General features: G+C 38.7%; 1 long non-coding RNA gene across 1 annotated transcript; it reads left to right on the forward strand.

Moving 5' to 3' along the window:
• The first annotated feature begins 24,356 nt into the window (after positions 1 to 24,356).
• On the forward strand, positions 24,357 to 31,561 carry LOC129647792 (uncharacterized). Its single transcript, XR_008712509.1, has 2 exons — positions 24,357 to 24,876; positions 31,041 to 31,561. It is a non-coding gene; the product is annotated as an uncharacterized LOC129647792 (long non-coding RNA).
• Positions 31,562 to 72,089: the final 40,528 nt, after the last annotated feature.

The following is a 72,089-nucleotide window of genomic DNA, read 5'->3' on the forward strand; positions in this document are numbered from 1 at the left end:
AAATCTGAGAAGTCCAAGAAGAAATACCTAAAAATACATAAAATGGTGTTTCTCCAGTGGCAAAGCTCAGCCAGATCATTTATTTAGGTAAATGAAACCTTTACTATCTATCTTTGAGAGATAAGAAAATTTACTGATTCCTGAATTAGTTTATATTGAAAAAGAATATCTGAAACATAAAAATGTGCTCTTCAAAATTAGAATTAAAGTGTATAAATTAAAAACAAAAAATTTAGAGAATAAAATGAGGGAACCTCCCAAGGAGAAGAATATGGAATATAGGAAATAAAAGATAAAATACTTAGCTCTATGTTAGTTTCAAAATAATACCAGATGTAGAAGGAACAAAGAAAATGGAAAGGAAGAAACTATTAATGACAAATCAAGATAATTTCCTAAACTTGAAGAATATGTCTCCATATTGAAAGAGCTCTTTGAGTAGAGGGGTCCTTTGGGGAAAAATTAAATTAAAATTACAAAAATGCACTGATCATAACAAACACCCTCTTCCAACAACACAAGATAAGACTCTATACATGGACATCACCAGATGGTCAACACCGAAATCAGATTGATTATATTCTTTGCAGCCAAAGATGGAGAAGCTCTATACAGTCAGCAAAAACAAGACCAGGAACTGACTGTGGCTCAGACCATGAACTCCTTATTGTCAAATTCAGACTTAAACTGAAGAAAGTAGGGAAAACCACTAGACCATTCTGGTATGACCTAAATCAAATCCCTTATGATTATACAGTGGAAGTGAGAAATAGATTTAAGGGCCTAGATCTGATAGATAGAGTGCCTGATGAGCTATGGACTGAGGTTCGTGACATTGTACAGGAGACAGTGATCAAGATCATTCCCATAGGAAAGAAATGCAAAAAAGCAAAATGGCTGTCTGGGGAGGCCATACAAATAGCTGTGAAAAGAAGAGAAGTGAAAAGCAAAGGAGAAAAGGAAAGATATAAACATCTGAATGCAGAGTTCCAAAGAATAGCAAGAAGAGATAAGAAAGCCCTCTTCAGTGATCAATGCAAAGAAATAGAGGAAAACAACAGAATGGGAAAGACTAGGGATCTCTTCAAGAAAATCAGAGATACCAAAGGAATATTTCATGCAAAGATGAGCTCGATAAAGGACAGAAATGGAATGGACCTAACAGAAGCAGAAGATAGTAAGAAGAGATGGCAAGAATACACAGAACAACTGTACAAAAAAGATCTTCACAACCCAGATAATCATGATTGTGTGATCACTGACCTAGAGCCAGACATCCTGGAATGTGGAGTCAAGTGGGCCTTAGAAAGCATCACTACGAACAAAGCTAGTGGAGGTGATGGAATTCCAGATGAGCTAGTCCAAATCCTGAAAGATGATGCTGTGAAAGTGCTGCACTCAATACGCCAGCAAATGTGGAAAACTCAGCAGTGGCCATAGGACTGGAAAAGGTCAGTTTTCATTCCAATCCCAAAGAAAGGCAATGCCAAAGAATGCTCAAACTACTGCACAATTGCACTCATCTCACACGCTAGTAAAGTAATGCTCAAAATTCTCCAAGACAGGCTTCAGCAATATGTGAACTGTGAACTTCCTGATGTTCCAGGTGGTTTTAAAAAGGCAAAGGAACCAGAGATCAAATTGCCAACATCTGCTGGATCATAGAAAAAGCAAGAGAGTTCCAGAAAAACATCTATTTCTGTTTTATTGACTATGCCAAAGCCTTTGACTGTGTGGATCACAATCAACTGTGGAAAATTCTGAAAGAGATGGGAATACCAGACCACCTGGTCTGCCTCTTGAGAAATTTGTATGCAGGTCAGAAAGCAACAGTTAGAACTGGACATGGAACAACAGACTGGTTCCAAATAGGAAAAGGAGTTCGTCAAGGCTGCATATTGTCACCCTGTTTATTTAACTTATATGCAGAGTACATCATGAGAAACGCTGGACTGGAAGAAACACAAAATGGAATCAAGATTGCTGGGAGAAATATCAATAACCTCAGATATGCAGATGACACCACCCTTATGGCAGAAAGTGAAGAGGAACTCAAAAGCCTCTTGATGAAAGTGAAAGTGGAGAGTGAAAAAGTTGACTTAAAGCTCAACATTCAGAAAACGAAGATCATGGCATCCGGTCCCACCACTTCATGGGAAATAGCTGGGGAAACAGTGGAAACAGTGTCAGACTTTCTTTTTCTGGGCTCCAAAATCACTACAGATGGTGACTGCAGCCATGAAATTAAGACTCTTACTCGTTGGAAGGAAAGTTATGACCAACCTAGATAGCATAATCAAAAGCAGAGACATTACTTTGCCAACAAAGGTCTGTCTAGTCAAGGCTATGGTTTTTCCTATGGTCAATTATAGATGTGAAAGTTGGACTGTGAAGAAGGCTGAGCGCTGAAGAATTGATGCTTTTGAGCTGTGGTGTTGGAGAAGACTCTTGAGAGTCCCTTGGACTGCAGGGGAGATCCAACCAGTCCATTCTGAAGGAGATCAGCCCTGGGATTTCTTTGGAAGGAATGATGCTGAAGCTGAAACTCCAGTACTTTGGCCACCTCATGCGAAGAGTTGACTCATTGGAAAAGACCCTGATGCTGGGAGGGATTGGGGGCAGGAGGAGAAGGGTACGGCAGAGGATGAGATGGCTGGATAGCATCACTGACTCGATGGATGTGAGTCTCAGTGAACTCCGGGTGTTGGTGATGGACAGGGAGGCCTGGCGTGCTGCGATTCATGGAGTCGCAAAGAGTCGGACACGACTGAGCGCCTGATATGATCTGATCTGATCTGATGTTAATAAATGTGTGCAGATGTAGCATTCTTCTTTATTCTTCCATTTCTGCAAAGAAAATTTCATCATCGTAAAGCTCATTTGTATGTTATTTGGTTCTACCTATGTCCACAAGACATTGAGTTCAAAACAAAAAGTCCTTTATTCATATTTGGTTCTGTCTAAAACCATGTGGCATGTGTCACATATGCTCGTGATGTTTTGGATGGGATCATATTTAAAGAGCTTTTAGGTGTGGGCCAAATGTCTTACAGACATCTTCAGTTCAGTTCAGCCACTCAGTCGTGTCTGACTCTTTACGACCCCATGAGCTGAAGCATGTCAGGCCTCCCTGTCCAACACCAACTCCTGGAGCCTACCCAAACTCATGTCCATTGAATCAGTGATGCCAACCAACAATCTCATCCTCTGTCATCTCCTTCTCCTCCTGCCCTCAATCTTTCCCAGCATGAGGGTCTTTTCAGATGAATCAGTTCTTCACATCAGCTGGCCAAAGTATTGGAGTTTCAGCTTCTGCATCAGACCTTCCAATGAACATCCAGGACTGATCTCCTTTAGGATGGACTGATTGGATCTCCTTGCAGTCCAAGGGACTCTCAAGAGTCTTCTCCAACACCACACTTCAAAAGCATCAATTCTTCGGTGCTCAGCTTTCTTTATAGTCCAACTCTCACATCCATACATGGCTACTGGAAATACCATAGCTTTAACTAGATGGACCTTTGTTGGCAAAGTAATGTCTCTGCTTTTGAATATGCTATCTAGGTTGGTCATAACTTTATGTTTTTGGGCTCCAAAATCACTGGAGATGGTGACTGCAGCCATGAAATTAAAAGTCGCCTACTCCTTGGAAGGAAAGTTATGACCAACCTAGATAGCATATTCAAAAGCAGAGACATTACTTTGCCAACAGAGGTCCATCTAGTCACTGCTATGGTTTTTCCAATGGTCATGTATGGATGTGAGAGTTGGACTGTGAAGAAAGCTGAGTGCCAAAGAATTGATGCTTTTGAACTATGGTGTTGGAGAAGGCTCTTTACAGTCCCTTGGACTGCAAGGAGATTCAACCAGTCCATTGTGAAGGAGATCAGCCCTGGGATTTCTTTGGAAGGAATGATGCTGAAATTGAAACTCCAGTAGTTTGGCCACCTCATGCGAAGAGTTGACTCATTGGAAAAGACTCCGATGCTAGGAGGGATTGGGGGCAGGAGGAGAAGGGGACGACAGAGGATGAGATGGCTGGATGGCATCACTGACTCCATGGATGGGAGTCTGAATGAACTCTGGGTGTTGGTGATGGACAGGGAGGCCTGGCGTGCTGCGATTCATGGGGTCACAAAGAGTCAGACATGACTGTGTGACTGAACTGAACTGAACTGAACTGCTGGGAGCAGGTGCCATGATCTTAGCTTTCTGAATGTTGAGCTTTAAGCCACCTTTTTGGTCTCCTCTTTCACTTTCATCAAGAGGCTCTTTAGTTCTTCTTCACTTTCTGCCATACAGGTTGTGTCATCTGCATATCTGAGGTTATTGATATTTCTCCTGGCAATCTTGATTCCAGCTTGTGCTTCTTCAAGTCCAACATTTCTCATGATGTACTCTGCATATAAGTTAAATAAGCAGGGTGACAATATACAGCCTTGACGTCCTCCTTTTCCTATTTGGAACCAGCCTGTTGTTCCATGTCCAGTTCTAACTGTTGCTTCCTGACCTGCATACAGGTTTTTCAAGAGGCAGGTCAAGTGGTCTTTTATTCCCATCTCTTTCAGAATTTTCCACAGTTTATTGTGATCCAAAAGTCAAAGGCTTCGACATAGTCAGTAAATGAGAAATAGATGTTTTTCTGGAACTGTCTTGCTTTTTGATGATCCATCAATGTTGTCAATGTGATCTATGGTTCCTCTGCATTTTCTAAAACCAACTTGAACATCTGTAAGTTCACAGTTCACGTATTACTGAAGCCTGCCTTAAAGAATTTTGAGCTTTACTTTACTAGTGTTTGAGATGAGTGCAATCGTGCGGTAGTTTGAGCATTCTTTGGCATTGCCTTTCTTTGTGATCAGGCTGAAAACTAATCTTTTCCAGTCCTGTGGCCACTGCTGAATTTTCCAAATATGCTGGCATATTGAGTGCAGCACTTTCACAGCATCATCTTGCAGGATTTGAAATAGCTCCACTGGAATTCCGTCACCTCCACTAGCTTTGTTCATAGTGATGCTTCCTAAGGCCCACTTGACTTCACATTCCAGGATGTCTGGCTCTAGATAAGTGATCACACCATTGTAATTAACTGGGTGGTGAAGATCTTTTTTGCATACTTCTCTGTGTATTCTTGCCACGTCTTGTTAATATCTTTTGCTTCTGTCAGGTCCATACCATTTGTGTCCTTTACTGAACCCATCTTTGCATGAAATGTTCCCTTGGCATCTATAATTTTCTTGAAGTGATCTGTCGTCTTTACCATTCTGTTGTTCTCCTCTATTTCTTTGCATTGATCATTGAGGAAGGCTTTCTTATCTCTCCTTGCTATTCTTTAGAACTCTGCATTCAAATGGGTATATCTTTCCTTTTCTCCTTTGCTTTTCACTTCCCTTTTTTTCGCAGCTATTTGTAAGGCCTCCTCAGACAGCCATTTTGCTTTTTTGCATTTCTTTTTCCTGGGGATGGTCTTGATTCCTATTTCCTGTACAATGTCATGAACCTCTGTCCAACCTGACATCTTGGACAGGACCAAATGTCTGCTTCTTGTGAAAAATATTACAAGTACAGTTTCTGTCTCAAATAGAAAAGTAATGTGCTAATCAAGAGAAAAAGTTTTCCAAAGGGGAAAAACTACACCATTTTTTTTTTTTCAAAAAAGCAAAAAAATTAAATGCCTTAAAATAGTCAATGACTTACTGAGTTTTGATGATATGTAAGAATATACAATGGAGTGGGGAGCCTAGTGCGCTGCAGTCCATGGGGTCACTGAGTCAGACACGACTGAGCGACTTCACTTTCACTTTTCACTCTCATGCACTGGAGAAGGAAATGGCAACCCACTCCAGTGTTCTTGCCTGGAGAATCCCAGGACGGTGGAGCCTGGTGGTCTACCGTCTATGGGGTCGCACAGAGTCGGACACAACTGAAGCAACTTAGCAGCAGCAGCAGCAAGAATATACCTCCTGTTCTCCTTTCCCAAAATTATAATTTTTGCTGAAGTAAATGTAATTCTTTAGAGAGATAAAATATACATATAACTTTAATTTTGACTGACCACTCCAAATTAGTCGGGAATGGCACCCCACTCCAGTACTCTTGCCTGGAAAATCCCATGGACAGAGGAGCCTGGTAGGCTGCAGTTCATGGGGTTGCTAAGAGTGGGACATGACTGAGCGACTTCACTTTCACTTTTCACTTTCATGCATTGGAGAAGGAGATGGCAACCCACTCCAGTGTTCTTGCCTGGAGAACCCCAGGGATGGGGGAGCCTGGTGCACTGCTGTCTATGGGGTCGCACAGAGTCGGACACGACTGAAGCGACTTAGCAGCAGCAGCAGCAGCAGCAATGTCCATAATATTATTTTTCATTTATGGAATCTTGACTTATGCTTATTAGGTTGAATGAGAATTTTATACAAATGAATAACCACTAAAAGTCCAATTTGTATTTCTGAATAGATGCTAGTTACTATTCATGCACTTGAACTGATAAAAAATTGTTTCCCATAGTTATATATCTGCTTTCTCTCTTTATCAGTAAATATTTCTATATCCATCCAGAATCCTGAAATTCTTTGAATAATATGTGTTTCATTAAACAGAAAATACTTTTGTTTCACTTTTGGATATTTGGAGAATTAGATTAAATATTGTTTATTTACTTTTTGTTAATTTTTCAGAGCTATGGTTAATGTGAGAACATTTCTTCCCAAGGATTTAGTTCTAGATAACTTCTATCTGTTCCTTATAAATTCAATTACCCACATGTCAACTCCTGAAGAATAAAGGATTTATTCTTTTCTTAAGCTGTTATGCAAAAGCCAAGTCCAAAGTATGATTATTTTTCAACAAATTATTTCATATATCCTTCTTAAAATGCCTGATTAAAGGAAAGTTGACTAGATTATTCTCTTTCCAAAGAGCATTAGAAAATGATACATGTTCTGCATTCACATTTTAACTTTCCTCAATTCTGAAGTCTCAGAGTTTTTAATCTTCTATTTCACATGTGTATAACTATTCTTGTATCTTGTACAAGTTCCACTCTACTTGACTCCTTCTTGTTTCCCCAGGTAAAAAGAATGGCAAATTTGAATAATTAAATAATGATAAGTATATAAATATCTTTATTTTTCTGCTATATAATAACAATTCACATATCATTCTGGAGTAATATATAGTTAGTTCAGTTGCTCAATCTTGTCCGACTCTTTGCGACCCCATGAACTGCAGCATGCCAGGCCTCCCTGTCCATCACCAACTCCTGGAGTCCACCCAAACTCATGTCCATTGAGTTGATGGTGCCATCCAACCATCTCATCCTTTCTCGTCCCCTTCTCCTCCTGCCCTCAATCTTTCCCAGCATCAGGTCTTTTCCAATGATTCAGCTCTTTGCATCAGGTGGCCAAAGTTTTGGAGTTTGAGCTTCAACATCAGACCTTCCAGTGAACACCCAGGACTGATCTCCTTTAGGATGGACTGTTTGAATCACCTTGATTCCAAGGGACTCTCAAGAGTCTTCTCCGACACCACACTTCAAAAGCATCAATTCTTCTGTGCTCAGCTTTCTTTATAGTCCAACTCTCACATCCATACATGACCACTGGAAAAACCATAGCCTTGACTAGATGAACCTTTGTTGGCAAAGTAATGTCTCTGCTTTTGAATATGCTATCTCGTTTGGTCATAACTTTCCTTCCAGGGAGTAAGTGTCTTTTAATTTCATGGCTGCAGTCACTGCAGTGGTTTTGGAGCCCAGAAAAATAAAGTCAGCCACTGTTTCCACTGTTTCCCCATCTATTTCTCATGAAGTGATGGGACCAGATGCCATGATCTTCATTTTCTGAATGTTGAACTCTAAGCCAACTTTTTCACTCTCCTCTTTCACTTTCATTAAGAGGCTTTTTAGTTCCTCTTCACTTTCAGCCATATGGGTGGTGTCAGCTGCATATCTGAGGTTATTGATATTTCTCCCGGCAATCTGGATTCCAGCTTGTGCTTTTTCCAGTCCGGCGTTTCTCATGATGTACTCCGCATAGAAGTTAAATAAGCAGGGTGACAATATACAACCTTGATGTACTCCTTTTTGTAAAAATTCACACAGTTAGTAACAGATCCAGTATAGTACCAAAAAGATCAATTTGCCATCCTAAAATTCAATCCCTTGTTGAAAAAGTATATCCTCTTCTTATTTCCATTGTATGAATCATTAACTTGTCAATGATAAAACCTGTATCTATAGGTACATGGAGGAAAATGGAAAAGTAGACATAAATATGCATGTATTATAACTAACAATTAATATGAACTCAATGAATGCTTTAAATTTAGAGAAAAGCCTACAAAGAGAATAGTTATTTAATGACAGCAAATTTTAACATGAATAGAAATTGTATTTCACTTTTCATCTTATTTTGCAGTTCAATCTGTTTCCTGCATTCCTTATCTTAAATAAATTTATCATGCTATTTAAAGTTTAGAAAAATTTGTTCTTGAAATCTAAAAGCTCATAGTTCTGATGGAAAGAAAGAGAAATAGCCCAAATATTTCCTCAAACACAGTTGAACAACCTACTTATATGGGGATACTTTTCAATAGTAAATACTACAATACTGCATGGTTTGTGGTTGTTTGAATCATCAAATGCAGAGTAACCATGCATATAGAGGACAAAGTATTGTACAAATTATATTAAAGTTAACTACCGTGTAGTTCAAAGGTCAATAACATATCCTTTCTACTCTCTCACTGCCTTGAACATTCATGCATTTCTCCCCTTTTTTATGTCTCATATTTTTGTTTTCCTTTAAAATAAACAAGGAACCTAAATTGTTCATTCTTTTTTATTACTTTAATATAGAAAAACTATATTAATAGAATGTTAATAGAATGACTTCCAGATGGTGCAGTGGTAAAGAATCCATCTGCCAATGCAGAAGACACATGAGGCACATGTTTGATCCTCTGGTAGGGAAGATTCCCTGGAGAAGGAAATGGCAACTCACTCCAATATTCTTGCCCATGGACAGAAGAGCCTGGTGGACAACAGTCCATGGAGTCACAGGAATCTGACATGACTGAGCACACACACACACACACGGACACAGGAGACTTATTACATTTATTATCCTGGATTATACAGGAATGAAATCCCTTAAAAAAAATCAAACAACATCACTGGTCCTTAACTTATAAAACTTAGTGGTAAAAGATAAACAGATGAGTGGTGCGAGAGGCTTAGTTCTTGAAAATTCACAGGTAAAACAAAGTTGGGTCCTATCAAAGCACCTTCATAAAATTCAACATCTTTCATTGATGTTCACGAACATTTTGAATGTCAGCGATTAATATAAGAAAATCAATGTCATTTTTATTAGTGCAATGTGAAGTTAGAATAAATTTCTAGGCAAGTAAATTCATTACATTATCAAAGGCTAGCAAATATTTATGCCTAAGTAAGCTTACGGTGAAGGCAATGGCAACCCACTCCAGTACCCTTGCCTGGAAAATCCCATGGACAGAGGAGCCTGCTAGGCTGCAGTCCATGGGGTCGCTAAGAGTCGGACACTACTGAACGACTTCACTTTGACTTTTCACTTTCATACATTGGAGAAGGAAATGGCAATCCACTCCAGTGTTTCTGCCTGGAGAATCCCAGGGATGACGGAGCCTGGTGGGCTGCCGTCTATGGGGTCGCACAGAGTCGGACACGACTGAAGCGACTTAGCAGCAGTAGCAGCAGCAAGTAGGCTTAATTGAAGTCAATCAACACATAAAATAAAAACACAAGATACATAGAAAAATGTTGTTGAAGAATTCTGGTGAATATTATAAAACTGGCTATAGGGATGTTCAGGGCCTAATGCTGAATATTGTTATTAAAATAATAACAATCACTAACAAAATAATTTTCGTGGTAATATATTTTCTAACACAGACTATCTATCCATCTTTATATTCATCTGTTTGTATATCCATCTGCCTATTATCTACCATCTATGTATCCATCTATCTACCTATAATTATATGTAAGTGAAAGTGTTAATTACTCAGTCGTGTCCAACTCTTTGTGACCCCGTGTACTGAAGCCCACCAGGTTCCTCTGTCCATGGAATGTTCCAGGCCAGAATACTGAAGTGGGTAGCCATGCCCTTCTCCAGGGAATCTTCCCAACCCAAGGATCAAACACTGGTCTCCTGCATTGCAGACAGGTTATTTACTGTCTGAACCACCAAGGAAACCCCATAATCTATATATTGAGCTACAAATAAACTGAAAATGATAGAGGAAGTGTAACTGTAAGTTTTATAAAAAGGAAAACTCCATATCATACATTTTTATATATTGTCTTATAATTCTTTAAGCATTAAATTGTGCATAGGTAAAATTGGATATCTAACAGCTGCAATCACCAGGCAAACACCTGTAGTAGAATAGTATTGGGGTCTTGACACCTTCCAACAAAGAAAGATTCTCAACATGATGTTTTTCAGTAAGAGAATATTATAGGGTTTGTAATTGTGCTATCTGATTTTGAGCAAGACTCAAAGAATCAGGTTTGGCTTTGCTTAGGTAGCGTTAAGAAGCAAGGATACTTCTATTATTTGGAATCTTAATTGTCTAGAAAGTGGTGGGAACTGAGCATGACTGAAGTGGAAATTTGTAAAGAAGCAACAGATGCTCATTTAGCGAAGATAAGCAGTTGTTTGAATATTCCCATGGTTCATATAATGTTGTTTGTATCTTTGTTCAGACTTGGTTACAGAATGGTCTTATTTTTCTTTTGCCTCATAGTGGTCAAAGAATAACGTTGTCAGATGGTGTTTTGTGAAGTTGTTTCTACGTAACAGCTGAACATCTTAATTTAGTTGAGAGTGCCAGGCCAACTCACAGCAGAAATGGAGTTGTAGCTGTTTGTCAGCTTGTGACTGTCAGCGACTGCTCTTCTTTCTCTCATGCATTTTCTCAAATTTTATTTAGACCTTTTGTATCACTCCTTCATGGTCCTGTTAAACCTTTCACACAATGAATGGCTCAAATCACTGATACAAAATGTATATACATATGGATTCCTAATATCTCTCAGAAATAGTACTGTTCTGGGAAGAATATAACAATTCAACATTAGAAAAGTAAAATAAGATTAAAGTACAATGATAAACCTATCTTATTTTTAAACCACTAAGTCTGTGGAAAGTTGTTATGACAGCAGTAGAGAGCTAATGCAATGGGCTTTGTCCAGTCATGTGAAATTGATTAATGCTTTCATGTGATATGAAGGGCTATTATTTGTTTTCCATTAAGGAGGAATATTGCTCTGCAATTTTTAATGATTATCTCTTTTAAAGTAGTTTATACATTTTTTTGAGGATAAAGCCATATACTTCATAAAACCTAATGCAATATATTCAACTTGGAAGAATCTCAAATTATGTTAATTGTGTAAATGACAACAGATGCATGATTATTTTTTATGGTGTATGGCTATTATTTTTAAGACAACATGAAGTGAAAAGTTTTTAAACCTTATTTAGGAAACAGTGATTCGTTGGAAAAGACCCTGATGCTCGGAGGGATTGGGGGCAGGAGGAGAAGGGGACGACAGAGAATGAGATGGCTGGATGGCATCACTGACTTGATGGACATGAATTTGGGTGAACTCCAGGAGTTGGTGATGGACAGGGAGGCCTGGCGTGCTGCGATTCATGAGGTCACAAAGAGTCTGACATGACCGAGCGACTGAACTGAACTGAAAATCTGTTTAAAGCATATCTCATCTCCTGACTTCATCAGTGTAGCAAACCAAAGTTCATGTCATAATGTTGGTAATACCTATGAGTTGTTAGAATATGTTGTTGAAAAAATGTTTTTCTGTTAATTTCAGTATAACTACTTCACTCAAAATACAAATATTGAATAAGCTTGTATAGATAAAGTGCAAATATTGAATAAGCTTGTATATTTAGATATATGTAGTGAAAGAAGTTGAATAACATTTCTGATTCATAGTGAATAACATTTTTAATGTTTAAGAAAAAGTATCCAGTTTTACTGATGGAAAATCTTTATTTTAAGATGAGAAGAAAATTCAAGTGTATTAGAGATAAAGAGTGACTGTGTGGTCAATGCTCTTTGATTTGCATTTAAAAAAAAATTGGACCAAACACAAGAGAATGAAAAACAAGATTCATTGTTGCAAAAATCCAGATTGTTAGACAATTAAAAAAAAAAAATATATATATATACATATACATACTCATTTCAAGACCCCTTTGTCTTTCTTTTGCATTCATCTGAATGTGGAGAGGGCTACTTTTTGCTCAGGGTAGCACCTATTATTTTATTTTCTTTTTTCTTTTTTTTTTTTTTTTTTTTCTATTATTTTATTCTAACAATACATAGTTGACTAATAAAATGCACATTCAATTTAAAGACTTAAATTTTGAAATTCTGTCTTTGCTTTTTGTTAGCACTACAAAATCAGGTTTAAAACATTATTAGTTCATAAAATATATTCATTCATTTCATTGAAGTTCATTTCACTGTTCATTCTAACTGAAGGAACCTGACTAATCACTCTGTAGATTAATTTACATTGTGAGCCTTCAAGCTGGTGTAATTATCTTATTCTTCAAATTTGTCTAAGGGCAAAGCTGACTTCTCAAAAGGTCATGAAGTTCTGGAATGTGGGTTGTTGCCTCAATACTTTTTTCTCAGTAACACTTTCTCTAGCACACAGAAATGTACAAGTTGAAGTAATAACCTTCTTATGCCCACTTCTCAAAGGGAAGAGCTCAAAAATGTTGGCGTTTGAAGTAATATCAATTACTGGGTAAAAATTCTTGTGTAATTTTACCTTTTTCTATAATGATCAAATCAAAACTGGAAACAGTGATTATGAAAGAATTAAAATTAATTGAATTTTAGCTAAATGATTTTTTTCTTACAAATAAAAAAGCATGTCATTATTTCAGCTTTCATCTTAAAAGACACCAGCAAAATTGAATTGTAAATAAATTGTTTTCTACAGATTATATGGAAAATACAAATATTCCACAAAAGTGACTTTACATGATGCTACTCTAGACCAGGGGCTTAAACTTAACTTCAATAGGCTGTAAAAGATACTACTGGATTCCTAATGAAACTGATCAATGGAGAGTTATCTCTTGGCACTTTCTGACTCAGTTTGTATATAGTTTTCACAGTATCTAATATAAATAGTTATTTACTTTTCTGTCCTCTGTTGAACCTATTTTTTTCCCCCTCTCATGAAAGTTTAATACACAGAACACAAGGAATTTTTCCATCAGACAGATTTGGGCTTGAAACATAGCTCTGTCTTTACTAACTAAGAAAACTTGCTGAGTGTCTAAGTTTCATTGGTACTAGTTAATAAACTGGAGAGAATCTCTAAGTCATTGACTATTAAATATAAAATGAGAAAAATATGCTAATGCTTAGCAAAATGTGTTCTTCCATAAGCATTTAATAGATGAAGGGGTCCATGGTTATTACAATTTTCCCAGATTGATTCCTAATTCCTAAAACCATCCTAGTCAAAGATGGTTTGGAATTCTCACATCAGTCCTTCTGTAGTGACATTATCCTGAATTTCAGCACTTGATTAGTTTTCTGAGAATTTATTCGTGTTCATGCCTGCCATTCTTTGACAGTTTATTGGATGTCTGATATATGCCAGTTTATATAGGAGAATAAATAAAATCCTTTTCTATGTAAAAATGGAAAAGATAGGTGAATTTGGCAATATATTGCATTTAGTAATCAATATTGTAAGATAAAGATGTAAACTTAAAGCTTTGCAATCAGTAACTAGTGACAGCCTCCATGATACCATCTTCCCTTTTTCCTGTAACTTCCTGTATTGTCTGTCTAGTGCCTACAAACCTCTGACTGTCTTATCCCCATGGTTCCTTATTTCTGGGGACAAACATAAAAAAGCTATCAGTGTCTGAAAAAAAGGAGGAAAAAAAGTGATAATAATAGTCACTCAGTTATGTGCAATTCTGTAGCCTGCGAGGCTCCACTGTCCATGGAATTCTCCAGGCAAAAATACTGGAATGGGTTTCCATTTCCTACTCCAGGGAATCTTCTGACCCAGGGATCAAACCCAGGTCTCCTGTAGTGCAGGCAGGTTCTTTACCATCTGAACCACCAGGAAGCTCTACTGTCAGCTAATTCCTAGTTGACAGTAGTTTTTAAAACTTCTCATATGATAGTACATTTAAGTTTATCCTATTAGGTCTGAGGAAATTTCTTCTTTGTACTTTTTATTGTTATTAAAAACTTTATTGAGACATATGTAAAATGAACTTATTTCAAGTGTTCAATTAGATGCATTTTAAAATATTCAGAGAAATGTGCTTCCATCATCAGAATCAGTTTTAGAATATTTTCATTATCCTCCAAATAAATCATTTACTACTTAGCCATCATCCCCCAATTCTCCCATTCCCCCTAGCTCTAGAAAACCACTCATATACTTTCCAACTTTATAGATTAGCCTACTATAGCCTACTATTAGCAATTAATAACTATATGAGGGTTGTTAAAAATAATATTTAAGTGGCAAAGGTATGCCTTTAAATTATTTGGATCTTCAGAAAAAAAAATCTGACAAAAACTCTTCCCTATTTAAAAAAAAAGGGAAAAAATTGAGGTGTTCTTTGATTTATAAGGCAAATCTGTATACTGTAAGGTTCTTCAAGGTCAAAGAAGACACTTGTGTGACATTTCTTAAGAATTAAACAAGAAGACATTCAGACCTAAGAAGAGAATGTAATGGAAAATTAGTAAAGTTGTTCAGTCATGTCTGACTCTTTACGACCCAGTGGACTGTAGCCCACCAGGCTCCTCTGTCCATGGGATTCTCCAGGCAAGAATACTAGAGTGGGTTTCCATTTCCTTCCGCAGGGGATCTTCTGACCCAGGGATCAAACCCAGGTCTCCTGCATTGCAGGCAGACGCTTTAACCTCTGAGCCACCAAGGGTTGCCATTTCCTAATGGAGAATTAGGCTCATTTTATTCCAAATTGTAACCATGAAGACTTAATAAATTAAACACAGTGAAGAATTTTAAATTCAAATTACATTTTTGAATGGCACAGGGAAAACTATGAGCACCCTTTCAGTTTTGTCCACATTTTACATATAAATAAAACCGTTCAATATATGTTCCTCTGTGAGTAGATTCTTTCACTTGGCAGGGTGATTTCACAGTTTACTATCTTATAGTATACATCATTTCTTCATTTTATTGCTGAATAACATTGCAGTATATGGCTATACTGAGGAGGACATGGGAACCACTCCAGTATTCTTGCTTGGAGAACCCCATGGACAGAGGAGCCTGATGGGCTATAGTCCATAGTGTCACAAAGAGTCAGACATAAATGAAGTGACTTAGCACACATGCCTATGGCTATACCACATTTTATTTATCCATTTATCATTTGCTAGGTTGAAGCTTGTTTCTACTTTTTAAGAATGCTATTAAGAATAATGCTTCTATAAACCTGTGTTTACATTTTTTTGTGTGAATATACATTTTCAGTCTTTTGTATAATAACTATGTGTTTGTTATCAATGATAACTATGGTTAACTCTTTAAGGAACTGCCAGATGGTTTTCCAAAGCAGCTATGCAATTTTCCTTTACCAAGGTTGTATGAGGGTTCCAATTTCTCTACATCTTTACCAACACTTAATAAGTCTCTTTTTCAATTATTGTACTAGAGTGTGAACTGGTATTTCATTTTGTTATTTATCATATTTCCCTGATGTCTAATGATTCTGAGTATTTTTCTCTGATGCTTAATCATACATAATCTTTGGATAAATGTCTATTCATACTATTTTGTTTTTAACTATTTGTAGCTATAACTGTTCTTCATATACTATAAATGCAAATCCCTTATCAGATATATGATTTTCAAAAATGTTCTCCAATTCTGTGGGTTGTCAGCAGTTGTTATTTTTGATGATATTCACCTTAACTATTTTTTCTTTTATCACTCAATTGTGTTTCAGTGTAATTGTTTACTATTTAATGTAAAAATAATGGTGGTGCTAATGGTAAAGAATCCTCCTGCCAATGCAGGAGACACAACAGACTCGGATTTGATCCTGGTCAGGAAGATCCCCTGGAGGAGGAAATGGCACCCTCCTCTAGTATTCTTGCCTGGAAAATTCCATAGACAGAGGAGCCTGGTGGACCTCCGTCCAAGAATTGTACATGATTGAGCCCATACACAAACCTGTTTAAAAGATTTCAGTTCAGTTCAGTCACTGAGTTATGTCCGACTCTTGAGACCCCATGAACTGTAGCATGCCAGTCTTCCCTATCCATCAACAACTCCGGGAGCCTACTCAAACTCATGTCTATCGCGTCGGTAATGCCATCCAACTTTCCCAGCATCAGGGTCTTTTCAAATGAGTCAGTTCTTCGTATCGGGAGGCAAAGTATTACAGTTTTAGCCCCAGCATCAGTCCTTCCAATGAATATTTTGACTGATTTTCTTTAGGATTGACTGGTCAGATCTCCTTGCAGTCCAAGGGACTCTCAAGAGTCTTCTCCAGCACCACAGTTCAAAAGCAACAATTCCTCAGCACTCAGCTTTCTTCACAGTCCAACTCTAACATCCATACATCAGTTCAGTTCAGTTCAGTTCAGTCGCTCAGTTATGTCGGACTCTTTGCGACCCCATGAATTGCAGCACGCCAGGCCTCCCTGTCCATCACCAACTCCCGGAGTTCACCCAGACTAACGTCCATCGAGTCAGTGATGCCATCCAGCCATCTCATCCTCTGTCGTCCCCTTCTCCTCTTGCCCCCAATCCCTCCTTGCATCAGAGTCTTTTCCAATGAGTCAACTCTTCACATGAAGTGGCCAAAGTACTGGAGTTCCAGCCTTAGCATCATTCCTTCCAAAGAAATCCCAGGGTTGATCTCCTTCAGAATGGACTGGTTGGATCTCCCTGCAGTCCAAGGGACTCTCAAGAGTCTTCTCCAACACCACAGTTCAAAAGCATCAATTCTTAGGTGCTCAGCCTTCTTCACAGTCCAACTCTCACATCCATAATTGACCACAGGAAAAACCATAGCCTTGACTAGACGGACCTTTGTTGGCAAAGTAATGTCTCTGCTTTTCAATGTGCTATCTAGTTTGGCCATAACTTTCTTTCCAAAGGGTAAGCGTCTTTTAATTTCATGGCTACAGTCACCATCTACAGTGATTTTGGAGCCCCCCAAAATAAAGTCTGACACAGTTTCCACTGTTTCCCCATCTATTTCCCATGAAGTGATGAGACCAGATACCATGATCTTTGTTTTCTGAATGTTGAGCTTTAAGCCAACTTTTTCACTCTCCTCTTTCACTCTCATCAATAGGCTTTTTAGTTCCTCTTCACTTTCTGCCATAAAGGTGGTGTCATCTGCATATCTGAGGTTATTGATATTTCTCCCGGCAATCTTGATTCCAGCTTGTGCTTCTTCCAGCCCAGCGTTTCTCATGATGTACTCTGCATAGAAGTTAAATAAGCAGGGTGACAATATACAGCCTTGACGTTATCCTTTTCCTATTTGGAACCAGTCTGTTGTTCCATGTCCAGTTCTAACTGTTGCTTCCTGACCTGCATATAGGTTTCTCAAGAGGCAGGTCACACGGTCTGGTATTCCCATCTCTTTCAGAATGTTCCACAGTTTCTTGTGATCCACACAGTCAAAGGCTTTGGCATAGTCAATAAAGCAGAAATAGATGTTTTTCTGGAACTCTCTTGCTTTTTCCATGATCCAGCGGATGTTGGAAATTTGATCTCTGGTTCCTCTTCCTTTTCTAAAACCAGCTTGAACATCAGGAAGTTTCACGGTTCACGTATTGCTGAAGCCTCGCTTGGAGAATTTTGAGCATTATTTTAGTAGTGTGTGAGATGAGTGCAATTGTGCAATAGTTTGAGCATTCTTTAGTATTGCCTTTCTTTGGGATTGAAATGAAAACTGACCGTTTCCAGTCCTGTGGCCACTGCTGAGTTTTCCAAATTTGCTGGCATATTGAGTGCAGCACTTTCACAGCATTATCTTTCAGGATTTCATAACTTATTTTTTTTTATCTATCAACATTTTTCAAAGTGGTATTATATATAATGGAATTGTAAACATGTATAACACTCAATATAAATTGCCAAATTACTTTTCAGTGAAAGTATACCAGTTATACTAGCATGGATAGCAATTGTGCCCTGCCAGCACTTTCTCTTTACAATATATGTACTTGCTTTAAGTCTTAATAGATGAAAGGGTTTTATATTTAACATGTATATTTAAACTTTTCAACTTTTTTTCCTATCTGTGTTTTATAAAAATAAATATATTTTTTCATAAATGTAAATAATTGTGCTTTCAAAAGTTGAACTTGGGCCATTTGGAAATCTGTATATCTTTCCTCTGTATTTGTAATATTAGATTTTGATTTTTAACTTCTCGAAGGTAGTTTTTTCATTCATCTGCTAATTTTTGCTTTTCATGCCTGTGTTTTATGGTAAAAGTAATTTATTTCTTTGACAGAAGGAAAAATTGTATTTTATCTTCTATAGTAGTTTTAATGCCCTCATTAACACTGTATACAAAACAGTAATGACTTAGTAAATTAAATGGAGAAAAGTCCAGTGAAATGTATTATTTTTTATTGGTTTTAGTTTATTTTATAAAAATTTACAATTCAGTGGTTATGTTATTCACTAAGTTGTGCAGCCATTATCAGTAGTATATATCATTATACTACATTCTAAAAGACGTTGAATGAGTGACCTGAAATCCTGAAATGTGAGATCTACATTAAAAGACTAAATGGCAAGAGTGAAAGGTAAGATGCTCTAGATAATATACTATCAAAAATTGCTCTCAGAATTTGCTTCATTTGTTTATAATCTACTGTCAAAAATGATGTATTACTTATTATTTTAAAAGATTCCTCAATTAACCCCCAAATTTATGAACAGGTCTTTTGACCTTAGATTCAGAAATAATTATGACAATATGCAATATGTAGCTTGAAAAGAATCAGACAGTGTTCATGGTCAGTTACTTCTACTATGATATTTGATAATCTATGCATACAAGTCAGGGTAGGTCACTCAACCTTAGAGTGCTTCAAATGGACTTAGTCTTAAGTGAATAGTCGAGTGTGCATGCTGCTCTTATCCACCTGTCTTATACCCACCTAAAGTATTCATCCTTGAAAGATAAACATGTTAATTTTATCTGCCACTGATAAAGTTTAAAAGAATACAGTTATTTTGGACTTATAGATATATTTTATTGAGTAGAATATTAGAATAGAAAATATGTAGATACTTTACACTATAGATTTTTGCTATCAAATTGAAACTATCATATTTCATAATAACTGTCATTTGTTCTGTTATCTTGTTTTGGGCAAGCAATATGTTATGGTTTTAAAAATAATAGAACATTTTCTATTATTCAAATAGCATTAACATGGATGTTAAAAATGTGAAAACAAACCATGTTGAAATATAGATGCATGTGCTACCCCATGAACTTGCAAACGCTGTATTATATAATAGATATATTAAGAAAGTCCTTAAATAATAATTTTACATATTCAATGCACAGTTATCTTTATTCCTATGAAATCTGTTTCTCTGTCATTTTCTATAATTTATCCATTTTCTCACTGAAAACATAAAGGTTTAAAACTGTGTCTCCAGATTCTGAGGTTACCATAAGATGAAAACATAAAGGTTTAAAACTGTGTCTCCAGATTCTGAGGTTACCATAAGATTTTACATTATATTTATTATACTTTAGTTTATTACACTAAATGTTACACTTTAGTATATTACTAGCATGTTACACTTTATTTAATTTCTAATAAAGGCAGAAATCATGGTAAATTTTACATTGTGGATACTTTTAATTCATACTGGTGAAAAGAGGTGGTGATAAGAATGGTAAACCCTTCTTTTAAATGTCAGAAACAAATGAAGCAGCCATGTGCATAACTATCATCCACATGTCTGGGCTAAAGCAATTGTGTTTTATTCTCCAAATGAACAGAATGAAGAAAAAAGAAAGCTACATATCAGGATATTTAGATTGAAGCATTAAAATTCTCTCCTGTTGATCTAGGTTAATTTCATGTAGTAATACAACAATAATCAGTTGGCTCATTTCCCAATCCTTAGTTAACAAATAGGGGAATAATTTAGTCAAAACATTGTGGATGGGAAAAGTAGGCTTAAGATAAAAGAGAAAATGCACTATGACCACAATTTGGAAGCAATTAATCGTCAATATGGAGACTTTGACCACCACTGTGATCAGTGTGCACTCTTTAAAGCCATATAAAGCAACAGTGTGACAGATTAACCAGATAAATTGCTCTTGTTCTATATATGCTTCCCATGCTCTGGCAGAATACTAGTTATGGTCAGGGATTGAGTGGATAAGGAGCAGTAGTTTGGAAGTCATATTTCCTAATTTGAATTCTTACTTAAGTCAAAACTATGGTTTTTCCAGTAGTCATGTACAGATGTGAGAGTTAGAACATAAAGAAGGCTGTGAGAGTGAAAGTGAAAGTTGCTCAGCCATGTCCGACTCTTTGTGACGCCATGGACTATATAGTCCATGGCTGAGCACCTAAGAATTCATGATTTTGAACTGTGGTGCTGGAGAAAACTCTTGAGAGTACCTTGGACTGCAAGGAGATCAAACCAGTCAATCCTAAAGTAAATCAATCCTGAATATTCTTTGGAAGGACTGATGCTGAAGCTCCAATACTTAGGGTACCTGATGCGAATAGCCAACTCACTGGAAAAGAACATGATGCTGGGAAAGATTGAGGGAAGGAGGAGAATGTGGCAACAGAGGATGAGATGGTTTGGAATGCATCACTGACTCAATGGAGATGGATTTGGCAAGCTCCAGGTGATGGTGAACAGGGAAGCTTAGCATGCTGCATACAGTTCATGGAGTCTCAAAGTCAGACCCGACTGAGCGACTGAACAACAAAAACTACTTCCCAAGTCAGTTATTTGACCTGTCAGTATTCCAGCTTTTTTATTTTTAAAATTGAGAAAAATCATCATATTATTTTACAGGCAGATTGTGAGGATTAGGTTAGCTATACATGTAAGATCCATGTGCCTGGCACATAATAAACTCTCATGTATGTTAGTCATTTTTGATATATGAGTTGTTTGTGGCTTTGCTATTTCATTGTAACCACATAAAATTACCATATAATTACTCAGTTGTGTCTGACTCTTTGTGATCTCATGGACTGTAGTGCATCAGGCTCCTTTGTCCATGCAGTTGGCCAGGCAAGAATATTGGAGCACTTAGTCATTGCCTTCTTCAGGGGATCTTCCCAAAACAGGGATCAAACCCAGGTGTCCTGCATTTCAGGCAGATTTTTTACCTCCGAGCCACCAGGGAAGCCTGTCAGATATAAAGTTAAAGACAAAATTATTAGTTGTCTTGTTCAGTTCAGTTCAGTACAGTTTAGTCGCTCAGTCATGTCCGACTATTTGCAAACCCGTGAACCACGGTACGCCAGGCCTCCCTGTCCATCATCAACTACTAGAGTCCACTCAAAATCATGTCCATTGAGTCGGTGATACCATCCAACCATCTCATCCTCTGTGGTCCGCTTCTCCTCTTGCCCTCAATCTTTCCCAATGACAGGGTCTTTTCAGATGAGTCAGCTTTTTGCATCAGGTGGCCAAATATTGGAGTTTCAGCTTCAACATCAGTCCTTCCAATGAACACCCAGGACTGATCTCCTTTAGGATGGACTGGTTGGATCTCCTTGCAGTCCAAGGGACTCTCAAGAGTCTTCTCCAACATAACAGTTCAAAAGCATCAATTCTTCAATGCTCAGCGTTCTTTATAGTCCAACTCTCACATCCATACATGACCACAGGAAAAAGCATAGCCTTGACTAGACAGACCTTTGTTGGCAAAGTAATGTCTCTGCTTTTTAACATTCTGTCTAGGTTGGTCATAACTTTCTTTCCAAGGAGTAAGCGTCTTTTATCTTCATGGCTGCAATCACCATCTGCAGTGATTTAGGAGCCCAAAAAAATAGTCAGCCACTGTTTCCACTGTTTCTGCATCTATTTGCCATGAAGTGATGGGACCGGATGCCACGATCTTAGTTTTCTGAATGTTGAGCTTTAAGCCAACTTTTTCACTTTCCTCTTTCACTTTCATCAAGAGGCTCTTTAGTTCTTCTTCACTTTCTGCCATAAGGGTGGTGTCATCTGCATATCTGAGGTTATTGATATTTCTCCCAGCGATCTTGATTCCAGCTTGTGCTTCATCCAGCCCAGCGTTTCTCATGATGTACTCTGCATATAAGTTAAATCAGCAGGGTGACAATATACAGCCTTGACGTCCTCCTTTCCCGATTTGGAACCATTCTGTTGTTCCATGTCCAGTTCTAACTGTTGCTTCCTAACTTGCATACAGATTTCTCAAGAGGCAGATCAGGTGGTCTGGTATTCCCATCTCTTTCAGAATTTTCCACATTTCATTGTGTTCCACATAGTCAAAGGCGTGGGCATAGTCAATAAAGCAGAAATAGATGATTTTCTGGAACGCTCTTGCTTTTTTTGATGATCCAATGAATGTTGGCAATTTGATTTCTGGTTCCTCTGCCTTTTCTAAAACCAGCTTGAGCATCTGGAAGTTCACAGTTCACGTATTGCTGAAGCCTGGCTTAGAGAATTTTAAGCATCACTTTACTAGCATGTGAGATGAGCGCAATCGTGTGGTATTTTTAGCATTTTTTGGCATTGCCTTTCTTTGGGATTGGAATGAAAACTGACCTTTTCCAGTCCTGTGGCCACTGCTGAGTTTTCCAAATTTGCTGGCATATTGAGTGCAGCACTTTCACAGCATCATCTTTCAGGATTTGAAATAGCTCAACTGGAATTCTATCACCTCCACTAGTTTTTTTTTTTTTTTTTTTAATTTATTTAATTAGAAAAACACCAATACCGTGTACTAAGGCATATATATGGAATTTAGAAAGATAGTAATGATAATCCACTAGTTTTGTTCATAGTGATGCTTCCTAAGGCCCACTTGACTTCACATTCCAGGATGTCTGACTGCAGGTGAGTGATCACACTATTATGATTATCTGGGTCATGAAGATCTTTTTTTGTACAGTTCTGTGTATTGTTGCCACCTCTTCTTAATATCTCCTACTTCTGTTAGGTCCCTACAATTTCTGTCCTTTATTGAGCCCATTTTGCATAATATGTTCCCTTGGTATCTCTAATTTTCTTGAAGAGATCTCTAGTCTTTCCCACTCTATTGTTTTCCTCTATTTCTTTTCATTGATCTCTAAGGAAGGCTTTCTTATCTCTCCTTGCTCTTCTTTGGAACTCTACATTCAGATGCTTATATCTTTCCTTTTCTCCTTTGCTTTTCACTTCCCTTTTCACAGCTATTTGTAAGGCCTCCTCAGACAGCCATTTTTCTTCTTTGCATTTCTTTTTCTTGGGGATGGTCTTGATTTCTGTCTCTGTACAGTGTCATGAACCTCTGTTCATAGTTCATCAGGCACTTTGTCTATCAGATCTAGTCCCTTAAATCTATTTATCCCTTCCACTGTATAGTCATAAGGGATTTGATTTAGGTCATACCTGAATGGTCTAGTGGTTTTCCCTACTTTCTTCAATTTCAGTCTGAATTTGGCAATAAGGAGTTCTGAGCCACAGTCAGCCTCCGGTCTTATTTTTGCTGACTGTACAGAGCTTCTCCATCTTTGGCTGCAAAGAATGTAATCAATCTGATTTAGGTGTTGACCATCTGGTGATGCCCATGTGTAGACTCTTCTCCTGTGTTGTTGGACGAGGGTGTTTGCTATGACCAGTGCGTTCTCTTGGCAGAACTCTATTAGCCTTTGCTGTGCTTCATTCTGTACTCCAAGGCCAAATTTACTCCAGATGTTTCTTGACTGTCTAATTTTGCATGCCAGTTCCCTATAAAGAAAAGGACATCTTTTTTGGCTGTTGTTTAAAGTTAGTTGTCCTGTTACTAACTTTATTAATAAAACTGATGATTTTCTTAACAAGAGGCAAGCCTGGTGAGAAAAAAATATTGAATCGATTAGAGCCTTTAAAACTGAGAATTCTGACGTGTACATGAAACAGCTTTTCAGTGTTAGGTAGGTAGAATAGGGAAAAGGAGTCCAAAATGGCGATGGCTAAAAGACAAGGAAGGTCAAAGGAAGGTCCAAGGACCAGAATGAAGACTTCAGGGCAAAACAAACAGCACTCCTGGCTAACCCCAATTTGCATAGGGCAGGCCCAGGTGGAGGAAAAAACATATAAAAGGAGGAGCCAAAGCGCTTTCTGATGGACTCTCTCCCAGACGCACTCTCTCTCCTGTGTGCATGCGCTCTTTTCTTTCTCTCTCTCTCTCTCACTCTCCTGCTATCTTCTAAATAAAATAGAGCTGTAACACTGATTTGCCTGAGAGCTGTAGCACGGTTTATCCAAGACCCTAGAGCTGTGACGCACTGAGGACTTTAATGTCTGTTGCTCCAATCTTTGTTGTGACGAGACAAAGAACGGAGGAACATACACTCACGTGACATCTATGGTGCCGTGACACGGATTTAACCTGGCTGAAACAAACTCCGCGCGGAAGAGGCCAAGCACAGCAGGAGCCACACTCAGCAAAGCTCCCGCACTAGAAGTGGAAGGCCAAGAAACCCAGCTCAGGGGAAGGCCCTTCGTGCTGGAAACCGGGACAGCGAAAAACGAACTCAGCAGAAAGCTCACGTGGCCCAGTCTCAGATTCCAGAAGACCTCCGATTAAGGTAAGAGGTCCTTGCTCCTATGGCTGGAGGGACCTTTACAATCTCTTGTTTCTTGTTTCCTCGAACCTCCCACAGCCAGGTAGCAGGGGCACAATTGAGGGACTCTGGAGAGGCTACTCCTCAGCATGTCCCAAAGGCGCTATCTGCTGAGCCCCAGTAGCTGTTACACAAGCCGGTGGGGGTTCTTCTGTCCTTTCTCTTCTCTGTGCCAAAGATCAGACCAATGAAACTGTGAGCACCGGTCAGATATTTAGTAAATTTTCCAGCAGGCTATTAAGGGGATTCCTTGGCACATTTTCCCCACTGCTTTTTCCTCCTGTCCTTCAGCTCTCTCCTGGGACTCAAGCCCGGCCAAAACTAATGAAACTCAGGCTCTGATGTCTCATTGCAAAAATTCATTGAGAGACAAAGCGATAAGAGGTAAATTTGTTAGGATCCAGAGAGAAGCCACTCTTCAGGGTGTGAACCATTGCCCAGGGCAAGGGCTGCGGCCATGGAATTAGGCCTGGCTAGGTTTTGTGAGGCGATGGAATTCATATGCTAATGAGTGAGAGGATCATCCCAGCCATTGGGGAACCACCCCCTCCTCCCTATTTTGACCTTGCCTTGGAGCTGTCCTGCCACCTCTGGGTGTGTCTGTTGGAATTATAGTTTGGGGATTAAGGTTTACTTGAATTTGACTTGTCATCCTGGACCCAATTGATTTTAATTGGTTTACATTATACCCTTGTGCTACGTCATTCTTTCAAAGGCTGTGCTCTGCCCCCTTCCCTCCTGTTTCATGCTCTTTTCCTGAGACCCATCCAGACCCACAAGGTTGCCTCTACAATCTTCTGGAGAGACAACCAGAAAATAGCTGGCCTTGGGAGGAAAATACTCTATAATATTCAACCCCCTAATCCTACCCAATACTGGTCACACTGGAGATTTTGGGGATGCCCAAACTCCAGTCCGGGGGATCCCTGGAGGTCATCACTCCTTGACCTGCCTAGGGATCGGTCTTCAAAAGGTTGTCACGCCTCAACCTGTTCGGGGATCCTCTAGTCCCAGGGGTCCCAGGAGGTCGTCACGCCTCGACCTGCCCGGAGATTCGATCTCTAGGAGGCTGTCACACCTCAGCCTGCCTGGGGATCTGCAACCTTACCCGGGGATGCCTGGCTCTCAGGTTGCAATAGTACTAGGTAGGATGAGCTTACATCATATCTATTCCCGTCCATGGTGGGCAAACTAGCAATGTTACAAACCTCTTAATTCTACCCAGCACTGGTCACACTGGAGATCTTGGGGATGCCCAAACTCCAGTCCGGGGGGTCCCAGGAGGTCATCACGCCTTGACCTGCCTAGGGATCGGTCTTTGAAAGGTTGTCACGCCTCAACCTGTTCGAGGATCCTCTAGTCCCTGGGGTCCCAGGAGGTCGTCACGCCTCAACCTGCCCAGGGATCCAATTCTCGGGAGGCCGTCACACCTCGACCTGCCCAGGGATTCAATCTCTAGGAGGCTGTCATGCCTCAGCCTGCCTGGGGATCTGCACCCTGGCCCGGGGATGCCTGGCTTTCAGGTTGCAACATTTCTGGGTAGGATAAGCTTCAGAAAGACTCACCCCTAAGGAAGTCGAAAGAGGTCTTTTTCTTTTCTCCCTGTCATGATAACCAATCCACTTCCTGGCAGACGCCCTTGAGATGCATCCTTGATAACTGGAAGCTGTTCGACCCTCTGTCTCTAAGAAGTCGTTTGAAATTCTTTTGTGCCACTGCGTGGCCACAGTATCCACTGGGGGACGAGGAACACTGGCCTGAGGATGGAACTTTAAATTGCAATACCATCCTGCAATTAGAATTATTCTGCAAAAGACAAGGGAAATGGACAGAGATCCCCTATGTCCAAATTTTCTTCCAACTAAGAGATATGAAGGAACTGTGTCTTAAGTATGGGATTGTAGTATGCCCTAAAAGTGAGCCCACTAGGCAAATGGTGTTAGGCACAGGCAACCAAGAAAAGGAACTCCCTCATGAAGGTTCACCTTCCACAGCTCCCGAGTTGCCTGGTGCTCCTTCCTAGTACCCAAATGTGCCCCCATATTCGGGAGCACCTCCTCTACAAAAACCAGCTCGAGTATGTCCCTTAGTTGAAACTGGAGGAGAATTCGGACCAACCCGGGTCCATAAGCCCTTCTCTCTCTTAGAACTAAGGCAGATCAAACAAGATCTGGGAAGCTATACAGATGACCTGGACAAATATATAGATACATTCCAACATATTACCTTGGCCTTTGACTTGACATGGAAAGACATCATGGTCATATTTAGTCAAACTTCATCTGATCCTGAACATACCAGGGTCTTAAAGGAAGCCCAGAGATATGCAACAGGGCTCCACATTTCCAGTGATAGATACCCAGTAGGGAAAACTGCAGGCCCCTCCTCTGATCCTAATTGGAATTATAATGACCCTGAGCACATCTGGGAAAGAGATCATTTTCTAATCTGTGTGAAGGCAGGACTGAAAGCAGCCCAACAAAAAGTAATTAGCTATGCCCGGGTCTAGCAATAACTCAGGAGCCCAATGAGAACCCCATTGCCTTTCTGGAGAGGCTAAAAGAGGCACTTCAAAAGTTTACCAACATGGACTTAGACTCTTACGAGGGACGGGTGATTTGAAAGGACAAATTCCTGTCCCAATGTGCATGAGATATCAGAATTAAGTTACCACAGCTACAACAGCAGGACCCTGCTGCCTCTTTAGATGAGATGGTTCAGACAGCCACCAATACCTTTTTATAACAGAGACAGGAGAAGGAGACCAAGTCCCAGGAGAAGGAGAGAAAGAAAGAGACAAGGCATGCCCAGATGCTGGCTGCTCTCCAGAGAAGCCCTATGGCAAATCCCGAGTCCTTGAGGGACAAGGCACGAGACAAATGCCTAATCTGTAGCCAGGCGGGGCATTAGGCCAAAGAGTGTCCAAACTGTGACAAGTCTCCTAGAACAGCTTGCCACAAATGCCATCAACTGGGACATTGGGCGGCACTCTGCCCTCGAGACCCAAAAGCCTCAAGGTCAAGCGCCAAGCCTACCCTCACGATGGTTCAAGAGGACTGAAGCGGCCTGCTCCAGCCAGCCCGCCTGTCACAGATAACCATCACGGGGCTGGAGCCAAGGGTGCAACTGGATGTGGCAGGTAGGTCCGAGAATTTCTTAATTGACACAGGGGCTATCTACTCTGTCTTGATTTCCTACTCTGGAGCCCTCTCCTCCCAAACCTGTACCATTTTGGGTGCTACAGGAAAAGCAACTACTAAAAGATTCACCCGAGCACTTCTTTGTTGCTGGGATGGACAAATATTTTCCCACCAGTTTCTGGTGGTCCCTGAGTGTCCTACCCCCTTATTGGGAAGAGATATACTCACTAAACTGGGGACCACCCTTGTGATGGGAAGTTTTTCAGCCCCTAGAGCTCTACAGCTCCTGGTTACTACTGAAGAACCTATTACACCTTCAATAGAGAGGGACCAAAAACTATGGGAAGACTAAATTAACCCCCAGGTATAGGACCAGGGGATTCCTGGACGAGCCCACCAAGCTGAACCGGTCATCATTGTCCTCCGAGATCCCACTCGGTTTCCTAATTGAAAACAATATCCTCTCAAAAGAGAGGCTCGGGAGGGACTGCAGCCTTTAATAAATTCCTTGTTTGTGGGCTATTGCTGCCCACCAGTTCGCCATGTAACACCCCAATACTCTCAGTAAAGAAAAAAGATGGAACCTGGTGAGTGGTTCAAGATCTCTGGATCATATATGAAGCTGTAGTCCGCCTCCATCCCAGAGTACCGAATCCCTATGTAATCTTGGGCGGAATCCCACCCAGTGCCAAGTGGTTTACAGTCTTGGATCTCAAAGATACATTTTTTTGTTGAAAAAAGAACAGGTTGGTCTTAGTCCTTATGAGATGCTATATGGGAGGCCTTTTGTTTATGTCATACCACTGGCGAAAGAATCCCAATACCTTTTTGCCTTTGAGTGGGAGGCCCCAGGAGAAAAACACCAACAGATGACTTGGAAACCAGGTACTTCAGCCCAATTAGCTGAGCTCATAGCCCTGACTCGAGCTTTAGAGCTGGGAAAACGAAAAAGAATAGCCATTTACACTGACTCCAAGTATGCCTTTCTGGTGCTACATGCACATGCGGCTATTTGGAAAGAAAGGGGCCACTTGACCACTCGAGGGTCCACAATCAAATATGGTGATCAGATTCTTCAACTCTTGGAGGCAGTCCATCTGCCCACTGAGGTTTCAGTCTCCCACTGTAAATGACACCAAAAAGGGAACACAGAAGAGGCACAAGGGAACCAAGCAGCTGATAATGCAGCTAGGAGAGCAGCATTACAGAACCATGACCTAATAGGGATTGCCACCTTAGTTCCACAGACTAATTTGCCAGAAACTCCTTCATATACTGAAGGTGAGACTCTTAAAGCTAAGAGCAAGGGCTTTCAAGAAGATCATATGGGGTGGTTCCAAAAGGAGGGACTCCTTTTTCTGCCTGGAAACCTCCAATGGAAGTTGGTTAACTCCTTACATGCCACTACTCATTTAGGAGAAAAGGCCCTCCAAAGATTACTGCTGCTGCTGCTAAGTCGCTTCAGTCGTGTCTGACGCTGTGCGACCCCCTAGACGGCGGCCCACCAGGCTCCCCTGTCCCTGGGATTCTCTAGGCAAGAACACTGGAGTGGGTTGCCATTTCCTTCTCCAATGCATGAAAGGGAAAAGTGAAAGTGAAGTCGCTCAGTCGTGTCCGACTCTTCAGGATCCCATGGTCTGCAGCCTACCAGGCTCCTCCACTCATGGGATTTTCCAGGCAAGAGTACTGGAGTGAGGTGCCATTGCCTTCTCCACCAAAGATTACTAGAAAGGTCCTTCAGAGGAACAGGCCTCCAAACAACTATAAGACAGATGGTCTCCTCTTGTCCCACTTGCCAATTAAACAACCCCCAAGGAGTTCAAAGACCCTAGCTGGCCCAGCCCGTCCAACGACGTGGGGCCTACCCAGGAGAGGACTGGCAGATGGACTTCACCCAGATGCCAGTTTCTCAAGGGTATAAATACGTATTAGTTTTAATAGATACATTCACAGGATGGATTAAAGGCTTTCCCACCCGGACTGAGAAGGCTGAGGAGGTGGTAAAAAAAACTGTTTCATGAAATCATTCCAAGATTTGGTCTGCCCAGGTCATTACAAAGTGACAATGTGACATCATTTACTTCTAAGGTCACCCAAGGAGTCTCAAAAGCATTGGGCATTACTTATTATCTCCATTGTGCCTGGAGGCCTCAATCTTCAGGAAAAGTAGAAAGAGCCAATCAATTCTTAAAATCATCGATAAAAAAGATAACCCAGGAGACCTCCCTGGGATGGAAAGAGGCTTTACCAATAGCTCTCCTCCGCACCCACATTTCCCCTAAAGAACAGGTTGGTCTTAGTCCTTATGAGATGCTATATGGGAGGCCTTTTGTTTATGTCAATGACCTCTTCCTAGATCCAGAAGTTCAGACCCTCCAGTCTTATACCATGGCCATTGGGCAATTCCAACAGGATATACCCTTGTGGGGTATGAACCAGGACCCAAAAGATTCTAAAGAGTCACCACTATATGCTCCAGGAACTCAAGTCCTAATTAAAGTCTGGAAAGATGGGTCCCCAAAGGCTCAACTCCAGCCCACATGGAAGGGCCCCTACCCTGTAATACTTTCTATCCCCAAAGCAGTCAAGGTACCAGGATATGACTCCTGGATTCATTACTCACGAGTCAAGCTGTGGAAGAAAACAGAAGAGGACACTCAGTACACCTGTGAGCTCCTGGGAAATCTCAGATAACTATTCAGGACTACCAATGAGTGTCATTCTAATGAACACCCCCAAAATCTGGTTTCTGGGCATAAGATTTCTCAGGATAACTCTAAACAACCAACACAACTTGACAGAGACTGTACTCCAAAACAGACAGGAGATAGATCTTCTGATCCCTGAACAAGGAGGGACTTGAGCCATCCTGGAGATGTGAATTTAAAATTGACCAATGTCCTTACTAGTCTTTGTTATGCTATATTGATGATGCTTAAGATTATTCCATGTACTGTCAATTGTCTAACCTGTTTTGTCTCTGCCCAGGTCAACCAGCTACAACATGCAGTGCCAGTTCAACAAAGATATAAAACTACAGCTGACCACGGAAAATATTGCACACCCTCGGACACTGCTATAAGGACTCTGAGGATTGAGACTAGCAAGAGGGGGAGGCCCAATACCCCTCACCGTCCCAGTTCAGCAGGAAGTAGCCAGAAAGACCTGGACGCCCCTATTCTCAAAGAATTGGGCCTCCCATCTCTTGAGGGGGGAATGTTAGGTAGGTAGAATAGGGAAAAGGAGTCCAAAATGGCGATGGCTAAAAGACAAGGAAGGTCAAAGGAAGGTCCGAAGACCAGAGTGAAGACTTCAGGCAGAACAAACAGCACTCCTGGCTAACCCCAATTTGCACAGGGCAGGCCCAGGTGGAGGAAAAAACATATAAAAGGAGGAGCAAAGCGCTTTCTGATGGACTCTCTCTCCCACGTGCGTGCGCTCTTTTCTTTCTCTCTCTCTCTCTCTCACTCTCCTGCTATCTTCTAAATAAAATAGAGCTGTAACACTGATTTGCCTAAGAGCTGTAGCACGGTTTATCCAAGACCCTAGAGCTGTGATGCACTGAGGGCTTTAATGTCCGTTGCTCCAAATCTTTGTTGTGATGAGACAAAGAACCGAGGAACATTCACTTGTGTGACATCAGGGTAAGACTTTGTAAGTAATGATGCTTGTAATAATGAATTCTCAAGGTATAAATTCTATTTGTGCAGCTTTTGCAAGAAACTTTAAATTAGATATTATGTCCCGATTTTGAGGTTGGGCAATAAATGGAAAGGTAGAAAATGTGATATTTGTGACATTTCACTTGGGCTTCCCTGGTGGCTAAGATGGTAAAGAATCTTCCTGCAATGCAGGAGACCTAGGTTCAATCCCTGGGTTGGGAGAAGGAATGGCTACCCACTGCAGTATTCTTGCCTGGAGAATTCCACTGACAGAGGAGGCTCGAAGGCTACAGTTCATAAAGTCTCAAAGAGTCAGACACAACTGAAAGACCAACATACAAACTGCTAAGTCGCTTCAGTCATGTTTGACTCTGTGCGACCCCATAGACGGCAGCCCATGAGGCTACCCCATCCCTGGGATTCTCCAGGCAAGAACACTGGAGTGGGTTGCCATGTCCTTCTCCAATGCATGCAAGTGAAAAGTGAAAGTGAAGTCGCTCAGTAGTGTCTGACTCTTAGTGACACCATGGACTACAGCCCACCAGGCCCTCCATCCATAGGATTTTCCAGGCAAGAGTACTGGAGTGGGGTGCCATTGCCTTCTCCAACATACATACTAAAGAATTGCAATCAGCAGATTTCTTTTTGTCTATGGCAAAAAAAAAAAAAAAAAAAAAAGACAAAGTAAAGATGTATGAATGTCAACTCTCAAACTAAAGATTAAGACTACTTTACATATGTAGCACTTAAAGTATAGCATGAATTTGGGAATTAACCAAAAGTTTTCTCTTTATATCAGAAAATAAAATAACAAGTGGAATTGAAAATCAATCAATCTGTGACATATTTAAAAAGAAGAAAATGTTGTTCTTTATGTCTCTTTTAGTTTCTTTCTTTTTAACCTCGAAGTATGTTACAAATTCCACATACTCCAGAAAAAATATATTCATTGAAACTAAAGATTTAAGGTGGTTATTTTATGTAGTTAAATCAAAATAAATCAATAAACAATTATTTTTATACAACCTCATCCTCCTTTGAATACCACTATTAATCTTGAATTAATTTTCTCATACAATTGTTATAACAAGTAGCAACATTATTGGTTTTTATACCCCAAATCCTATTTAAAAATATATATAATAGGCAGAGAAAATATATTGTCTACAAATCAATATTAAATAAACAGATTAAAGCTATATTTCATTTATACAACCAGATAACAAGATTGACTATTCCTTGTTAGAGTACAAAAAATCTTCTATAAAGAGTAACACAAAAATAGTAAATTTTGCTTCTTTTCATTCTTTCACTCATGACTCCTTTTCTTATATGTTTAATCACTAACTTTCATCTGTAAAAACTGTGTATGTGTACTATGGTGTCTCAAAGCAAGGGAACTATCATTCCACATTGGCTTCTGGTCAATACATATATTTTCCTCAGACTTTGCTGCTGCATTATATTCATCCTTATGTCAGCCCTTAAAAATACAATAGGCCCCAGTCTCTCTAAACTCATTTCTTTTTATGACTTTGTATTAACTTATTTCACCTATTAGTTTTCTGCTACTAGATCTCAACAGGAAGCTCTAAGTATTTATCTTCAGTCTAGTGAGAGAGCTACATCTCATTAGAAGGCCTTAATGCATATGTTCAAAATGAATCTCATATTCTTTTTGTGTAACATTGACCATTACTGAGATAACATGCAAGTCAAACTCCTTACCCATCTATACATTACATTTCATAGTAATTTCCAATTTCTGTAGACATATTTGACAAATTTGCTTTTTAAAAATAGAAGTTTCTTTTTTTTAACTTCAGGATTTCTCTTTTTCCTTTTTTTTTTTTCTTTTTCCTTTTTTCTTTGTCAGAGTTTTATTTCTTACTTCTAGTCATTTATGACTTCCCATTCACTGGCCTTCATTTTCATCAGAACTGAGTAAACTTCAGTCAGTTGATGGGGAAAATAGAATAAGGAAGACTAAATACTGTAGTCCAAGTAGTTAATGCATAGACTGAATTTTTTAACTACAGGGGTAGGAATAAACCATGGTTATTCTGAGGGTGGAAATAGAGATTCACAATATAGATACATGTTCCTGGAAGAAAGAACATGGAAGAGAATAAGAACTATCATGGAAATTTCCAAATCGAACCTAAGCTAGCTGAAGTATAGGTTCAAGAGATAGGATTGTCAGGATTGATGTTCATTTATTAGACAATTGCCAAAGATCTAAAAAGACTAAAAATGGAATTGAAATGCTTTCATCAGGTGCAGGGGGCAAAACCATTTGGAGATTAAAATGCATGAACAAAAACCTGGTCTCATGAAAGGAATCTTATCTGGTCATTGTTGAAAGCCCTGGGAGAAGTAAGTGGAAGGATATATGACGTAAACCCTACTAGTAAATTAAGACTAAGACCCAGTTATTGGGGAATTTTAGCTTAAAGCTGAAGTTTAATGTTATAAATCAGAGCAAAAAAGCAGTTATTAAAAAAGAGCTAAACAAATTTACAGCAAGCATAATAATTATTATTATAGTTCTCATTTATTGAGTAGCTTTTGAGTCAGGAACTGTACATACAATATTTCTGATCTGTGTTAGTTGCTTGGTCGTGTCCTACTCTGTGACCCCATGGACTGTAACCCATCAGGCTCTTCTGTCCATGGGAAGTCGACTGGAGTGGGTAGCCATTCAGTTTGCCATGGAATCTTCCCAACCCAGGTCTCCTGCACTGCAGGCAGATTCTTTACCAAATTAGCCACCAGGGAAGCCCCATATCTAAAAATAGATATTATTGATCCTGTTTTGCTGAGGCAAAAGAAAAATGAAAAATTACTTGTAATATAAGCACTAGGCCTGAAATTCAAACCTAGGCTTTCCTAAGTTCTAAATCCTCACCACTTTTATTTTTAAATATTACATATCATCAAGCAGTTGAGTACAGGAGAGTGTGCCCAACAAATCCAGTACCATGTTTCCACAAATTCAAATTTAAAATTAGAATTCTGATAGTTGTTACATATAGCTTAAGCTTGTTTTATATAGCACCTTGATGATGTATTAATAGAGCATTCCTGTCCATCCTCTATTCACACTATAACTAAAATTAGATATTCCAAAGTATAAAATTCCATGCAAGCAACCATGTGTTAAATGTTACCATATTTTTTTTTAGTTAAATCACTTGAACTTCTCACAAGTTCTAGTACCAATGTTATTTAAGTTATTGTAACTCATTTATTATTTGTTTAAAAAGCTGCTTTTTACAAACTAAGGATGGTAAGTTACTTCTTATGGTAAAGATTCTGAATCATCAAGTTTTGTTGTATTGACAGATTGACATGAGGATCACAGGGGATATATTCTTTAGTACTAGGTAATCTCTAGTTCTAAATTGACCTGTTATTTTCTCCCTGTAAAGAGGACTGGACCAATTCATCTTTCCATCTCAAGATAAATTTCATGACCCTTTCTATATAAATGAAAAAAGCAAGGTCAAGTTACTATTTTGGAATCTTTATTATAGGTTTATATGTTTATTTTAGTTATTAAAATCTTGCTACTCTGCTTGTATAAAGGATGTGAAGTGTGAAAGTTGCTCAGTCCTGTCTGTTTGCGACCCCTTGGACTGTAGCCTGCCAGGCTTCTCTGTCCATGGAATTCTCTAGGCCAGAATACTGGAGTGGGTAGCCTTTCTCTCCAGGGGATCTTTCGAACCCAGTGATTGAACCCAGGTCTCCGGCACTGCAGCGGATTCTTTCCTCTCTGAGCTACGAGTGAAGCCCAAAGATCAAAATATATCCCTACCCGACAAAGGCATGGGGCAACATTTTATTAAGGAAGAGTGAGGACTATTTTTTATTTAGATCACTTTCTAATCCTATTAAACTATGCAAGTCTGTAAGGGACGAGTTGGGCCTAAGGGAGAGCCGCCAGGCCCATCTTATAGATAAATTTCCATGAAACAACGAAAAGATCAGTGTGTACCATGAGGGAGAAAGTTCAAAGTGAGCCAAGATAATTGAGCTGCTTTATTTAGAATCCCCTTAAATTTGCAACTGAAAGCTACCTCTTCTAACATGGAAACCCACTTACGTACTTAACATTGACATTTATCCGCATTCCTGAAGCTTGTGAGTCCTATAACAATATGAATTTGAATGAAAGAAATTAATCTTGAGCTCCCCACAGAGGTTAGACCAAGTAATATATTGCTGATGTCATAATTGTTGAAGAAATACTTCTGGATGACTGAATGTTATTTACCTCTCATATATCTATTCTTGTGATTATATGGAAACCATTTTACATGGCTTAGTAATATTGCTGTTGCTGTTTTTCATACTGTTTTCATGAAGGTTTATTATTTGTAGCCAACCAGAAATAAAATTTGGGCTATTTTAGATTCCTTCTATTTAAATTAATTGATAAATGTTTTTTTTTTTCTCAGCAATTTGAATTTCTTTTATGCTTTAATTTTTCTTTAAAGTGTTTTACTATGAACATTAATAGACATTATCCAATGTTATTTGTATCAAACTAAGAATTGGTACTTACAAGTGGAACCTCACTAAATCCATACTCCCCAGTTTTCTAACTCTAATCCACATTATTGATGTCAAAATATTCGGGCATTTCTCTGAATTCTTAATAATCACCTTACATTTAATATACTCTATTGAGATTGGAGGCTCTGTATAATTTACTTTCCTAGAAAGAGGCACGGCAAATGAGAAATGAGACAAGACAGTAATTAAGGCAGGCTTTCATTTTACTGTCATTGGCAGTTAAATGTGACAGTTACAGTGAATACTTCATAACAAGCCATTCCCTAGACGGTGAGATTGACATTTGTAAATAGTTTAAAGATAGGGAGTAGAGATTTCATGATTGGATGACTGATAAAATGGCAGTAAAACTTACCCTAATGATACCTTATGCCCTCAACAATATCCACTGTGGCATCACTCTTAATTCCCAGTGAAATTCATCTCATACTGTAAATGACTCAGTAATACACTACCTGCCTATAGCCTACAGAACTTCTTTATTTGTTCTTACCATCTCATAATTATCTAAGAATGAAAGCAGATTCAACCACTATATATAATTTCTAATATTCAGAGATTAAAAAAGATATTATGGATAATTCCTTACCCATGAGGTTTTTTTTTTTTTTTCCCTCTTCTTATACCCCTGTACATCAGCATGATTTAGTCTGAAAGAAATAAAATACATAAAGAAAAAGTAAAAAGCCCCAAACCTACTCTTTCTGAGCTTGGATATTATGGGAAGGAGAGGAAGGCAGGGATAGAAGAGAAAGTGCTAGAATTCTTAATAAAGAGTATCGAGGAGAGGGAACAAAAACTCTGAAGAATTTACCATAGGATACAGTGTTACTTTAAGGGACTATTTAAGTTATGAAATTGAAATTTGTTAGCATATTTAAAAAATTACTTGTTTATATTTGGATCTGCTGGGTCATCATTACTGCATGGACTTTTCTCTATTTGTGGCGAGCGGGGACTACTCTCTAGTTGCAGTGGGTGGCCTTCCCATTGTGGTAGCTTCTCTTGTGGATCACAGACTCTAGGATGAAGGGGCTTCAGTAGTTGTGGCTCCCAGGCTTAGTTGCTCCACGGCACATGGGATCTTTCCAGATCAGGGACTGAATCTGTATCTCCTGCACTGGCAGGTGGATTCTTTCCACTGAGCCACCAAGGATGCCTGAAATTTGTTAGAATGCCAATTCATTCAACAAATATATATTGAGAGCCCACTCTGTGTCAGATATTGTTTAGATGGTAAAGACACAGCACTTACTAAACAGATCATCTTCTGCCAAGTGATCATAGGGAATTCTCTTTGAGCCCATAGCTATGTGTTTAAGTAAGATCAGCAATTTGGCAAGGGCCAGGGACATTGCTAGTGGATCAAATTGTTCATACAATGCATCTGTGCCTTTAGGACTTAGGGTGAGAACAAAATTCAGTGATCACACTAGAAGTTGAGCCATTGAGAAAATACATTGATATGATTTAAATGGATGAGATAGACTGATTATGAAGCTGAAACAGGTTGCAGGGGTAATTAGTAGCTCACTCTTCTTCATTTTATCCTCACTGGAGCCTGGTAGCCCACTGGGAGAATAGTTGCTTGCTGGGTTGAGATGTCAAAACTCTATGTCAAAAACTCAGAGAGCTGTTATCCTAATGAATTTGCTTCCATAGAGTACTCATATAATCTGCAGAAAATTCAAATTCCACTGGCTTCTGCTCACAGTGGTCACTGTCAGAGAGATTTGTGCTGTAAACTAGCTGGGGGCACATCTATTATTTCATGCCCCACTAAAGTATTGCAGCTTTGCTTTTACCTGGTAAGTAGAAGAAAAATTCACATGTATAAAATGTGCTTTCCCAATTCAAAATGACTCATCTGATAGTTTTCCTTCTTAATAGCAGTATATGCTATGCTATGCTATACTAAGTCACTTCAATCGTGTCCAACTCTGTGTGACCCCAGAGATGGCAGCACACCAGGCTCCCCCATCCCTGGGATTCTCCAGGCAAGAACAGTGGAGTGGATTGCCATTTCCTTCTCCAATGCATGAAAGTGAAAAGAGAAAGTGAAGTCGTTCAGTCGTGTCTGACTCCTAGCGACCCCATGGACTGCAGCCCACCAGGCTCTTCCATCCATGGGATTTTCCAGACAAGTGTACTGGAGTGGGGTGCCATTGCCTTCTCCAAGCAGTATATGCAGTGTGCAGCAAAAAGTCTATTATTTTTAGGTCATATTTGGGATCCTAGAATATTACATGTTCACTTGCTATGTGCAATCCTCAGTCGTGTCCAATTCTTTGTGACCCATGACTGTAGCCCACCAGGCTCCTCTGTCCATGGATTTTTCCAGGCAAGGATACTGGAGTGGGTTGCCATTTCCTTCATACCTCAGTGAATTTTATTTTGTTTCATTCTATAACAGACATATAGACATATAGAAGTAATCACTACTGTCTTCCTTTTAGGTGTTTTGAGCTAAATAAAGGTGATGAATTTGGTAGACTACTATGATATATTTTGTTAACAGTGAGGCATCAAGGACCATGTGGCCTGGAGACAGAGAGTGAGATATCCTTAAAATAGAATGGCAAGGGTACTGGTGTTTTCACCAGGCAAAATAAACTGCTTTTGGTATGTATCAGATAGGAGGAGAATGCCTTTGGAAGGTAAAGTACATTACAGATATTAAGACTCCAGCAAGAAAACTACAAGTGGAAAAGAAAATCACTATCAGATTCTTCACTTGATTAAATTAAAGTAGAAAGAAAGTGAAGTTGCTCAATCGTGTCCGACTCTTTGCGACCCCATGGACTGTAGCCTACCAGGCTCCTCCTTCCATGGGATTCTCCAGGCAAGAGTACTGGAGTGGGTTGCCATTTCCTTCTCCAGGGGATCTTCTCAACCCAGGGATCGAACCCTGGTCTCCCGCATGCCAGGCAGATGCTTTAACCTCTGAGCCACCAGGGAAGCCTAATTAAAGTAAGTATATCTCATATCTAAAGCTCTTTGTTATTTGTTAAGATGGTAAATTGAACATAATGAAAGATACCATACTTATATGTGTTGTGTTTGATGCTAGCCTTAATCTCTGTAGTTTCTCTAAAAAAAGTAATGCATTTAATTTTCTACTTTGAAATTGAGATTTAGAGCTTTTTCTTACTTATTGTAATAGTCCTAATTCCTTAAACATGGAACGAAATACGATTAAGGAAAGAGTACTCAGGCAAACTCAAGGGAGCTGATGAACATTCTAGGTTTCTCTTGTGAAATAATTCACCTGCAAAAAATGCGTCTTTCTCTGTACATCTCCTATTCACTTTTCAAATTCCAAAATATAACCCTATTGATCCCGGTTTGGTCAGTTTCTTCTACATAAATCAATTAGTCATGGCCAAGAGATAAGAAGAATAAGAGTGAGAAATACTCAGATAAGAGTCCTTGTTAGTCTGGCAACCAAATGAATTTAAATCCAAATTTATAGCTTACTCACTACACGAAAATAAAAAGAAAAAAAATATGGTTTGAGACTCTAGGTGCATTTAACTAAGCAAGTTAAAGTTCTTTCTGAAACAGAGCATCATTTTGTATATGAAGAGGAAAGTGGTAAATTCAAATAGTACATTTATCTTCTTTATTAAAATTTGTAAAATTTTAGGTAGCATAGCAGAGTCTTTAGGAATTTGAACTCAGGCCTAGATACCCCTTTTGAATTCTGCCCTCGTTCCATACCAATTAACCTTTTGTGCCTCAAGTTCCTCATCTAAAAATGAAAATAATAGTTCTACTTAATAGGGTTGTTTTGAGGGAGAAATGAGTTAACGTTGGAGTGTATTTACATATTATTATATCTGACATATAGTAATGCACTCTATAAGTTTTGTTAAATAAATACATGAGGAAAACTTATAAGAAAAGTGAAAAATTCAGCTGAACAATTTGAAGAAACCATGTTTAGTCCTGAAATCAGCAGAACCATGTGTGTTAACTGAAGACATTCTTTAATAGTAATATAATGCCAAATACAAGTGGAAAAGTGCAAAAGAAGTTATGAAAAATGGCTGAATCATTAGGTAGATTCTACTAAGAAAGGAATATTGGATGTTTACTAACATGCAGAAACTTTAACTGAGAAAAGATATAGGAGGTATAAAATAAATGATTGGTGTTTTACTAAGCATAATACATAATTTAGCCCCTTCCTCTATCTCCCTTCAAGAATTTTTTACTTTCAAAGAGCACACTTTTTTCCACTCTCTGACACACGGTAACAGCTCTCTCTGATCTTTCATAGGTGGGCAAATACGTCTATTTCTAGAGTGAAGCATTTAAAAGCCTGTTGGTGCCACACAATGAAATCATGATTACCAACATTTAATCTCCATCTGTTTGAAAACTTTGTCTATATTCATATTGGTTCTGAAATCAAGCTGAGAAAGACGGTGCTCTTTAGCCCCAACATATAAAAACAAAATAGGAAATGTCTCCCCTTTTACAATATTACTAGATATTAAGATAGAGCAGCAAGTGGCAGCTGCATGGCACTGGAGGGGCTGGTGAGCAGCCCTGAGGAGATCCCCCACATTCAAGGTCAGGAGCGTCAGCTGTGTTTTGCTGGACTGGCCATGAGGAGATACCCCACGTCCAAGGTCAGAGAAACCCCAGTAAGGCGGTAGGCACTGGGGCAGCTGTGAGGAGATACCCCACATCCAAGGGCAAAGGAGAAGCCCCTGCAAGATGGTAGGAGGGGCGAATTTTCTTATAGAATCAAACCCCATTCCTGCCAGAGACGCTCAGAGGGCTCAAACAAACCTTGTACACACCAGGACCCAGGGGCCCCACAGAGACAGACAGAACTGTGTTTGAGTGTCTCCTGTGGAGGTACAAGTCAGCAGTGGACTGACTGCCACAGGGACTGGGGATCTGGGTGCAGCAGACTTGGGTGTGGCATAAGCTCTCTTGGAGGAGGTCGCCATTAATCCCACCACAGAACTGCCAGAACTTACATAGGACTGGGAAATAAATTCTTGGAGGGCACAAACAGAACCTTGTGCACCAGGACCCAGGAGAAAGGAGCAGTGACCCACAGGAGACTGACCCAGACTTGCCTGTGAGTATCCAGTGAAGGTGTGGGTGGGTGGTGGCCGGCTGCAGGGTTGGGGGCACTGAGTGTAGCGGTGTGTGCACAGGACCTTTTGAAGGAGGTCGCCCTTATCTTCATTACCTCCAGCATAGTTTGGCTCCAGGTAAATAGCAGAGGTCAGGGGCAGCGGCCAGGAGGAGCTACCCCACGCCCGAGGTCAGGGGCGGAAGCTGAGAGGAGCAACCCCATGTCCAAAGAGCGGTGGCTGTGCAGGCGCAGGAGGGCCAAGAGGAGCTACTCCATGTTCAAGGTCAGGAGGGGTGGCGGTGAGGAGATACCCCTCGTCCAAGGTAAGGAGCAGCAGCTGCACTTTGCTGGAGCAGCCGTGAAGACATACCCCACTTCCAAGGTAAGAGAAACCCGAGTAAGACGGTAGGTGTTGTGAGAGGCATCAGAGGGCAGACACACTGAAACCATAATCACAGAAAAGCAGTCAATCTAATCACATGGACCACAGCCTTGTCTAACTCAATGAAACTAAGCCATGCTGTGTGGGGCCACCCAAGACAAGCAGGTCATGTTGGAGAGGTCTGACAGAATGTGGTCCACTGGAGAAGGGAATGGCAAACCACTTCAGTATTCTTCCCTTGAGAACACCATGAACAGTATGAAAAGGCAAAATGATAGGATACTGAAAGAGGAACTCCCCAGGTCGGTAGAGGCCCAATATGCTACTGGAGATCAGTGGAGAAATAACTCCAGAAAGAATGAAGGGATGGAGCCAAAGCAAAAACAAGACCCAGCTGTGGATGTGAGTTGTGATAGAAGCAAGGTCCAATGTTGTAAAGAGCAATATTGCATAGGAACCTGGAATATTAGGTCCATGAATCAAGGCAAATTGGAAGTGGTCAAACAGGAGATGGTAAGAGTGAACGTCAACATTCTAGAAATCAGTGAACTAAAATGGACTGGAATGGGTGAATTTAACACAGATGACCATTATATCTACTACTGTGGGCAGGAATCCCTCAGAAGAAATGGAATAGCCATCATGGTCAACAAAAGAGTCTGGAATGCAGTACTTGGATGCAATCTCAAAAACGACAGAATGATCTCTGCTTGTTTCCAAGGCAAACCATTCAATATCACAGTAATCAAGTCTATGCCCCAAACAGTAATGCTGAAAGAGCTGAAGTTGAATGATTCTATGAAGACCTAAAAGACCTTCTAGAACTAACACCCGAAAAGGTGTCCTTTTCATTATAGGGGACTGTAATGCAAAAGTAGGAAGTCAAGAAACACCTGGGATAACAAACAAACTTTGGCCTTGGATTACAGAATGAAGCAGGACAAAGGCTAATAGAGTTTTGTCAAGAGAATGCACTGGTCATAGCAAACACCCTCTTCACACAACACAAGAGAAGATATCATCAGATGGTCAACACCAAAATCAGATTGATTATATTCTTTGCAGCCAAAGATGGAGAAGCTCTATACAGTCAGAAAAAATGAGACTTGGAGCTGACTGTGGTTCAGATCATAAACACCTTATTGGCAAATTTAGACTTAAATTGAAGAAAGTAGGGAAAGCCATTGGAACATTCAGGTACAACCTAAATCAAACCCCTTAGGATTATACAGTGGAAGTCAGAAATAGATTTAAGGGATTAGATCTGATAGAGTGCCTAATGAACTATGGACAGAGGTTTGTGCCATTGAACGGGAGACAGGTGTCAAGACTATCCCCAAGGGAAAAAAATGTAAAAAACCAAAATGGTTATCTGAGGAGGCCCTACAAATAGCTGTGAAAAGAAGAGAAGTGAAAAGCAAAGGAGAAAAGGAAAGATATACCCATTTGAATGCAGAGTTCCAAAGAACAGCAAGGAGAGCTAAGAAAGCCTTCTTCAGTGATCAGTGCAAAGAAATAGGGGAAAACAATAGAATGGGAAAGACTAGAGATCTCTTCAAGAAAATTAGAGACACCAAGGGAACATTTCATGCAAAGATGTGCTCAATAAAGGACAGAAATGGTAGGGACCTAACAGAGGCAGAAGATATTTAGAAGAGGTGGAAAGAATACACAGAAAAACTGTACAAAAACAGTGTCACCCCCCAGAAAATCACAATGGTTTTATCACTCAGCTAGAGCCAGACATCCTGGAATGTGAAGTCAAGTGGACCTTAGGAAGCATCACTATGAACAAAGCTAGTGGAAGTGATGAAATTCCAGTTGAGCCATTTCACATCCTAAAAGATGATACTGTGAAAGTGCTGCACTCAATATTCCAGCAAATGTGGAAAACTCAGCCATGGCCACAGGACTGGAAAACATCAGTTTTATTTCCAATCCCAAAGAAAGGCAGTGCAAAGAATGCTCAAACTACTGTAATTTGTTCATCTCACACACTAGTAAAGTAATGCTCAAAATTCTCCAAGGCAAGCTTCAACAATATGTGAACCATGAACTTCCAGATGTCTAAGCTGGTTTTAGAAAAGGCAGAGTAACCAGAGATCAAAATGCCAACATTTGCTATATCATCGAAAAAGCAAGAAAGTTCCAAAAAAACATCTCTTTCTGCTTTATTCACTACGCCAAAGCCTTTGACTGTGTGGATCATGACAAACTGTGGAAAATTCTGAAAGAGATGGGAATACCAGACCACCTGACCTGCCTCTTGAGAAATCTGTATGCAGGTCAGGAAGCAACAGTTAGAACTGGACACGGAACAACAGACTGGTTCCCAATAGGGAACGGATTACGTCAAGGCTGTATATTGTCACGCTGCTTATTTAACTTTTATGCAGCGTACCTCATGAGAAACGCTGGTTTGGATGAAGCACAAGCTGGAATCAAGATTAGTGGGAGAAATATCAATAACCTCAGATATGTAGATAACACCACCCTTATGACAGAAAGTAAGAAGAACTAAAGAGCCTCTAGATGAAAGTGAAAGAGGGAAGTGAAAAAGTTGGCTTGAGGCTCAACATTCAGTAAACTAAGATCATGGCATCCGGTCCCATCACTTCATGGCAAATAGATGGGGAAACAGTGGAAACAGTGGTTCACTTTATTTTTGGGGCTCCAAATTCCCTGTAGATGGTCACTGCAGCCATTAAATTAAAAGATGCTTGCTCCTTGGAAGGAAAGTTATGACCAACCTAGACCACTTATTAAGAAGCAGAGACGTTACATTGCCAACAAATATCCGTCTTGTCAAGGCTATAGTTTTTTTTCCAGTATCCATGTATGAGTGTGAGAGTTGGAATGTAAAGAAAGCTGAGTGCCGAAGAATTGATGCTTTTCAAATGTGATGCTGTAGAAGACTCTTGAGAATCTCTTGAACTGCAAGGAAATCCAACCAGTCCATCCTAAAGGAGATCAGTCCTGGTTGTTCATTGGAAAGAGTGATGTTGAAGCTGAAACTCCAATACTTTGGCCACCTGATGCGAATAGCTGACTCATTTGAAAAGACCCTGATGGTAGGAAAAATTGCAGGCAGGAGAAGGGGAGCACAGAAGATGAGATGGTTGGATGGCATCACCGATTCAATGGACATGAGTTTGAGTAAACTCCGGGAATCGGTTATGTACAAGGAGGCCTCGCGTGTTACCATCCATGAGGTCACAAAGAGTCAGACAAAACTGAGCGACTGAACTGAACTGAATTAAGAGATTAAAACAAAATCACTCTGCCTATAGTCAAGCATTCACATGTTCACACGTAAGACTTTTTCTCTTGATCAAGTGAAAAATAGAGACAATAGAGGGTAATGACATGGTAGTGGTGATTACCTTCTAGTGTGTTGGCCTGTCTGATGTCTCTGAAGGTCCAGTGGTTGCAGTGATGTACAATTTTGAGACGCTTTTGCTACCTAGCCCATCTGTGTTTCTGCCTTTTTCCTGGGTTTATCTCTTGAGCTTTCCATGTTCTGATTCTCCATTTACAGTCCCTTCTTGTTGAGCTTTAAACGATTCCATGCTATCATAATAGGGTGAAAAGACAAGTGATTCATGAAAAAAATATAATCTTTAAACATACAAATATAGTGTATGTTAGACAGTACAATAGAAAATATTCACATGGTAATTATTTGTGAAATTTCAATTAAAGCAGTTAATCACAAAGAAGAAAAGAAAATTAACAATTAGTGGAAATTTTGAGCTAAATATCTCTGTTCTGAAATTATTCTCATGAAAGCAATAAAATGAAATATGTAAATTTAATAAATTCACTCTTAAATGAAATTTATTCTATATGTTTTAATGAATTTAGTGATAGAAATTACTCACTTGCTGACAATTGTTACATTTGCATTTAGAGCCTTTTTATTTATAGCAATTTAACTAGGATAAAACATACATAGAAATACATCAGGAAAGTATCATTTCACATTGTTTGACTGAATACGTGGCACTTTGAAAATTGAAAAAGGTATGATCTAATGTCAGGATTGTATGATTTTGTTCAATGTCACCTTCAATATGTGTAAACAAATACCTTAAAGTATATCTATAACTTATTTTTTTCACTTATGTTCCACATTTGTACCTTATCATGTTTATATCACCCTCAAAGAATGTAACAAAATATTATAGATATTTCCAAACATAATACATTTTTCAAAAGAAATTCTTATTTAATTCATAACTATGAAATATAAGGTGAATTATCGAAGGCACTGGGAAACTTAATGCAGGGAACATATGAAGAACACTCCAAGTTTGTCTTTGAAAATTTTTAGGTAAGTTAAAATTTAAAATAATTCACAAACAGTACCTTAACTTTACTGTACCACACATCATGTAATACATGCTGTATTTATCAAAGCATATTTAATTTTAAACTTAAGTTTAGCATTTATTTCATTATTTTTCTACAAAGCAAATAATACTGAATTCAAATACTCACACCTATACATAGAATTTTTAAAACATCAAGTAATAAATTGAAATTTGACAATATAGATAAAGCAAATAATTGTTCTATATATGAAACATTCATACATGAAATGTGTCACACATTTCATTTCAGTTCAGTTCAGTCGCTCAGTCGTGTCCAACTCTTTGCGACCATATGAATCGCAGCACTCCAGGCCTCCCTGTCCATCACCAAGTCCCGGAGTTCATTCAAACTCACATCCATCGAGTCGGTGATGCCATCCAGCCATCTCATCCTCTGTCGTCCCCTTCTCCTCCTGCCCCCAATCCCTCCCAGCATCAGAGTCTTTTCCAAAGAGTCAACTCTTCGCATGAGGTGGCCAAAGTACTGGAGTTTCAGCTTCAGCATCATTCCTTCCAAAGAACACCCAGGACTGATCTCCTTTAGAATGGACTGGTTGGATCTCCTTGCAGTCCAAGGGACTCTCAAGAGTCTTTTCCAACATCACAGTTGTTGTAGCTCTTGCTAAGTCGCTTCAGTCGTGTCCAACTCTGTGCGACCCCAGAGACAGCAGCCCACCAGGCTCCCCTGTCCCTGGGATTCTCCAGGCAAGAACACTGGAGTGGGTTGCCATTTCCCTCTCCAATGCATGAAAGTGAAAAGTGAAAGTGAAGTCGCTCAGTCGTGTCTGACTCCTAGCGACCCCATGGACTGCAGACTACCAGGCTCCTCCGTCCATGGGATTTTCCAGGCAAGAGTACTGGAGTGGGGTGCCATTGCCTTCTCCAAACATCACAGTTAAAAAGCATCAATTCTTTGGTGCTCAGCTTTCTTCACAGTCTAACTCTCACATCCATACATGACTACTGGAAAAACCATTATCAGAGATAAAAGCAAATGAAGAAGCAGAACCCCCTTTCCAGAAAGGAAAACTGAGGAAGGAAGCAAGCAACTTTAAGCAGTTTATGATTATATTAACTTTAGGAGAACAAATAAGGTCCTTTTAGTAATTTACCCATTTGGAGATGTGAAAGGCAAATAACACTCTAGATACTGTCCTCCTGATTATCCTTCCTAGGTAATCAATCTGATCAGTGCTGATGCATGCATTGGGGCAGGCTATTCTGTACACAAAGGCACCTAGCCAAGGGATTGAAATTGAGCCCCTGTTTCAATCACCAAGTCATAGACTTTGGCACAGGGCTGTGTCAGTCTGGAGAGATTGCCTTTCTAGAACCACAGTCACTATTGGGGCCATGCTGATATACATTATCACAGTCTATCTGACCAACAGCTTTGATACTGGCCATTGGATCATTATAAAGGAAAGAATGGATGTCTGTCCAATGCAGTGATTTCTCTTAGGTTAATTCATCAGTCAAGGGTGCACATACATGCAAATGAGTAGCATACATGTGGAAGTTCTACTGTGCATAAACAAGGAGAAAACATTGGTGCACTGATGGGTTCAAGTACACCAAATATCTATCTCTTATGTTAGAAATTACTCTTGTGATGTATTGATAGAATGGAATTAAGTTTCACCAGGACGCTTTTGCATCATCCTTACATCTCCAGAAGCTGTATACCATAAGGTATATGGCTTGGGGTAATATAAAATAAGACAGTACACTTGCTGGCACAATTTTGTGCCGTGGGAATCAAACCTGACTCAGGCACATTGGAACAATAACTTCCAAGCCTCATTACTCCAGTTGTGTGTGTATACATACATATATAATATGATTATACTTTTCTTAAGAAAGAGCAATGTGTGCATATGTGAGTATAACCATCTATATGTAAACTTTTATACTATACCTATATCTATAGAGATAGATATCTGTAATTTTTTATATTAACATAGAGAAACAGATGGAAAGATACAACCCATTGGCCGCTTTAATAATTAGAAGAGAAGAAGGCATGATTAATAATTTTATATAACTCAAAATTGCTTGACTTATTACTAACAGGATTATTTGTGTTAAAAAACAACATAAACAATATCTTGAGTTGGGAGACTAGAATCTTTTTAACTGAGTGCTACTTAGATAAATTTAAAGGAGTATTTTTGTGGGTTGTTTTTTTTTTTTTTTGCAGTGGAGAGAAAGCAGCTCTATATTAATCTTTTCATAGTACAGAAATCTTTGAAGATTCAGCCAATGTTTGACCACTAACATGCCAAAACTTATCTGATGTATAGAAACTTGTTGTTGATTTTTAGGAGGAGGCCATTACATCTATATCTTGTACTGGTCATTATTTGTATATCTATAGCTTTACATCTATTACTCTGTATATGTTTGTGTCTATATCATCAAAATATTATTGTTGATGGTGGCTCAGACAGTAGAGTGCCTGCAATGCAGGAGATCCAGGTTCGATCCCTGGGTCAGGAAGATCCTCCAAGGAATGAAAAGGCAACCCTCTCCAGTATTCTTGCCTGGAGAATTCCATGGACAGAGAAGCCTGGCAGGCTACTGTCATGAGGTCGCAAAGTCAGACACGACTGAACGACTAACACTTTCAACGATTTACATCTATTACTCCGTATATGTCTAAAGGTAGAAAATAGCCAGAATATTTTCTACCTTTAGACATATTAAGAATCATCAACAATAGCATTTTGGTGATATATAGACATAAACATATACAGAGTAATAGATGTAAATCTTTGAAAGTGTTAGTCGTTCAGTCGTGTCTGACTTTGCGACCTCATGACAGTAGCCTGCCAGGCTTCTCTGTCCATGGAATTCTCCAGGCAAGAATACTGGAGTCGGTTGCCTTTCACTCACTATAGTGATGAAAAGGCTATTATGCAAGTAGGGGTATGACCATCAACTCTCACTATGGCACCGACTTTATTAATGTCTGCTAAAAAGTATTTATGCCTCTCATTTGAGTCTACCAGTATTTGGGGTCTGCTGTTATTTTTTCCTAGTGGTGTGTAGCCTATCATATCTCACCTAGATGCTAGATGTTTTTCAATGCATATATTCATTTCTAACTATATAAACTTAAAGTTTGAAGGGGGAGCTGGCAAACCCTTTCTTCTAATTTTGCCTATATAAGAATGAAGATCTAAGAAGTTTAACAGAATTGAAACTCATCCATGTTCTTCTTGGGGCAATTGCAGTTCACACATATAATTATGGAAGGTAGGCAATAGGACCTAGCTATTAAGGATTGAGGCACTGTTTTGTGATTTCTTGAGTTGAAATTATATGATCTTTAACAATGGGCAATCTTGAAAAAAATGGCCCATATATTCCTGGTGAAATTAATCAATACCTAATTATTTGGAAGCTATAAATGCTATCTTTGGCTGACATGCTCACAAAATGTGTTTTCTTCTGTCAATAAAGGCCCAACAAATCAGAAATCTAGCATAAGGGAGGTTATTACAGAGGACAAAAGACTCACCCTCATTTTTTCACTTAGCTGTTTCATCAATTTAATGGTATTTATGCCACTTAAATAAGAAAAAGAGCGAGCTTGGGCCTTGCAAATGTAATTGGAAAATAGTAACAAACTGATAATACCTGAAACCACAGAAAATGTAATACTCTGAAAATACCTGTAGAATTCAGGACACAGCTAGCAAAGCAACTCCTGAGATACAGAAAATGAGTATCACTGTGTCGACCTTAAAAATATATTTAAAATGTCATGCATTAGTCTGCTTTGTTTATTTAAGTGCTATTTTTTGAGTCTGAAATCAGATTTCATTAATCATAGTGTATGCTGCAAGGCTTCTCTCAGATCAAAGGCATATTCCCTCAGTTGCTGGGAAGTTTGGCCGTAGACGGCTTAGTGCTAAATCCCTCAAACTGAGAGAACCATCTTAATGTCAAATCATCTTCCCAAGAGCAGCCCCTTCAATAATTGTTATAATGCTGTTTTTTTTTTTTTAATGGTGAAATACATGACAGAATAGTACCCTATCTGTTCTTGCATACTCCACCATTTCTTTCTGCCATGACTTAAATCACACACTTTTACTTACTGTAAACTCAGAGACTCTGTCATAGATTTTCTTCATATCAGTAAGAACAATCTGTTAGTAATTAGCCTGTCCTCAATTATTTGCCTTTAAGATCATTGACTTTGGAACTCACTCTTTAGAGATCCTTACTGGGACTTAGTCTTTGGAGACCCTGTTGAATTCAACTACATTTGAAAAGAATCACCAAAAAAGCTTATTTTTGATCTATCATCTATCTTATCTATCAACCTACCTACCTACCTGTAATCATCTTTACATATCTGGGCATTGAATAATATTTTATTGGATTGCTTTTCCATTAAGCCTATTAGTCAATACAGTAATATAATATATTGAGTTTTTCTTTTATATCCATCATAGTATTTTCTAGACTTCAAGTGTTCATACTGAACAAATAACTAACATCTTATTTATACAATTAGAAATTATATATAAAAGCTTACATCTACAAATGAACATCAATATATAAATTTACATGTCTCAGGATGAAACTAGTTTATTAAACTTCTGAAATATAAAGACCATCAACCTATGCTGCTACTGCTAAACAGTATAATTCTAACTTTATCTTTAAAACTTTTCTTCCACAATGAGGTACCATTTCATGCCAGTCAGAATGGCTGTGATCCAAAAGTCTACAAGCAATAAATGCTGGAGAGGATGTGGAGGAAAGGGAACCCTCTTACACTGTTGGTGGGAATGCAAACTAGTACAGCCACTACGGAGAAGAGTGTGGAGATTCCTTACAAAACTGGAAATAGAACTGCCATACGACCCAGCAATCCCACTGCTGGGCATACACACCAAGGAAACCAGAATTAAAAGAGACACGTGTACCCCAATGTTCATCACAGCACTGTTTATAATAGCCAGGACATGGAAGCAACCTAGATGTCCATGGGCAGATGAATGGATAAGAAAGCTGTGGTACATATACACAATGGAGTATTACTCAGACCAATAAAAATGATACATTTGAATCAGTTCTAATGAGGTGGATGAAACTGGAGCCTATTGTACAGAGTGAAGTAAGCCAGAAAGAAAAACACCAATACAGTATACTAACGCATATGGAATTTAGAAAGATGGTAATGACAACCCTGTATGCGAGACAGCAAGAGAGACACAGATGTATAGAACAGTCTTTTGGACTCCGTGGGAGAGGGAGGGGGGGATGATTTGGGAGAATGGCATTAAAATATGTATAATATCATATAAGAAACAAATCGCCAGTCCAGGTTCGATGCAGGATACAGGAAGCTTGGGGCTGGTGCATTGGGATGACGCAGAGGGATGGTATGGGAAGGGAGGTGGGAGGGGGGGTTCAGGATGGGGAACACGTGTACACCCATGGTGGATGCATGTTGTTGTATGGCAAAACCAATACAATATTGTAAAGTAAAAAAAAAATAATAATAATAATTAAAAAATTAAAAAAAATAAAATAAAAAGATGAAAAATAAAAAAAAAACACTTTTCTTCATAACATAATAATATACAAACTGAAAAATGCATAAGCATAATTATATATTACCACAAACATCTATAAAGAAAACACTTGTGTAATCTATAATGTGAGCCAAGAAATAGAACAATGTCAGAGACTCAGAAGCACACTTTGATGTCCTTTCCTGATATTGCACCCCTCCCTTTATCCTAGAAATAACAACTACCTTAGTTTTATAATTTTACCTCTACTCTTTTTCTTTTCTAATGGGAAAAAAGAGTAAACCCTCTCATTTTTCTATATACTGAAGGAAAAGGAAGTGATATATATATTTGTGTTTTGGCACCAAATTGCTCTAACATGGAGATATTCTCTTTTCTAGATGAATATTTTTCTAACTTAAGAACTATTATGTGTGCTGTTGTTGTCTCCTTAAGTCCTTTCATTAAATTTGATTGTATAAGACTGCTAATTTATTGTGAAAATTGTGATCAACCCTTGCTCATTTTGGAGAAGGAAATGGCAACCCACTCCAGTGTTCTTGCCTGGAGAATCCCAGGGATGAGGGAGCCTGGTGGGCTGCCATCTATGAGGTCGCACAGAGTCGGACATGACTGAAGCGACTTAGCAGCAGCAGCTTGCTAATTTATAAACTGCTTTTACTAGTTTGGTGTAACTATGAAAATAGTAAAACTCTTAGAAACTAAAATAGTCTTTCAAAATCATCCCTTAGCATCTTTTACTTCCTATAAGATGCAATAATAACGTTTTATGGAAGTAATTGTGATATTCTGGTCTTGACTTACTGCCGCAGAACGGGTAAATATCTGAGAAATATCTTCAATAGTGTTAAAAGATTGCAATTTGTAATGCTTTACATTTAATGTTACTTTGTGTTGTAAAGGGAATATAGAGAGAGCAATAGAGTTTTTACCACAGTTTGTGAATTCAGTGAATTCATGGTCACCTAAGGGGACACTTTAGGCAAATGTGAAAGACAAACAGCAGTACTTTTGCTAGAGTTGAAACCAATCATGAAGGCCATAGGAACTGATGTTGTGGGAGAAGATGGAAACTTTCCTTTCACTTTAAAAAAATGTTTCTTTATAGCACTTTTATATATTTTAGCCTGCAGAGTCAAAATAGATTCAGCTGTTTTTTCTGGTGATAATTCTGTATCATTGGTTGGCCTTCCTTTCTTCCTTCCCTCTTCTCCCTTACTCTCTCCCTCCCCTCCTCTGTCTCTGTTGGCAAACATTTGGGTTGTTTCCACCTTTCCCAGAGATTCAGCAGAACTTCTTTTTCCAGGCATCATATGGTCTATTGTATGTCTCTACTTGGAATCTCTTGTCCAGAAAGGTTTATAGCCCCCGTATAGCATTTACAAGCAATCCCCATCGGTTTTCCTACCTGCATTTAAGTTTTGTGAGTTAGAGATGAGTGAGTCCATCCTCCAGGTATCCTCCAGACAAGTTAGAACAGATGTACACAATAATTTACAAATAAAGTCTGCTTTGTTTCCTCCTTTTGGAGGGAGAAAATGGGACCTTGGACTGCCACCATTTGGGATCAAGACCAAGACTGCCACTGAGGTTGGTCAGGGGTTGTGGGCAGATGAATAAAATTTCTGAAAAGTTTTCTACCATTCTGAAGATGGCACTTTTTTTTTCTTTTTTAAACTTTTTATTTTGTATTGGGGTATAGCCACTTAACAAATGTTAATGTTGTGACAATTTCAGGTGAACAGGGGAGGGACTCAGTCATACACATCCATATATCCATTCTCCCCTAAAACTCCCCTCCCATCCTGGAAGCCTCATAACAATGAACAGAGTTCCATGTGCTATACAATAGGACCTTGTTGGTTATTCATTTTAAATGTAGCAATGTGGACATGTCCATCCCAAACTCCGTAACTATCCCTTTACCCCTTCTCTACCCCAGCAATCATAAGCTCCTTCTCTAAGTCTGTGAGTCTGTTTTGTAACTAAGCTGATTTGTATAATTTCTTTTTAGATTCCACATATAACGGATGCCATTGGATAGTTGTTCTTCTCTTTCTGACTTACTTCACTCAGTATAACACTCTCTAGGTCCATCCATGTCACTGAAAATGGCATTAGTTTGTTATTTTTAACAAACACACACCACACCACATCTTCTTTATCTATTCCTCTGTTGATGGACATTTAGGTTGCTTCCTTGTCTTAGTTATTGTAAACAGTGCTGGAATGAAAATTGGGGTACATGTATCCTTTTGGATTTTGTTTATCTCTGGATATATGCCCAGGAGAGGGATTGCAATATCATACGGTATCTCTATCTTTAGTTTTTAAAGGAACCTCTATAATGTTCTCCATAATAGCTGTACTGACTTACATTCCCACCAACAGTGTAGGAGGGTTTGCTTTTCTCCACATCTTCTACAGCATTTATTGTTTGTGATTTTTTTTTTTTTAATGATAGCCATTCTGGCTGGTGTGAGGTGATTTATTGTAGTTTTGATTTGCATTTCTCTAATAATTAGTGATGTTGAACATCTTTTCATGTTCCTATTGGCCATCTGTATGTCTTGTCTGGAGCATGGATGGCTTTTCCTTAATTGGAATTCTCTTACTTTCTATAAACTTTTGATTGTTAGAACTCCAAGAACAATGGTTTAAATAGGCTTTATTTTGTTTGATGTTTCTTCCTGCGGGTGAACAAGAGTTTGGCGTTTCCTAGACTGCCATCTTACTCTAGGCTTCATATTTTTTTCTTCACTGTAATTTACCTCAAATTCTCCAATCTATAAACTCCAAAACTTCACATAAAAATTAGGCCATTTCTTCTCAAACATAACATTTTCTCTCTTTCATTGATTCTTTTCCCCCAATTCCTTCAATTAGAAGTGACCTTGTACCTCCAAAAATATTTTTCAAGCTTGAATTATGCATTTTTAAAGACAAAAAAATCCTCAATGATTTTCAGTTTTTGACCTTTATAAATTATTGTTCTCATTTTAAATATATTCAATATGTATAAACTAAAATATATTACTTTGGTAGAACACTCATACAATTGCTATATTTGAGATATAAATAAAATAGAACAAAACAATAAAAATCACTATTGCCATTCAGTCAGTTCAATCCAGTTGCTCAGTCGTGTCTGACTGTTTGTGACCCCATGAATTGCAGCATGCCAGGCCTCCCTGTCCATCACCAACTCCCGGAGTTCACTCAGACTCACGTCCATAGAGTCAGTGATGCCATCCAGCCATCTTATCCTCTGTCATCCCCTTCTCCTCCTGCCCCCAATCCCTCCCAGCATCAGTCTTTTCCAATGAGTCAACTCTTTGCATGCTGCTATATTAAAAAGGATAGGATTGTTTTGCTCAAAATTCTGGGATTATTAAAAGAAAAAAATTGTATATTCATTCATTTATAGATTAAACTTAATTTCTATCAAAAGTCCAACTTATTATTATTTATTTTGCAGAAATTGACAAGCACATCCTAAAATTTATGTGGAAAGGAAAAGGACCAGAATATTTTAAATAGGCTTAAAAAACAAGTTTGGAGCACTGAATATCTCCAATTTCAAAACTTACTACACAGCTACACTGATAAAGATAGTGTGGTGTGGCATACGAATAGACATATCGATTAATGGAATAGATTTTAAATTCTAAAAATACACTCATATATCTATGTGAAATGTAGTTTTATAAGATTTTATAAAATTGCTGAGACAATTTGATGAAACAGATTTTTCAACAAATGGTGTTAGGACATCCAGATATCCATGTGTAAAAAAATGAAACTGGAACTCTTCTTTATGCCATCTATAAACTTTCTTTCAAAATGGAGTATACACCCAAATTTAAGAGCAAAACTGGATGTGGTCCCAAGATGGAGGAGGAATAAGACAGGGAGACCACTTTCTCCCCCACAAATTCATCAAAAGATCATTTGAATGCTGAGCAACTTCCACAAAACAGCTTCTTAACCCTGGGGGAGGACAACAGGCACCCAGAATGGCAGCTCATTCTCTTCGAAAGAAGATAGGACAAAATACAAAAGATCATTAGAGACTATGATTAGCAACTATATGACAATAAAATGGACAACTTGGAAGAAATGGACGCATTCTTAGAAAAGTATAATCTTCCAAAACTGAACCAGGAATAAATAGAAAATATTAACAGATCCATCACAAGCACAGAAAATGAAACTGTAATCAAACATCTTCCAACAAACAAAAGCCCAAGACCAGATGGCTTCGCAGATAAATTCTACCAAAAATCTAGAAAAGAGCTAACACCTATCCTAGTCAAACTCTTTCAGAAAATTGCAGAGGAAGGTAAACTCCCAAACTCATTCAATGAGGCCACCATCACCCTAATATCAAACCTGACCAAGATGCCACAAAAGAAGAAAACTACATGCCAGTATCAGTGATGAAAGTGAAAGTGAAGTAGCTCAGTCATGTCCGACTCTTTGCAACCTCGTGGACTGTAGCCTACCAGGGTCCTCCCTCCATGGGATTCTCCAGGCAAAAATACTGGAGTGGGTTGCCATTTCCTTCTCCAGGGGATCTTCCCGACCCAGGGATCAAACCTGGGTGTCCCACATTGCAGGTAGATGCTTTAACCTCTGAGCCACCGAGGAAGCCCTATCAGTGATGAATATAGATGCAAAAATCCTCAACAAAATTCTAGCAAATATAATCCAACAACATATTAAAAAGATTATATACCATGACCAAGTGGGCTTTATTCCAAAGATGCAAGGATTTGTCAATATTTGCAAATTAATCAATGTGACACACCACATTAACAAACTGAAAGATAAAAGCCTTATGATTATCTCAATAGATGCAGAGAAAGTCTTTGACAAAATTCAGCATCCATTTATGATAAAAAATCCTCCAGAAAGCAGGCATAGAAGGAACATACCTCAACATAATAAAAGTCCACAGCAATCATTGTTTTCAATGGCAAAAAAAATTATAGCATTTCCCCAAAAGTCAGGAACAAAACAAGGGTGCCCACTCTCACCACTGCTATTAAACTTAGTTTTGGAAGTTTTAGCCATAGCAATCAGAGAAGAAAAAGAAATAAAAGAATCCAGATTGGAAAAGAAGAAGTAAACTCTCACTGTTTGCAGTTGAAATGATCCTCTACATAGAAAACCCTAAAAACCATCAGATAATTACTAGCCCTAATCAATAAATGTAGTAAATTTGCAGAAGATAAAATTAATACACAGAAATACCTTGGATGCCTATACAGTAACAGTGAGAAAGCAAAAAAGAGCATTAAGGAAACAATCCCATTCACCATTTGGGATGAAAATAATAAAATAATTAGGGATAAACCTATCTAAAGAAACAAAAGAGCTATATATAGAAAACTATAAAACACTATGAAAGAAATTAAAGATGACACAAATAAATGAAGAAATACACCACATTCAAGTATTGGAAGTATCAAGATAGTGAAAATGAGTATACTACTCAAAGCGACCTACAAATTCAATGCCATCCCTATCAAGCTTCCAATGGTGTTTTTCAAAGAATTAGAACAAATAATTTCACAATTTGTATGGAATTACAAAAAACCTCAAATAGCCAAAGTAATCTTGAGAAAGAAGAATGGAACTAGAGGAATCAACCTGCCTAACTTCAGACTATACTACAGACTACACTTCAGACTAATGCTACAGTCATCAAGACAGTATGGCACTTGCACAAAGACAGAAATATATATCAATGGAATAAAGTAGAAAGCCCAGAGATAAATCCATGCACCTATGGACACCTTATCTTTGACCAAGGAGGCAAGAATATACAATGCAGAAAAGACAATCTCTTGTACAAGCTGTGCTGGGAAAACTGGTGAGCCACCTGTTAAAAGAATGAAACTAGAATACTTTATAACACCATGCACAAAAATAAACTCAAAATGGACTAAAGATCTAAATATAAATTCAGAAACTATAAAACTCCTAGAGAAAAACGTAGGCAAAACACTCTCTGACATAAATCACAGCAGGGTCCTCTATGACTCACCTCCCAGAGAAATGAAAATAAAAGCAAAAATAAACAAATAGGACCTAATTGAACTTAAAAGCTTTTGCACAATGAAGGAAACAATGAGCAAGGTGAAAAGACAGCCTTTAGAATGGGAGAAAACAAATTTAACATAAATATATGGCAAAAGGAAATTTGCAGTATGATTTAGTTAAGGATCTTTAGATAGGGAGATTATATCAGGTAGGCCAGATAATTTATAAGGCTTCCTTTAAAAGGGAAACAGGAGATCAGAGAGGAGAAAATATGCTACCCTGCTGGCTTTGAAGACTGAGGAAGCGGCAAGAGCCAAGGCATGTAGGTAGTCTCTAGAAGCTAAAAAAGGCAAGAAAATGGATATCCCATAAAAGCCTTTTGAAAGTACACATCCCTAGGGACTCATTTCAGACTTGTGACTTGCAAAACTAAAAATTAGTAAATATTTGCTGATCTGAGTCATCAATAGGTGGGAATTTTATAACAGTAATAGGAAACTAATAAAATTCTCCTAAATAGAGGTCAGCATGTTTGCCAATATATTTACATTGAGTTTAAAAAATTATGCTATATAGTTAGGAAAACCAGTGGACTTGGTTTACAAAGTGAGTGAATATATGCTACAAATAAGATGTATAAGTATTTTTATATACCTGTTTTACTCTGAAAGAATTAACCAGCAACATAAGAGATAGTCACCTGGGAGTTTATTTAACTTGCCTATAAACAGGATTCTGGAAATTATAGTTCCCAGTATCTTGCAATAAGTATAAAAAGGATTTCAGTATAGTAAAATTAGGCAGGAGAAATCCTGAATTCTGTACTCATTTATCAATAGGAAAACAAATAATATCCTTTATATGTACATCTTAATTTTATTTAATATCACATTTACAACTATACCTATACATGTTCCTATATAGACTCTTAGAATGTCAGTTATTTTTATTTTTTTTGATTAGAAAACAATGCCACCCAAGCTAATTTACACAGTAGAACAACATGGTTTGCAAAGTATAGCTTGTCAGTAATTATTTCTAGATGAAGCTGATAGAGATGAATAAATGAATCATAAAGAATATTTAACTTAATAGTGATTTAAATTGATATACATAGTTTACAATATAATGATGGAAATATACTTTAAAAATAAGATATCTAGGATCAATGTGATTAAGTTTAGATAGAATCATAGAAGTGCTCCTTTAGTTATAACATTTTTCAAAATTGTAATAGTGCTTTTATATATATATATATATATATATATATATATATATAGGGAAAACCATTAGACAATTCAGATATGATAAATATAGGGAAAACCATTAGACAATTCAGATATGACCTAAATCAGATCCCTTACGATTATACAGTGGAAGTGAGAAATAGATTTAAGGGACTAGATCTGATAGACAGAGTGCCTGAAGAACTATGGATGGAGGTTTGTGACACTGTACAGGAGACAGGGATCAAGACCATCTCCAAGAAAAAGAAATGCAAAAAAGAAAAATGGCTGTCTGAGGAGGTCTTACAAATACCTGTGAAAAGAAGAGAAGTGAAAAAGCAAAGGAGAAAAGGAAAGATATACCCATCTGAATGCAGAGTTCCAAAGAATAGCAAGGAGAGATAAGAACACCTTCCTCAGTGATCAGTGCAAAGAAACAGAGGAAAACAGTAGAATGGGAAAGACTAGACATCTCTTCAAGAAAATTAGAGATACCAAGGGAACATTTCATGCAAAGATGGGCTCAATAAAGGACATAAATGGTAGTGACCTAACAGAAGCAGAAGATATTAAGAAAAGGTGGCAAGAATACACAGAACTGCGCAAAAAAGGTCTTCATGACACAGATTATCTCTATGGTTTGATCACTCATCTGGAGCCAGACATCCTGGAATGTGAAGTTAAGTAGGCCTTAGGAAGCATCACTATGAACAAAACTATGAGGTGATGGAATTTCAGTTCAGCAATTTCATATCCTAAAATTAGATGCTGTGAAAGTGCTGCACTCAATATCCCAGTAAATTTGGAAAATTCAGCAGTCACCACAGGACTGAAAAAGGTCAGTTTTCATTCCAATCCCAAAGAAAGGCAATGGCAAAGAATGCTCACACTGCCCCACATTGCATTCATTTCACATGCTAGTAAAGTAATGCTCAAAATTCTACAAGGCAGGCTTCACCAATATGTGAACTGTGAACTTCCAGATGTTTAAGCTGGTATTAGAAAAAGCAGAGGAACAGAGATCAAGTTGCCAACATCCTCTGGATCATTGAAAAAGCAAGAGAATTCCAGAAAATCATCTACTTCTGCTTTATTGACTATGCTGAATCCTTTGACTGTGTGGATCACAACAAACTCTGAAAAATTCTGAAAGAGATGGGAATACCAGACCACCTGACCTGCCTCTTTCGAAATCTGTATGCAGGTCAGGAAGCAACAGTTAGTACTGGACATGGAACAGCAGACTGGTTCCAAATCAAGAAAGGAGAATGTCAAGGCTGTATATTGTCACCCTGCTTATTTAACCTCCATGCAGAATACATCATAAAAAACGCTGGGCTTGATGAAGCACAAGATGGAATCAGGATTGCCGGGTAAAATATCAATAACATCAGATATCCCAATGACACCACCCTTACAGCAGAAGGTGAAGAAGAACTAAAGAGCCTCTTGATGAAAGTGAAAGAGGAGAATGAAAAAGTTGGCTTAAAGCTCAACATTCAGAAAGCAAAGATCACAGCATCCAGCACCATCACTTCATGGCAAATAGATGGGGAAACAGTGGAAACAGTGGCAAGCTTTATCTTTTTTGTCTCCAAAATCTCTGTAGACAGTGAGTGCAGCCATGAAATTAAAGAATGCTTTCTCCTTGGAAGAAAAGTTATGGCCAGCCTAGACAGCATATTAAAAAGCAGAGACATTACTTTGCCAACAAAAGTACGTCTAGTCAAGACTATGGTTTTCCAGTACTTTGCTCGAGCTCCAGCAAATAAAGTGTGTCACTGTTTCCCATCTATTTTCCATGAAGTGATGGGACCAGATGCCATGATCTTTGTTTTTGGAATGTTGAGTTTTAAGCCAATTTTTCACTCTTCTCTTTCACTTTCATCAAGAGGCTCTTTAGTTCTTCTTCACTTTCTGCCATAAGGGTGGTGTCATCTGCATATCTGAGGTTATTGATATTTCTCCTGGCAATTCCAGCTTGTGCTTCATCCAGCCCAGCGTTTTGCATGATAAACTCTGCATGGAAGTTAAATAAGCAGGGTGACAATATACAGCTTTGATTTAGTCCTTTTCCTATTTAGAGCCAGTCTGTTGTTTCATGTCCAGTTCTAGTTGTTACTTCCTTACTTGTATACAGATTTCTCAAGAGGCAGATCAGGTGGTCTGGTACTCCCATCTCTTTCAAAATTATCCACAGTTTATTGTGATCCACAGGGCTTTGGCATAGTCAATAAAACACAAATAGATGTTTTTCTGGAACTCTCTTGCTTTTTCAATGATCCAGCAGATGTTGACAATTTGATCTGTGGGTTCCTCTGCCTTTTCTAAATCCATCTTGAACATCTGGAAGTTGACAGTTCATGTATTGTTGAACTCTGGCTTGGAGAATTTTAAGCATTTCTTTACTAGCATGTGAGATGAGTGCAGTTGTGTGATAGTTTGAGCATTCTTTGGCATTGCCTTTCTTTGGGATTGGAATGAAAACTGACCTTTTCTAGTCCTGTGGCCACTGCTGAGTTTTCCAAATTTGATGGCATATTGAGTACAACTCTTTCACATCAAATCTTTTAGGATTTGAAATAGCTCAACTGGAATTCCATCACCTCCTCTAGCTTTGTTCATAGCGATGCTTCCTAAAGCCCACTTGCCTTCACATTCCAGGATGTCTGGCTCTTGGTGACTAATCACGCCAACGTGATTATCTTGGTTGTGAAGATCTTTTCTGTACAGTCTTCTGTGTATTCTTGCCACCTCTTCTTAAAAATCTCCTGCTTCTGTTAGGTCCATACCATTTCTGTCATTTATTGAGCCCATTATTGCATGAAATGTTCCCTTGGTATCTCTAATTTTCTTGAACAGGTCTCTAGTCTTTCCCTTTCTATTGTTTTCCTCTATTTCTTTGCACTGATCATTGAGGAAGACATTTTTATCTCTCCTGCTATTATTTTGGAACTCTGCATTCAGATGGCTGTATCTTTCCTTTTTTCCTTTGCCTTTCACTTCTCTTCTCTTCTCAGCTATTTCTAAGGCCTCCCTAGACAACCATTTTTCCTTTTGGATTTCTTTCTTGAGGATCCTCTTGATCACTGCTTCCTATACAATATCATGAACTTCTGTCCATAGTTCTTCAGGCACTCTGTCTATCATATGGAATCCATTGAATCTAACTATGTAAAGACTAGTTTTTTCCCAGATGATAGAGTGCTTCATTCCTAATCTCCACCCTCATCTCCTTTCAGGGGTGTTGAAGGTCAGCTTTGCAGTGGCTCTTTATTTAGTCCTTGTAGGGATAGATGCCAAAGTGCTGATTTGTAGTTTGCAAGAAATTTATTTTTTTAAGCTTTTAAAATAAAATAGTAGATTTTAGTTTTACTATTCTGTGTTCTGTTTTTCTCAATTAACACCATTATTCTAATATTTAAACATCTATAATTTGCTTATTTTCTTTCTGTATGTTATTCCATTTTATACTTTTTAAATTATTCATTGATTCTCTTGTCTGTAGGTATTTTATTATTTCTAGATTTTGCTATTATATAATAAAGCTTAGATAAATTTTATTTTACATGTCATTTGAAACACATGTACAAGAATTTTTCTAAGGAATGAACTAAGGCAAATTTTTAGGTCATAGGATCATCATCAAATTTACAAGATAATGCATTTTCCAAAGTAATTGTCTTTATTTAGGCTATCACAATCAGTGCATTGTAGCCCATATAACTCCTCATCCTATCTACATTTGGTATAATCAGACTAATTTTTGCCAAGATAATGGGTATAAAGTGTAATCTCACTGTTTTTGATTTGAATTAATTGTTTTCAAATTTCTTATATTTAACCTTTCATATCTCTGCTTTTGTTGAAATACTTATTATTTTGCCCAGTTCTTCCTTTTGGGTTGTTTTTTCTTTTTCTTCTAATTAGTAAGAATTTTTTTATGTTTTTGTTGTTAATTTTCATATTATTGCATAGGTTTTCTGCAGTTTGTGGCTTTCCACTTCATGTCTTTACCTTTAATTTCTATACTTTACCTTCCTGCTTTATGTCTTAGGGTGAAATAGAATTTTATAATTTTACTGTGTGAATTTATCATTATATTTTACTTTGTATCTCTTGTGATCTTTTAATGAAATTCTTCTTTACATATATATTGTAAAGGCATTTCTCTAATATTTTTCTAATTGTTGAATACTCATCTTAATTCATTTGAGCAGTATATTGTTATAGAATATTTCCTCTATGTTCATGGTTTATATTGCCCAGTAGTCTTATTTCTTGCACAGTTCTTCTTGGGCTTAAGTGTCCATGTCAATCCAGAGTTATTGAATTACTTGGAAAATGTTCTTTTCTATTTTTCTAGTAAAAATTGAATAACACTGAATTGTTTAATATTTAAATTTGATGTCTGAGCTAGACTTTGGTGTGTTCTTTGTGCAAATAAGTTTTAACTTTATTAATGTATAACTGGTACTCAACTGCAAATTTTGATAGAGTAAAATTTGATGTTTTAATATACATAGACAACCATGAAATCACCATCATGGTGAAGAATTTTTAAAAAATCACCATTAAAGTCTCCTTGATATTCATACCCCACCCCTGCCTCTAGACAATCACTCATCTGTTTTCTGTCAAAGTAGAAAAGTTAGCATTTTTTAGAATTTTACAGTAATGGAATAATACAGTATAACCAACCATATGTACTTTTTTGGTCTGACTTATTTTAGTTAATGGGCTTCCCTTATAGCTCAGTTGGTAAACAATCTGCCTGCAATGCAGGAGACCTCGATTTGATTCCTGGATCAGGACGATTTCCTGAAGAAGGGATAGGCTAGCCACTCCAGTATTCTTGGGCTTCCCTGTGGCCCAGCTGGTAAAGAATCTGCCTGCAATGCGGGAGACCTGAATTCGATCCCTGGGTTGGGAAGATCCCCTGGAGAAGAGAAAGGCTACCCATTCCAGTATTCTGGCCTAGAGAATTGCATAGACTGTATAGTCCATGGGATTGCAAAGAGTTGGACACGACTGAGCAACTTTCACACAGGATTTTAGTTAATAAAATTATTTTGAGATACAACCATATTACTGAGTATATTATTTGTTATGTTTTCTCACTAAGCAACATTTCATTGTATATGTTTATCACAATTCGATGTGTCATTTGAACTTTTTCCAGTTTGTGGACAATGTAAATAAAGCTGCTACAGACATTTATATACAAATCCTTTATGGACATGTGGTTTCATGTTTAATTTAGATAAATACCTAGGAATGGAATTTCTGGGATATACTCAGCTGAATTTTTAATGGTTTAAGTGAATGATGAACTGATTTTCAAAGTAACCGTAAGATTGTATATTTCTACTAAGAGTGTAGAATGTACTTTCATGGATTTCATGCTGACCACAGTTATTTATATCTTATTTTTCATACATCATTATTGCTTCATTTTGCTTCTATATTATAAACTCTACAATAGTTTTCTTTATTTTCTCTTTAGACAGTCATTTCTCTTCTCTGTTCAGTTCAGGCACTCAGTCATGACCCATTCTTTACCACCCCATGGACTACAGCACTCCAGGCCTCCCTGTCCATCACCAACTCCAAGAGTTACTCAAACTCATGTCCATTGAGTCAGTGATGCCATCCAACCATCTCATCCTCTGTCGTGCCCTACGCCTCCCACCTTCAATCTTTCCCAACATCAGGGTTTTTTCCAATGAGTCAGTTCTTCTCATCAGGAGGCTGAAGTATTGGAGTTTCAGCTTCAGCATCAGTCCCTCCAAAGAATATTAAGGACTGATTTCCTTTAGGATGGACTTGTTGGATCTCCTTGCAGTCCAAGGGACTCTCAAGAGTCTTCTCCAACACCACAGTTCAAAGGCATCAATTCTTTGGTGCTCAGCTTTCTATATAGTCCAACTCTGACGTCTATACATGACTACTGGAAAACCATAGCTTTGACTAGATGGACCTTTGTTGACAAAGTAGTGTTTTTACTTTTTAATATGCTGTCTAGGTTGGTCATAACTTATCTTCCAAAGATCAAGCATCTTTTAATTTCACTGCAATAACCATCTGCAGTGATTTTGGAGCACCTCAAATTAAAGTCTGTCACTATTTCCACTGTTTCCCATCTATTTGCCATGAAGTGATGGAACCAGATGTCATGATCTTAGTTTTGTGAATGTTGAGTTTTAAGCCGACTTTTTCACTCTCCTCTTTCACTTTTATCAAGAGGCTTTTTAGATCTTCTTCGCTTTCTGCCATAAGGGTGATGTCATCTGCATATCTGAGGTATTGATATTTCTTCCAGCAATCTTGATTCCAGCTTGTGCTTCCCCCAGCCCAGCATTTCTCATGATGTACTTTGCATCAAAATTAAGTAAGCAGGGTGACAATATATAGCCTTGAGGTACTCCTTTCCCAATTTGGAACCAATTTGTTGTTCCATGTCTAGTTCTAACTGTTGCTTCAGTTAGAAATCTGCACACAGATTTCTCAACAGGCAGGTCAGGTGGTCTGGTATATCCATCACTTGAAGAATTTTGCAGAGTTTGTTGTGGTCTACACAGTCAAAGGCTTTTGCATAGACAATAAAGAAGAAGTAGATGATTTTCTGGAGCTCTCTTGCTGTTTTGATCATCCAACGGATGTTGGCAATTTGATTACTGGTTCCTCTGCCATTTCTAAATCCAACTTGAACATCTGGAAGTTCACGGTTCATATATGTTGAAGCCTGGCTTGGAGAACTTTGAGCATTACTTTACTAGTGTGTGAAATGGAGAAGGCAATGGCAACCCACTCCAGTATTCTGGCCTGGAAAATCCCATGGACGGAGGAGCCTGGTAGGCTGCAGTGCACGGAGTCATGAAGAGTCAGACACGACTGAAGTGACTTAGCAGCAGCAGCAGCAGCGTTGAGATGAGTGCAGTTGTGCGGTAGTTTGAGAATTCTTTAGCATTGCCTTTCTTTGGGATTATAATGAAAACTGACGTTTTCCAGTCCTGTGGCCACTGCTGAGTTTTCCAAATTTGCTGACATATTGAGTGCAACACTTTCACCGCATCGTCTGTTAAGATTTGAAATAGTTCAGCTGGAATTCCATCACTTCCACTAACTTTGTTAATAGTGATGCTTCCTAAGGCCCACTTGACTTCACATTCCAGGATGTCTGGCTCTAGGTGAGTGATCACACCATTGTGATTATCTGGGTCATGAAGATCTTTTTTGTTTAGTTCTTCTGTGTATTCTGTCCATCTCTTCTTAATATCTTCTGTTTCTGTTAGCTCCCTACCATTTCTGTCCTTATTGAGCCCATCTTTGCATGAAATGTTCCTTTGGTATCTTTAATTTTCTTGAAGAGATCGCTAGTCTTTCCCATTCTATTGTTTTCCTCTATTTCATTGCATTGATCACTGAGGAAGGCATTCTTATCACTCCTTGCTATTCTTTGGAACTGTGCATTCAGATGCGTATATCTTTCCATTCCTCCTTTGCCTTTTGCTTCTCTTCTATTCACAGCTATTTGTAAGACCTCTTCAGACAGCCATTTTGCCTTTTTGCATTTCTTTTTCTTGGAAATGATCTTGATCCCTGCCACCTGTACAATGTCACAAACCTCCGTCCATAGTTCTCCAGGCACTCTGTCTATCAGATCTAATCCCTTGAATATTTGTCACTTCCACTATATAATCATAAGGGATTTGGTTTAAGTCATACCTGAATGTTCTAGTGGCTTTCCCTGCTTTCTTCAATTTGTTTGAATTTGGCAATAAGGAGTTCATGATCTGAGCCACAGTCAGCTCCCAGTTTCATTTTTGCTGACTGTATAGAGCTTATCCATCTTTGGCTGCAAAGAATATAATCAATCTAATTTTAGTATTGAATATCTGGTGTTGTCCATGTGTAGAGTCTTCTCTTGTGTTGTCGGAAGAGGGTGTTTACTATGACCAATGTGTTCACTTGGCAAAACTCTATTAGCCTTTGCCCTGCTTCATTCTGTACTCCAAGGCCAAATTTTCCTCTTACTCCAGGTATATCTTGACTTCCTACTTTTGCATTCCAGTTCTGTATAAGGAAAAGACATTCTTTTATGTGTTAGTTCTAGAAATTCTTATAGGTCTTCATGGAACGTTCAACTTCAGCATTTTCAGCATTACTTGTCAGGGCATAGACTTGGAATACTGTGATATTGAATAGTTTGTCTTCGAAATGAACAGATTATAGAGCTCCTATAATAAGAAAACAGTCTCTAATTTCATGTTTTTCTATTTTTTTCAGGCTTTTTTTTTTCTTTTCTTAGATAACAGATATCCATTTGATATCTTCCTTTTTCTACTTAAATATACTTTTTGTAATAAAATACACATAACATAAAATTTTCCATTTTAATAGTTTTAAGTGTATAATTCTATGGCATTAACATTCAGATTGTTATGCTACCATCACCACCATCCATCTCCAAAATTTATCCTATGCTTCCAAATTGACTGCTGGACCCAATAAACATTTGTTCAACATTCTCACTCTTTTTCATCTCTGAAAAAAACCATTCTGTTTTCATTTTAAACTTTTTTTTATTTGTTTGTTTATTTTTGATTATACTGAGTCTTCAGTACTCTGCATGGGCTTTCTCAGGTTGTGGCGATTGGGAATTCCTCTTCAGTGCAGTGAATGGACTTCTCATTGTGGCTTCTCATATTGCTGAGCCCAGGATCTAGGCTCATGGCTTAATTAGTTGCAGCACTCCGGCTCAGAAGTTGTGGTTCACAGGCTTAGCACTTCCACTGGATATGGAATCTTCCTGGATCACAGATCAAATCCCTGTTGCCTGCATTGGCAGGCAGGTTCTCATCTAGTCTACCATTCTGTTTTCGTGTCTTTAAGCATTTGTCTAGGAGAAGGCAATGGAACCCCACTCCAGTACTTTTGCCTGGAAAATCCCATGGATGGAGAAGCCTGGTGAGCTGCGGTCCATGGGGTCACGAAGATTCGGACACGACTGAGCGACTTCAATTTCACTTCCCACTGTCATGCACTGGAGAAGGAAATGGCAACCCACTCCAGTGTTCTTGCCTGGAGAATCCCAGGGGTGGGGGAGCCTGGTGGGCTGCTGTCTATGGGGTCGCACAGAGTCAGACATGACTGAAGCGACTTAGCAGTAGCAGCAGCAACATTTGTCTACTGTAGGTACCACTTATAAGTGAAATTATGTTGTATTTGAACTTTTGTGGTTTTCTCACTTCACCCTGTGTACTGTCTTCAAGGATTTATCCATGTGTAGGTCAGGAAGCAACAATTAGAACTGGACATGGAACAACAGACTGTTTCCAAATAGGAAAAGTAGTACATCCAGGCTGTATATTGTCACCTTGCTTATTTAACTTATATGTAGAGTACATCATGAGAAATGCTGGGCTGGAAGAAGCATAAGCTGGAATCAAGATTGCCAGAAGAAATATCAATAACCTTAGATAAGCAGATGACACCACCCTTATGGCAGAAAGTGAAGAAGAACTAAAAGCCTCTTGATGAAAGTGAAAGAGGAGAGTGAAAAAGTTGGCTTAAAGCTCAACATTCAGAAAACGAAGATCATGGCATCTGATCCCATCACTTCATGGCAAATAGATGGGGAAACAGTGGAAACAATGTCAGACTTTATTTTTCTGGGCTGCAAAATCACTGCAGATGGTGATTGCAGCCATGAAATTAAAAGACGCTTACTCCTTGGAAGGAAAGTTATGACCGACCTAGATCAGATCAGATCAGATCAGTCGCTCAGTTGTGTCCGACTCCTTGCCACCCCATGAATCGCAGCACGCCAGGCCTCCCTGTCCATCACCAACTCCCGGAATTTACTCAGACTCAGGTCCATCGAGTCAGTGATGCCATCCAGCCATCTCATCTTCTGTCGTCCCCTTCTCCTCCTGCCCCCAATCCCTCCCAGCATCAGAGTCTTTTCCAATGAGTCACCTCTTCACATGAGGTGGCCAAAGTACTGGAGTTTCAGCTTTAGCATCATTCCTTCCAAAAAAATCCCAGGGCTGATCTCCTTCAGAATGGACTGGTTGGATCTCCTTGCAGTCCAAGGGACTCTCAAGAGTCTTCCCCAACACCACAGTTCAAAAGCATCAATTCTTCGGCACTCAGCCTTCTTCACAGTCCAACTCTCACATCCATACATGACCACAGGAAAAACCATAGCCTCGACTAGACAAACATTTGTTGGCAAAGTAATGTCTCTGCTTTTGAATATGCTATCTAGGTTGGTCATAACTCTCCTTCCAAGGAGTAAGCATCTCTTAATTTCATGGCTGCAGTCACCATCTGCAGAGATTTTGGAGCCCAGAAAAATAAAGTCTGACACTGTTTCCACTGTTTTCCCATCTATTTCCCATGAAGTGATGGGACCAGATGCCATGATCTTCGTTTTCTGAATGTTGAGCTTTAAGCCAACTTTTTCACTCTCATCTTTCACTTTCATCAAGAGCTTTTAGTTCCTCTTCAGTTTCTGCCATAAGGGTGGTGTCATCTGCGTATCTGAGGTTATTCATATTTCTCTCGGCAATCTTGATTCCAGCTTTTGCTTCTTCCAGTCCAGCGTTTCTCATGATGTACTCTGCATGTAAGTTAAATAAACAGGGTGACAATATAAAGCCTTGACGTACTCCTTTTCCTATTTGGAAGCAGTCTGTTGTTCCATGTCCAGTTCTAACTGTTGCTTCCTGACCTGATACAAATTTCTCAAGAGGCAAGTCAGGTGGTCTGGTATTCCCATCACTTTCAGAATTTTCCACAGTTTATTGTGGTCCACACAGTCAAAGGCTTTGGCATAGTCAATAAAGCAGAAATAGATGTTTTTCTGGAACTCTCTTGCTTTTTCCATGATCCAGAGGATATTGGCAATTTGATCTCTGTTTCCTCAACCAGCTTGAACATCAGGAAGTTCACGGTTCACATATTGCTAAAGCCTGGCTTGGAGAAATTTGAGCATTACTTTACTAGAGTGTGAGATGAGTGCAATTGTGCGGTAGTTTGAGCATTCTTTGGCATTGCCTTTCTTTGGGATTGGAATGAAAACTGGCCTTTTGCAGTCCTGTGGCCACTGCTGAGTTTTCCAAATTTGCTGGCATATTGAGTGCAGCACTTTCACAGCATCATTTTTCAGAATTTGGAATAGCTCAACTGGAATTCTATCACCTCCCCTAGCTTTGTTCATAGTGATGCTTTCTAAGGCCCACTTGGCTTCACATTCCAGGATGTCTGGCTCTAGGTCAGTGATCACACCATGGTGATTATCTGGGTCCTGAAGATCTTTTTTGTACAGTTTTCTGTTTATTCTTGTCATCTCTTCTTAATATCTTCTGCTTCTGTTAGGTCGATACCATTTCTCTCCTTTATCGAGCCCATCTTTGCATGAAATGTTCCTTTGGTATCTCTGATTTTCTTGAAGAGATCTCTAGTCTTTCCCATTCTGTTGTTTTCCTCTATTTCTTTGCATTGATTGCTGAGGAAGGCTTTCTTATCTCTTCTTGCTCTTCTTTGGAACTCTGCATTCAGATGGGTATATCTTTCCTTTTCTCCTTTGCTTTTCACTTCTCTTCTTTTCACAGTTATTTGTAAGGCCTTCCCAGATAGCCATTTTGCTTTTTTTGCATTTCTTTTCCATGGGGATGGTCTTGATACCTGTCTCCTGTACAATGTCATGAACCTCATTTCATAGTTCATCAGGCACTCTGTCTATCAGATCTAGGCCCTTAAATCTATTTCTCACTTCCATTGTATAATCATAAGGTATTTGACTTAGGTCATACCTGAATAATCTAATAGTTTTCCCTACTTTCTTCAATTTAAGTCTGAATTTGGCAATAAGGAGTTCATGGTCTGAGCCACAGTCAGCTCCTGGTCTTGTTTTTGTTGACTGTATAGAGTTTCTCCATCTTTGGCTGCCAAGAATATATTCAATCTGATTTCGGTGTTGACCATCTGGTGATGTCCATGTATGGAGTCTTCTCCTGTGACTGACCTAGATAGCATATTCAAAAGCAGAGACATTACTTTGCCAACAAAGGTCCGTCTAATCAAGGCTATGGTTTTTCAGTGGTCATGTATGGATGTGAGAGTTGGACTGTGAAGAAAGCTGAGTGCTGAAGAATTGGTGCTTTTGAACTGTAGTGTTGGAGAAGCCTCTTGAGAGTCCCTTGGACTGCAAGGAGATCCAGCCAGTCCATTCTAAAGGAGATCAGTCCTGGGTGTTCATTGGAAGGACTGGTGCTAAAGCTGAAACTCCTATACTTTGGCCACCTCATGTGAAGAGTTGACTCATTAGAAAAGACCCTGATGCTTGGAGGGATTGGGGGCAGGAGGAGAATGGGACGACAGAGGATCAGATGGCTAGATGGTATCACCGACTTGAAGGATATGAGTTTGGGTGAACTCCGTGATTGGTGATGGACAGGGAGGCCTGGTGTGCTGCAATTCATGGGGTCGCAAAGAGTCAGATACGACTGAGTGACTGAACTGAGTGTGTGTTAAAATTTCCTTCAAATTAAGGGTAAATAATATTATATTTTATGGGTCATACATTTTTTAATCCATGCATGCATGAATGGAGATTAGGCTAGCTTCAAGCTGTTGACTATTAGAAATAGTGTTGCTATGAACTTGGACATAAACATATCTGTTTGTGTCCTTGGTTTCAGTAATTTTGGGTTTATATGCAGAAGTGGAATTCTCTTCAAAAAGGCATATTCAAAAGTATAATACTAATGTCAAAGAACTTATTGTCTGTGTTTTCTTCAAGAAGTTTTGTGGTTTTAGATCTAACATTTAAATATTTAATCAATTTTGACTTTACTTTTGTGCATATTGTGAGTCATCCAGTTTGATTATTTTACAGGAGCTGTCCAGGTTTTCCAACACCATTTATTGAAGAGACTGTCTTTTCCCCATTGTATATTCTTGCTTTCTTTGTCATAGACTAATTGCCCATTTAAGTGTAGGTTCACTTCTGGGCTCTCGATTCTGTTGCATTGATCATTGTGTCTATTTTTGTGCCAGTAGCATACTGTTTTGATGCCTAGAGCTTTATGGTATACATTGACCTC

Source organism: Bubalus kerabau, chromosome 3 (assembly GCF_029407905.1).
Source record: "Bubalus kerabau isolate K-KA32 ecotype Philippines breed swamp buffalo chromosome 3, PCC_UOA_SB_1v2, whole genome shotgun sequence".
Lineage (NCBI taxonomy): Eukaryota > Metazoa > Chordata > Mammalia > Artiodactyla > Bovidae > Bubalus > Bubalus kerabau.